General features: G+C 44.5%; 8 protein-coding genes across 13 annotated transcripts in view; 4 read left to right on the top strand and 4 right to left on the bottom strand.

The window, feature by feature from the left end:
* Positions 1-293: 293 nt before the first annotated feature.
* On the bottom strand, positions 294-8932 carry gnpat (glyceronephosphate O-acyltransferase). 4 transcript variants are annotated; one of them, XM_061704111.1, is made up of 17 exons: positions 8743-8932; positions 7625-7816; positions 7364-7540; positions 6913-7042; positions 6709-6836; positions 6549-6624; positions 6325-6476; positions 5654-5784; positions 5034-5260; positions 4371-4463; positions 4079-4234; positions 3279-3358; positions 3040-3180; positions 1905-2004; positions 1738-1822; positions 862-923; positions 627-756 (listed from the first exon to the last, which is right to left on the bottom strand). In XM_061704111.1, exons 1-17 carry the CDS (start codon positions 8764-8766, stop codon positions 713-715), a joined length of 1998 nt encoding a protein of 665 aa, XP_061560095.1. In that variant the 5' UTR covers positions 8767-8932; the 3' UTR covers positions 627-712. The 4 variants fall into 4 exon arrangements, with proteins under 4 accessions (XP_061560098.1, XP_061560095.1, XP_061560096.1 ...); XM_061704112.1 differs by having other exon boundaries at positions 3279-3355; XM_061704113.1 differs by having other exon boundaries at positions 7364-7531.
* An 8-nt stretch (positions 8933-8940) lies between these two features.
* c18h1orf131 (chromosome 18 C1orf131 homolog) lies at positions 8941-12933 on the top strand. Its single transcript, XM_061704115.1, has 8 exons — positions 8941-9155; positions 9739-9870; positions 9947-10050; positions 10165-10224; positions 10837-10932; positions 11013-11099; positions 11183-11208; positions 11995-12933. The coding sequence occupies exons 1-8, from the start codon at positions 9077-9079 to the stop codon at positions 12137-12139; spliced, it is 729 nt and encodes a 242-aa protein (XP_061560099.1). The 5' UTR covers positions 8941-9076; the 3' UTR covers positions 12140-12933.
* On the bottom strand, positions 12288-29787 carry LOC133416851 (E3 ubiquitin-protein ligase TRIM9). Of its 2 annotated transcripts, XM_061704108.1 has the most exons (12): positions 28993-29787; positions 23863-23958; positions 22521-22643; positions 21277-21387; positions 20645-20798; positions 19788-19871; positions 18688-18851; positions 18060-18198; positions 17514-17638; positions 16947-17125; positions 16697-16859; positions 12288-15858 (listed from the first exon to the last, which is right to left on the bottom strand). In XM_061704108.1, exons 1-12 carry the CDS (start codon positions 29764-29766, stop codon positions 15811-15813), a joined length of 2160 nt encoding a protein of 719 aa, XP_061560092.1. In that variant the 5' UTR covers positions 29767-29787; the 3' UTR covers positions 12288-15810. The 2 variants fall into 2 exon arrangements, with proteins under 2 accessions (XP_061560092.1, XP_061560093.1); XM_061704109.1 differs by lacking the exon at positions 19788-19871.
* An 884-nt stretch (positions 29788-30671) lies between these two features.
* On the bottom strand, positions 30672-36513 carry exoc8 (exocyst complex component 8). Its single transcript, XM_061704258.1, has 6 exons — positions 36091-36513; positions 34797-35363; positions 34193-34481; positions 33592-33845; positions 33217-33465; positions 30672-32346 (listed from the first exon to the last, which is right to left on the bottom strand). The coding sequence occupies exons 1-6, from the start codon at positions 36382-36384 to the stop codon at positions 31939-31941; spliced, it is 2061 nt and encodes a 686-aa protein (XP_061560242.1). The 5' UTR covers positions 36385-36513; the 3' UTR covers positions 30672-31938.
* Positions 36514-37026: 513 nt separating this feature from the next.
* sprtn (SprT-like N-terminal domain) lies at positions 37027-40783 on the top strand. Of its 2 annotated transcripts, none has more exons than XM_061704339.1 (5): positions 37027-37472; positions 37793-37892; positions 38108-38236; positions 38303-38561; positions 38934-40783. In XM_061704339.1, the coding sequence occupies exons 1-5, from the start codon at positions 37210-37212 to the stop codon at positions 39845-39847; spliced, it is 1665 nt and encodes a 554-aa protein (XP_061560323.1). In that variant the 5' UTR covers positions 37027-37209; the 3' UTR covers positions 39848-40783. The 2 variants fall into 2 exon arrangements, with proteins under 2 accessions (XP_061560323.1, XP_061560321.1); XM_061704337.1 differs by having other exon boundaries at positions 38081-38236.
* Positions 40784-43372: 2589 nt separating this feature from the next.
* fam89a (family with sequence similarity 89 member A) lies at positions 43373-49005 on the top strand. The gene is made up of 2 exons (XM_061704800.1): positions 43373-43773; positions 45623-49005. Exons 1-2 carry the CDS (start codon positions 43525-43527, stop codon positions 45905-45907), a joined length of 534 nt encoding a protein of 177 aa, XP_061560784.1. The 5' UTR covers positions 43373-43524; the 3' UTR covers positions 45908-49005.
* A 2411-nt stretch (positions 49006-51416) lies between these two features.
* Positions 51417-53478, bottom strand: arv1 (ARV1 homolog, fatty acid homeostasis modulator). The gene is made up of 5 exons (XM_061705102.1): positions 53380-53478; positions 52516-52635; positions 52295-52448; positions 51852-52073; positions 51417-51761 (listed from the first exon to the last, which is right to left on the bottom strand). Exons 1-5 carry the CDS (start codon positions 53473-53475, stop codon positions 51613-51615), a joined length of 741 nt encoding a protein of 246 aa, XP_061561086.1. The 5' UTR covers positions 53476-53478; the 3' UTR covers positions 51417-51612.
* A 4338-nt stretch (positions 53479-57816) lies between these two features.
* The window catches only part of LOC133417165 (fatty acid-binding protein, brain), a 3510-nt gene continuing 378 nt past the window's right edge, over positions 57817-60948 (top strand). Inside the window, exons 1-3 of the mRNA XM_061704709.1 lie at positions 57817-57956; positions 59025-59197; positions 59926-60027. Of these exons, the coding sequence (XP_061560693.1) occupies positions 57884-57956; positions 59025-59197; positions 59926-60027 (348 nt within the window). The 5' untranslated portion in view covers positions 57817-57883. The remainder of the gene's footprint in view (positions 57957-59024; positions 59198-59925; positions 60028-60948) is intronic.

The raw sequence follows: 60948 nt of genomic DNA, 5'->3' as shown, positions 1-60948 counted from the left end.
CTTTTTTTTTCTTTGGAAAAAGCTTGTGCGTGTGTGTGTGTGACAGATAGACGGCGTTGAGAGGCTCCGAGTGAGGCAAGTCTGACCCCTAGTGGTCACGTACATTTTGTCCCATACAATAAACCAGAGAAAATTTTGTATTGGATCCCATTCGACGGTGTACCTAATGAAGTGTCCCTTGAGTGTTATTGCTGGAAAACTCTAAATATGAAATTATGTAGTGCTTTTTTTTTTTTTTTTTTTTAAAGACTTTATCATTTTATATTAAACACACGCTTCCGATACAGATCAGCTCACAGTGCTACAATTTGTGTACTTTATTATATTTTCTGAATATGACACACACACACACACACACACACACGTTAGTGAAAAGTACAAAAACTGAATTAAAAAAAGATGTTATCATCGGAAAGAGATGAGCAGAACGTTGTAATATTAGTCAAATAAACATCTCGTTTTTCTTGTTGAGGTAAATTCACACATTTGACACGTTGGCCACAAAAAGTTCTTCAACCTTGACAAACAACAACAGGTGCATTGACAAGCGTCGCTGTTTAATATGTACAATCGTGTAAACATGACTCAGTGCAACCTCTCCAATAAGAGCATCTTTTAGCAAAAAAAAAAAAAAAAAACACACACACACTTGAGTCCAAAACTTCCCTTTGGCGAAGATGCAAAGAATTTTTCTTGACAGCAGCTAGCAGATTTAGAGGCGAGCCGTGGCAGCGTTGCGAGTCGGGAGCTTCCCACCTGCACAAAAGGTGAGCACTTTTGATTCATTTTCAAGTGATTCACTTTTTTTGTTTTTTTTGGTTTTCCACTTGTTAGAATGTTAACAGGTTCGCTCCTTCTTACCCAAAGTGTCTTCCAGAGAGTTGAGCGTCACCTTGTTGACGCTCAGGCTGTCCTGTTGCGTTCTGAGAAAACATTTGAGCGTGACATAGTCATCGTCTTTTCCCATTGAAATGACTGCAAATGCATAACATGGCCACGAGGGGGCGGCAGTATAAAACCGTCATGCAGATTGCAGACAAATAAGTTTCACAACTACTGTGACACAGTAACTGCATTTGGATTTGTTGCTTTTTCACAGAGGATAAGCAAAATACGCCAGCAAGTATCGTTATATTGTCTATTTCCATGTTGCTGCACCGTTTGTATTCAAATAGCCGTTGCTTAAAGTGTGATAACATATAAGCTAGCAGACTTATGTGGTTGTTAAATACACCGTGTATTTCTCTTCGTTTGAAAACTTGCTCTTGGGAGTGGCACACAGGTCCAATCTTCTTTTTTTGAAGAAATATTTACTGCCAAACGGCTGCTCGTTGTGAAGTCAGTTGAGTTCACTGCCACTATACAGCGCTTGTATCTCAAATTTTTGTTTTTAACTCAAAGCAAAAAAAAAACAAACAAAAAAAAAACACTGAACAACAGCTTGTATCACGAAAAAAAAAAAAAAGTTAGGATACAGGCGTGTATATTTTTTGCAATATACACCTGACTGTAATTTTATATGTAACTATTTTTGAACAATAATTAATTTTGATATTAAGTCTGCTAAACTATTCGTTTTGGCCCTCATTCATATAAATATATTTTTCCCAATTTGTAATTGTTTGTTACATTTGTTATTTTTTTTTGTTACTTCAAATCAAAATATGACTTGTCGTGTCGCATGTTTTGTTTCAGCCTGTGTCGAGTTGTTGTGGCGTGTGATGAAAACAAGCGCACCTCCGCACGGCGCCCAGTCGGAGCAGCGCAGCCAGGGCGTTCTTGTGCAGGTCCGACGACAGCACCTCCAAGTGCCTCGGCCTCCCTGCGTCACAACGCGCGACGGACCGCGTTAACGCACGTCACCATCCTTATGCCGTATTTGAAGGATAAACATGCAAACCGACCTGCCAACAAATGTTTGATGGTAAACTGGCGGACGGCGGGGACGAACGACTTTTGTGTCAGCGCCTCGGCGGCCTCGTCGCAAAGGAAACGACAAACCACCTGCGCACAAATGATTTGACTTTTTCGTGCAGCGACATTTCATCAGTCATGGAACAGTAACACAGCAAGGGAAATACCTTAATTCTATTTTATTTAATTATTGAAAGTAATTATTCGATCATTTTGAATTCATTTTTATTTTATTATTGTTATTTTATTTTATTATAATTGCAGCGTAATTTAGCTAATGTGGATAAGTGACTTTAATGAAATTTTGAATGTATCTTTTATTCATATTTAATTTAATTTGGATTATTTTCTTTATTCAATGGAACAGGAAAAAATGCAAGTGGAACGCTTAGTTTATTTTAATCTTAAATCATAATTATATATTTTTTAATTTGATTTTTAATTCAGATTTATGACTTCACTAAAATATATTTAAAATACGTCATGTACATTTTTTAAATGCAATTTTAATGAATTTATAATGAAACATTCACATTTTATGAACATTTAATTTAAATTTAGTTTAAAATTTTATTCTTTCAGTTTTTAGTGAATTTATATATTTTTTTTCCAATGGAACAGGAACACTCCGAGTAGAATTTTATTTTATTACATTTTTTATTTGTAAATGGATTCACAATTCTAACTTTAACTCAATTTCGTTTTGAATATTTGTCATTTTTAATGTAATTTATGTAATTTTCTTCTTTCCATTTAAATTGAATTAAGGTTTTGAGTTGATATGTGTAGATTTTTTAAATTCAATACAACTTGAATACTGCAAGTGATGAAACCCCTTTTCCATTTGATGTATTCATTCATTTGAAGTACTTTTTTAGAATGAAATGGAAACGCAAGACGACAAGCCAAACACCTTTTTGTTTGCAATTAAATATTTACATTTCATTTGACTGCCGATGATCATTGATTGTTCTTTCGTTTCTATACTACGGCGTGCGGTGACCATTTTCCCTCCAATTGAAGTCACCGAATATGGCCGCTTGCCGTAGAATGAGCTATTTTGAAGCAATTCTTACTTTTATTCATTGAGTGAAATGCTGGTGGAGGTCATCATCAGTCACTCACCTGGTACCCTTGCAGGAAGGGCTCCAGAAGGCCTGCCAGGAAGTCCAGGGTCCTGTGCCCCCGCTCCGTCGCCGCCACGTCGTGCTGGGCGACTTGCAGCGCTCCCGTCTTCTCCAGCAGGTAACACGCCTCCTCGAAATCCTACACCCACAAAAAAAAAAAAAAAAAAAAAAGACGACAACGACGCAATAAGGCTTTCATCTTGAAATAAAAACGTCGCCGTCCTCGGTGGTGCTCACCTGCACGGCGGCCCCGGGAACCAGGATGAACTCGTTGGAGAAGACGTCCCTCAGGAAGCTGAAGCGGTCGAAGACCTCTTCTGGGGGGGAGAGGGAGAGAAAAACGGAAGAGTTTGAGGGTGAACCGTACAACAGGAAGTGGAAGTAGCAAAAGGACATGGCCGCTCAGTACAATAGGAGCAATATCATGAATTGGAGCAAAAACCCTGAAATGTCTCATCAAATATATATTAAAAAATATAAAAGTATAAAATGCAAATGCCACTTTTTCATTTATTTTTCAACACTGCAAGTAAAACACCTTTTAAACTACTTTAAGTACTATTTTGTGACGAAATAACGCGATATGTAAATACAAAAGATTATACACAAAAAAGTAAAATATAATAAAATAAATTTTTCTAATATTTTGACCCTTTCATGTGACTACATAATGTCATATGTAATTATGAAAACAAAACAAAAAAATACAATGTGAATAATGAAAAAAATTACAAAAATGTTCAAAATCAAGCCCTTTGTTTTATATTATTAAAGCAGTCACATGGGATGTATGGCTCAAAATATTACAAAATGTAAATCATAAAAAATCCGAACACTCAAATTAAAAAAAAATCTACATAAAATATAATCCAAAATAATTAACATTTACAAAAATGTAACCCTTTGTTTTATATTACCATTCGAGCAGTTGCATGTGGCTCAAAATATAAGGAATAAAATGTAAAAAAATAAAAATAAAAATTCGAATCAAGTTTCATATTGATATAAGAGCAGCTGAAGGGGTGAGCACGACTCACGTTTTCGTCCGGACGAGGCGGAGCGGACGGCCGAGGCGAGCAGCGCCGGTCGCAGGAAGACGTGGAGTGCCTGATTCCTGTAGGAGGCGCAAGAGAGCACCGGCACAGCCCGCTCCAGGAGCTCCTCCTCCGGGGAGCTGACCGCGTCTGCTGGTCCTGGTGCGTTACGACACAAAAAAATGAGACTAAAAATAAAATCCACACTGGGGACAAAAGTATTGGGACACGCTCCACCTTCAGGAAGTGACAAAAAATGGGGAGTTCTTTTGTGTCCCGTTTGTGCCAGACAAACCTTGTTCCAGCTGTACTCTGCCCTCAGAGACCCTCACCAGGCCTCCGTGCAGGGCTAGGCTGGAGGACACCACCTCCGATGGACGCAGGTGGTCTGAAGAAGGCAATTCAAACAAAGAAAGCCAAATGATACTCAGGTTCACATCGAATCGCCATGTTCAACGAAGCAAGCCGACAAATCACAAATTTCCCTCGAAAATTAGCAAGCAACCTTCGCTGCAAAGCGATGTCACTTTTGCTGTTGCCTCGCAGAGATCAGTCGAGGAATGCTCGGCTTCACCTCGGCGAGCGCCCGTCTCGGATCGCTTACGCAACAAAGTCTATTCCTTTTCTTCGTTTTGCTGGCTCCGAGCAAAAAGGCTGTCACAAAAAAAAAAAAAAAAAAAAAGTGGCTCCGGAGACACATTCAACATTCCAAAAGGATTTGTGTGAAAAACGGAGGCGTTGTTATCTATCCAATGAGAGTGGCTATTTTAGACATAATGCATCATGTAGCATATTTTGTCTTACATTAGCCAGATTGTCTTTATCTCATGGATCATCCCTGAACCTTGCATTTGTTTTGTCCCCCCTCGGCGTGTTTGGAATTGATTCAAGAAAAAAAAGGCTCGCGTGCGTACGTATGGGCTCATTGTCGCCACGACAACAAAGCAGCACACTGTACCGGGCCAGTGGAGGAAGGCGCCGCAGTGCCGGGAAAGGTCACGCAGCCACACGGCTCGTTCGGTCAGCTCGTCCAGCGCCGTCGCCGCTTCCTGCTTCTGCAGCAGCAGAGTCGCCAGGAGGACCCACGGCTTCAGCACCGAGTTCTCCTCCTGCGCCCTCACCAGCCTGTAGGCGGCGCCGTTCACAAAGCGCACCATCTCCTCGCTGGGCCTCGCCGGGATGTGTCTGAAGAAAGATTCAAAACAAGATGGAGGACACGTGCTTCTCAAAGGTCAAACAAAACTTGGGAGTTCAAACCATTTTGTTGTAATCCATGCGATTAGCTACTCGCAAATTCGCCGATTTCTGGGGGGGAACCTCACCTCCGTTATTCACCCAAACACCTCTTTGTGAATAGAAAAGAATGACTATGGCGCCAAAGAACTATGTTCCGATGAGGGGACGAGCCTCATTTTGACAAGTAGTGCTTTGCCGCCATCTTGTGGCGTCTATAGGCAATTATGAACCTTTTGGGGGAGGGCGGCGTCAGTTACTGGCAGATGTTCGCTATTTGCAGTCGGACACAGTTTGATCCCCAGCACCGGTTGGCGTATCGTTTGCCACCTAAATGTTCGTTACCTGGGCGTCAGGTTAAATTGACAGCGGTCCACGTGGCCGTGGGCTAAACTCCTGACCGACACGGGCTGACCAAAGTAAACATGGATGCTGCCGTAGTCCTCGCGCAGGATCTTCCGAGCCTTAAAGAGACCCTGGCATAAACGAGAGTCACATATGGCATATTAGCCGTCACTTCGAGATGTAACAGAGCGAAAACAGTACAGATTTCAGTTTCAAAGGTCAAACAGTGAAAACTACCAAGTAAAACACCCCAAAGTTCGAGTCTAGCTTTTTCGTACGCAGCAGAACTTTAAACCAGTAATCAATGCCTTCAACACATCTCGCTGGATGACTGTAATGCGCTTCACTTTGGAGTCAGCCGGCCCTCCCTCAAACGTCTCCAGGTGGTTCACAATGCTGCCGCTCGTCTCTTAACTGCAATACGTGAGAGCACTTCAGAGTTAAGATTCTGCTTTGTGTTTTCAAATCTCAAAATGGCGAACATTTGTCCAGCAATGCCTATAAAATGCCGCTCGGTGACAGCGGAACACTTCCCCGTTCCCTCTCATCTCTGTCGACCGTCGACGAACGGTTCGTAGTTTGACCTCATCTTAGCTACAGGGGTTATTTCTGAACCGACTTCCATGTTAAAACATGTACGTAAAGGTTTTGCAAGTACGTGAGCTGCTCACCGACGTGGACTCTTTAGGCTTGGGAACCCCGAGAAGCTCCCGGGCGTAGAGCGCCTCCTCCAGGATCCTCTCGTAGCTGATGCTGACCGGCACCAAGCACACGTCGAACACCTCGCCCTTGACGAACGGCTCCATCACGATGTTCAACAGACCTGGGCGAGAACACAGCCGAAACATTTGCTCAATCAATATAACTCGTTCTTCTGCTAATTTCTTCTTCTTACCCAACTTTGGTGTCAAAGATTTTGCTGTTCGACTTCGCGTGCCCTCTAGAAAAAACTCAACGGGTGCGTACCCATTCTGAAAGACACGTTTTTCATTAAAGGGGAGCTATAATGAAAAAAAATGACAATAGTGTTGAACAATGTTCATCGCTGTTCTCACCTTGACGATGGTCTTGACGTACTCGGAGAAGACGGCCCAGTACAGTTTGTCGGCGCCGAACGAGCGGCGGATGAAGAATGCGCCCGACATTCGCAACATCTCGCCCACAAACTTCATCCCCATGAAATCTGGAGGAGGGAAAACACGCAGGGTGAGTGCACGCGGTTTCCTCCACGAGGCCTCGTGACGCCAGCGACGACGTACCCATGCCGGCAGCGATGACGGGCAGGGCGAGGTCGTAGGTGTACAGGATGTAGGACATGAGCAGGAAGTCCATGTAGCTGCGGTGGCTCGGGAGGAGGACCACCGGGTGCTCCTGGATGGCCTGCTGGAGCTAACGACAAGGCGGCTTGCTAGCTTTGTTATCTTTATTATCATTGGCGTTACGCTGGAACCTTGATTGACAAGTTGCATCGATTCCGAGGTACCACTGTATTATTATATGTGGTGGTGGAAGTTTCATGTTTTAGATCTGCTTGTTTGGTTAAAGCTGTAGATGCCAAATTTGCATTGTTCTTTTTTATTCTTTTTTTTTAATTACGATCTGCTGTTGGGAGGTCTACGTAATTAGTCAATTAGTTTTAACCCTGTAAAATTCATACGTGCTAGTGTATGCGCCTTTGGACCACCCTGAATTATTACGTGAGGCTCTCACTCTCTGGATGCCTTCTTCGTTAACGCAGACACTCCGGAACAAGGTCTTGAACACCTTGCTGAGGGTGAAGGCGAAGAAGCGAACGGTGCCGAGCTGCAGGCGGTGAGCCATCTCGTCCAAGATGGCCGACGCCTCCTCTCGGAGGTCGTCCGGCGCTTTGCCCGTCTCCTGGGCCACCTCGGAGGAAACGACACTTCTTCTAATTAGGGCTGGGATTCATAGATTTCCAGTCCAGAAGTCACAATATTTACAAACATCTACCTGACTGATGACATAATGAACGGGATCCGAGCGCAGTACGGCGCTCTTGAGCGTGTCCGGCGTGCACGGCGTCAAGCCTTTGTAGAGGACGGGTGTGTAGCACTTGACGGCATAGCGGAGGTCGCTGGAGGTCCGCCGTTCCTCCAGGATGTCTTCGAAGTCATCTCGCTTTTTCAGCAACAGATCTCGACGCTGAAGAAAACGATGCAAGAAGTAGACAATCGCTGTGCTCTGAGTGTTTGCGGACGCACTGCAATCGAGGCCTCATCCACTCTCGTCCATGCAATGCCTCAATCGACACAACCGAGTTGTTGTTACAAAATCGGTGAGCGACGCACAACACAATGTACAAAAACATTGCATTATAATACAGGAACCGATAGTAAAACTAAATACAAAATGCAGATATACAGGAAAAACTAAAGCAAAACATATATATCGTTAAACTGTAACATTATAGAAAATATTGTATAAATGCTGGCCTTCACACTAAACTAAATGCCTTACTCATAGTAGGCACGTGGTACTCATTGCAGTTGAGCGAATAAAAATGGACACTTTATAAGGAAGCACAGTTTTGTTTTGTTCTATAAAAGTCAGGAAATATTTAGACTATAAATAATATGTAATTATATACAAACAATGCATAATAATTCAAATAAGTTACTTGAATGAAAGTGATACAATAAAAAGAAATGGTAATATCCAGCGTATACATTGAATTTTATATATTTCATTTAGGAAATTAGTCTACATCATTTATTTTAAACAGAAACGTTGCACCTGGAGACGTTTAGAAAAATAATAATTCAAATATTTGTGATGAATAAACATTGTAAACAAAGACAATAATACATTTGTGTTCATGCGACTTGTAGCATTAACACATAAAAGTACTTTTGTCTTTGTGTGTCATTAACTTCTCTTATTATAAGTATATGACTGTTGAAGTTGTTGTTGTTCTGGGGGCTGCTAAATGGAGAAGCATGATGTCAAATGTCAAATGTCAAACGCCCCACACACACGCACACACACACACACACACACACACACACACACACACGCACACACGGTCGTGTTAGCTTAGCCTCCACGCTAATAAGAAGACGTTAACATACCGAGTAAACCACTTTGGATGCCATACTTCCTCACGCGAGCAGCCACGCTGCATTCAGCGAGGCTTTTATTTAGTTTGTTTATTTTTAAGAACTGCTCAGTTGATGGAACACAAAAGTGAGCTCAGCTTCCAGAGGAGAAAGTTCACATGGGCGTTAGCCACCACTTCCGGCATTTAGACAAGCACCTACGGAAAGCGAGGAGGATCAAGCCGCACCTTTTCGTATTCACGTTCCACACGTGTCGTTACGTTTGCCATGTTGAAGGACTCGTCGATGACTTGTATTATATTCATCCGTATTTTCATGTAAACTCACTGGCGAAGTCAACTTAAAAATGAAGCCCGACTTGAACGGAGAAGAGGACCAGGATCGCGAGTGTCTGGAACAGGTTTTGGATACGTTATACGACTTTGGTAAGTCGAGTGTAGCTTGGTAGCTAGCGTGTGGGCTAACTTCTCGTCCAATTCCATTGTTTTTATTATTAAAGTGCAGTAATTGCTAACCGCTCGCCGTATGAAATCTGTCGTAAAGATAATAAAGGGTTTCATTTCAATAATACGTTTGAATATTATGATTGGGACATCAATCAGACATCAACAACTAATCAATTATCAAATGAATTGACAACTATTTTGATAAGGGAGTAATCGTTAGCGACCTTGTTTAATTCAGAATTGGCCAAATCCTCAGAATATCAAACTCTCAACAGTCGTTATTCCCAGATTGGTGCTGTCCTCAATGAAAGATGACGGATTATTTTTCGAACGTTACCTACCAAACCAGTAACTGACATCATCAATTTATGTTTGTCCATTTTCTTATTTCTATTTGAAGTAATATCCTCTTTTTCCATCAAAGTGTTTTGTTTTTTTTCAATTCATCAATGAATTGAAAAAAAATAGTCAACAGACGAATCAATGATTAAAATAATCGTTAGTAGCATATTAATCAACTGCGGCTAACCTATGTTGTGTTTCCGTGTCCTTATCTGCGCAGGAAGTGGAGCCATGAAAAAAAAGAAAAAACAAAAAAGATGCAAGCCCGAAGCGGTTCCTGAAGTTGTCTGCAGTGTCAATGAAGCGCAAGGAGGAGAACAAGAGCCCACAGAGATGACTGTCCAGAATCAAAGTACAAAAACATGCAACTAATTATCCAGATCCAATGACGCGCACACATTTTATCCGCCCGTCTTTCACGATCACAGGTCCAGCTGTGAAGCCGGTGAAACAGGTGGAGGTGGTGAGCTTCCAGGACCCCGCCAAGAGACAAAAGAAGACCAAACAAATGCCCGCAGTCGGTGAAACACGTGTACGTTTCTTGACTTCCTTCTTTCGTGCCATCGCTGGCCAGATTAATAGGTACACTTCCCGACGGCCGCTCTGCTCGTGCGCTTCATGTCGTTCTTCTGGTCTTCATCTCCAGCCGCTGGACACGCCGGACGAGAAGCAGAGCGCTCCGCAACAAGATCTCAGTTTGGAGAAGGTCAATGATTCTATGTTATTGAAAATCTTTTTTGTGATTTGCTGTGTTACAATACTATGAGAAAAAAAACAACTTTGTAATGTTATAACCTTATCCCAACTTTTGTTTGTTTGAAATTTCACCGTGATTTCTGGAAAACTTCATTTTTATGCATTATTCTGTCACTTTAGTTTCTTAATAGTACAACTTTTTTATGACTGATTATTTGTAAAAATGTGTCTTTATTTATTAATATGGAAGTTATGACTTCGCTGAAAATAGCAACTCACTCCTTGCAATATTGTGACTTTTTTTGTCATAGAACTTTTTTTCTTCAAAATTATGACTTTATTTTTGTACAATGTTAACTTAATTTGCATAATTCTATGACTTAGTCTTAATGTACAAACACTTTATTCTCACTGAATTACTACTTCAATCTACCCCAAAAACGTATTTCTGTCGCATATCAAATGTATTCTTGTAGTTCTATGAATTTATCCAAGTAATATTACACCTCTATGATCCAACAATTCCAGCCTTTTCCTCCTAATTCCATTGATTGTTGTGCTCCATTTCCCCCCCCCCCCCATTTTGGCTGTTTCGATAATGTCGACATCTTGCGTGCGTTAGGCTCGACTGGAGGTGCATCGCTTCGGCATCACGGGCTACAAAAAGGAGCGTCAGCGAGTCTTCGAGGGGGAGCGAGCCATCATGTTGGGCGCCCGAGTAAGAAGACCTCAACGTTCCATTCTCCGCGCGATTGCCTCGCGACCCGCTTTTTCACTCGCTGCTGATTCCCTACGTAGCCTCCCAAGAAGAATTATTTGAACTACAAGGTGCTGCAGCAGCAAATCAAAGAGAAGAAGGAGAAGGCGAAGGAGGAGGTGCAGCCGGTAAGGCGCTCAAGTGGTCCACAAGTGCAAAAGAAAGTCGGTTAAATTCTTGCTGCGGTTGACTTGTTGTCTCGCTTTTGCAGGACCTGAAAAAAAAGAAGAATCCAAGGTATGTGAATGTTTGCTTTTTGGGGTTTTTGTGACTCTTTATCTCGTAATGGTTTTACTATCTGTTATTTCAACAGCTTCGTCAACGGGTAAATCACCGTGTCTGTTTGGAAGGTTCTATGTATAAAAAAAAAAAAAAAAAAAAAAAAAAAAAAAAGCATTTGTCACTTTAAAATTGTAAATTGGATCCTCTGTAATAATTGAGTGCTTAAACTTTAAACAACTGTTCTTCTTAGTGCATTTATATTTGACTTTTTATTTTTATTACCATGTTTCATGTTGCACTGTAGGACCCCCCCCCCCCCCCCCAAAAAAAAAAAATCCTAGTTGTGCATGTACCTTTCACTGACATTGGCAATAAAATGATTTCTGATTTTAAAATTTAAAAAATGCTGTCGTATGCACGCCAGGCCGACAGTTGTTACTTAGTGCGCGCAACAGCAACAAAATATAAGTAAAATCAGGAGCATTTTAAAACATTTCACATGCAGACAACACTTTCAAAACTACTTTGAACAGAACCACCTAGTTTTCCGCAAAAACAACAACAAAAGGCTACAGTTGGAAACATTTTTAATGTTCGAGCCTTCGAAAACTGCCACGTACAGATGACATCGCCAATTACTGGCCTGGCATGCATATTACAGCATTTAAATATATATATAATTTTTCCCCCAGTTATGTAAAGCCCAGTACGACAGCACCAGTAACTCGTGGTTTACCATGTAATGCTGAAAGACGTTTGAGAGACGTCTCATTGGCTGATGCACGTGTCGGTCTCGAGCAGGGACAACAACAAGATGAAGAAGACGACGGCGACGTCGGGCTCGTCCTCGGCACCCACGGGTCAGGTGGGCCGCTTCAAGAACGGCATGTTGATCCTCAGCCCCAAGGAGATCCAGACCATCAAGAGCACGATGCGACGCAAATGAGGTTGGTATTGTTCCGCGGGCGGTCCGCTCTTGCAAGAGGGACTGATGTGTCATCGGGGGAAACATCAACATTGGATTCACTTAGTGGGATAAAAAAAAAAAATGCTCGCCGTGCGGACTCCTTACTTGAGTTCGCTGTGTATTAAGTAATACACACGAACTACAAGTCATCAGAACTGCAACGGAACCCTCGAAAGTCAGATTAGTTACATTTATGGATTTAGAAAAGATGCAAACGCAAAACCAGTGTTGAAATCATGGTGCGTGACATCAACAAATCTCACGAGACTTCTGCTCATTACAGTATGTAATATGCATCAGGTTCTTTTTGTTCCCTCTGCCCTGACGCGTCGCCAATGGGTGCGTCATTTATTATCCGGCGGTGAACTTCTCTTTCCACGAGTGTGACATTTGGGAATGGTGAAAATGTCACTGAGAACAAGAGTTAATAAAGGTTTTATGATGGATCTGGAACAGTTGAATTCCCCCCTACGCGGCAAAATGTTCATGGGCCAATGACTTGCTTTATTCGGATGGACAATGTGAACGATGAGGAAACTAGCGGACACGCGTCTTTACTGCAAATGGAGGATACAAGTGTCGCAAACAAACAAAGGTGGACATAAACAAGACTGCGGAAGAATCGGCATCCCCTGGCGGCTTGCTAACTTTCCACCTCTACCTTGGACGTGAATGCACCACACTGGACTCTTCCTTTGTCTTGATTTCATCGCAGGTCATTTATTTCTCTTTTCATAAACAACCCAAAATAAATAATTGTTTGTCCGTGTAGTTGTCTTATTCCTACGCTCATATACAAACAGTTTAGTCATACAAAACATTCACAGCTTGGCAAAAGGAGGGGCATGAAGTTTAAAGAATAAACGGGAGCAGGAAGTAAATGCTAATTGAGCGCTTCGGATTTTTCACTTTGAAATAGAAACGGCAGCAACTTTGACACGGAACAAACTGAAGAGGAGGGTGTCGTAGACCAAAAAATATTCACATATTTGGACAATAAATCATTTCAAATATCAGGGCATGCACGTCCCCCCCCACACTCAGCACTGTACCTTTAAATAAATAAATTGTAAAGTTTAAGACATTCATGGGTGGGCGAGTGTGAGGTAAAATGACACGGTGTCGCACAATTACACGACAACACGCACACACACACAGCAGTCAACACAATGAGCAACCTTTTGAAGTTTGCAGATTACGGCCTTGGGCTTTTGTTCTTAAAATTCGGATCCCGCGGGAAGCCCTTTCACGAAAGTGGTCGGGGGGGTCAATGATGTTAGACCTGAGAAGAAGTTCTGGCTTGGATGTGGTGTTACTACACACCAAAGCCATCCAAACGTGCCTTTATGGACCTGGAAATAAAAAGGACACCTTCCAAAACTCTTCCCACGAGGTTGGATGCATATAAGAGTTGAAAATGTCATGATAAGATGAAGAAGTAAGAGCTAGGCCTACCCCTAAATGAGGAAATAATTGATTAAGAGGCGTGTCTCGATACATTTGTCCATATAATATATACAATATGTTGGCAAAAGTATTCTCTCGTGTGCCTTGGTTCGCATATGAACTTGAGTGGGATCATACTCTTAATCCACAGGGTTTCATATGATGTCAGTCCACCTTTTTGCAGCTGTAACATCTTCAAATCTTCTGCGAATGGCGATGGCCTCTTCCTGTTCTGACATGATTGACTAGGCACCAGTGCACAAAGCAAGACTTGGATACGAAAGTTTCGCGTGGACGGAGTCCTGACCTCACCCCAGAACACCTTTGGATGAATTCGAGCGGAGAAGGAGATGCTTTTGGAAGTATGGTTTAAAAGCATTAATAAATCCCATAAAGCCACTCCTAAACCTTGTGGAGAGTTGAAGTTGCTAACGTTGCAAAGAGTGGACCGACAATATATGAAACCCAGAATGGGATGTCACATCAAGTCCGATGTGAGTCAAAGCAGCTGAGCCAATACGTTTGGCAATATTTGAAGATGTTAGGCTTGTTGTGAGTCGAGCTCGGCTGACAGCAGCCTCGAAATTTATACTTCATTCAAAATAACATCTACATTTCACATTATTCATGTTAAAAAAAATGATGGCATAGCTTTTGCCTCTCATAGCATTGACTAGAATCAATTGTATGTAGTTGAAAAATAAGCAACCCATTTTATATATCTGTACAGTATATTTAAGGTGAAATGTAATGGCTTTTGATCAGCAAGCGCATTTCAACAAGCCTGGCTGGAGGGCGGAGTGGCTGTAATCCCTCCTCCAGACAGCCGAGGGCGCGCTTTCACAGCAGTTGGCAGTAAAGAATAAACATAAATCGTAATGCAAGAGGCGATTTACAACGCAGCTTGAGATACAGGACAATACTTTGTAAACTTGCCTGATGCTCACCATGCGTCTCATTTGTATTATTAGCATGTTTGTTGTTATTTACACTGTCCCCAAACACACAGGCCCGCCGGTCAACGCATCGTAACGCCTCCAATCATTTCCGCACTGCGATTACATGTGAGGTTTTACACACTCTCATGTGAGCTATCAGGTTAACTGAAAATAAAATTTGGTTCGGGTTATTCAAAGTGTCTCGGTGTTGTCTTCCATGTCACAGTGTTCTTTTGCAGCAGCGAAAAGCCACTTTTCATTGATTTCAAGGCAACACTGCAGGGAGCACGCGATAAAAGTACCATGAGGTGACAACAACAACAAAAAAAAGCCTCATGCCTAACCTTGCGTATAAAATATTCACGTTTTATCTTGAGATTTTCAAATACGCCTGCTTCACCCACCACTGCAAACGCATCACTGATGCTGTTTGAGGGAGAAAGACGCTCGGCCATGTTTCATCTCGCCGACGCGGAGACTCGCAAGCCGCTGTTGTTTTGCACAGATTTTCTTTGGGTTGTGGCGAGTAGTCAGCGTAAGCATGTAAAGCCTCTTTTATGCTCTAATTCATCGTCTTTTGATAGAAAACTGCAAATGTTCTTTTAGCGTCCCTGTTTTTCGTCGCCAAGACGAGCTAAGAGGTCCAAAAACTGGTAATTTCCTGTTTTCTTCTCAGATAGTTTGGCTCATTTCTGCTTTGCTGAAAACAAACAAGAAATACAGTGGCCTAAAAGGGTCAAACGTACTCAGTACTTTAGGGATTAGGTATTGTATTTTTCTGTCACGTGGTGGAAAACTGAAACGGAATTAGGCAAAACTGCCTTCTTGCGGCCCATGAAGACATTTTTCCTCACTGAATCTCGAGTGACCGCACAGCTGCTGCTGAAGTTGAACTCGTAAATATTTTAGGGCGGTAACAACCTCAGTTGCCGTTTGAACTCCAACGAACGCCTGTGCGCCGTCACCCTAAAATGTCTTCCTCGTATGTTTGCCTCCTTAAGGCAAAGTGTTGTTGGATCTTGATGCGCAATGACAAATCGTAGCCCTTGAGACTCTGCATATTTGTGGGTGCGGCTGCGTTTATCGGCCTTCCGACTGGTACTAGGGACTGTTAGTGTCGAGCTGCAGCTGACGGAGCACAGACTTGAAGTTAAATCTAGAATAATCTGTTACAAATGACGGAGCAGAGACGCTGAGGAACCTTCAGAAGTCCAGGTTGTTGACATCGTCGGCTTGTTTGTATCAGGCCCCCAGGGGAGGCGTCGTCTACTGTTTGAGGACCCTTGGAACCTCCAGGCCCGTCAGTAGGGTCACCTGGAGCGAGACGGAAAAGTAAATGAGAACGTCATCGGTTGCACGTAAGACGTTAAGCGAGCGCTGTTGTATGCGTGGTTTCAATTTGGGAGCAATCGGGTGAAATCCATAGGTTCAAGTTTGAAGGACAACTGGAAATGGCCAGAGAATGTCTGTTGTGTGGATACTTTTTTTGTGGCTCTACTAATGATGGGTGTGTCTTCCATATTTCATGTTGCTAAGGGGAAACTGGCCACGGGGGGCTGCATTTTCAAACTCGGTGCAATTTAGCACCGCTCTTCTGTCTTGTACACCAGCTTCAAATTTGATCGCCTTAAGGAAACTTGTTGAAGATCATAACGGCTTCAAACCGAAACAGCTGACTTTCTGTATCTTTTCGGACACAGGTTCTTGTGACTTTTTTTTTTTTTGTAGGTTTACTCATGATCAACATACCTCGCAAATTTCAGGTTGCTTAGTCAAACTGACTTCGGGAGCTGTGTTTCCAAACTCGGCTTATTATTGTGTTTTATCGCCAGTAATGAAAAGTTGCTGCTTTGTTCTGTGCACATGCGATGACGGAAACCCAACCTTTTTGGCGATTTAGCCCCAAAAGTCTTTCAAGAATACAAGGTTTACATTTGGTAGCAATCGGACATCATCTTTGGCACTTTTGCTTTTGAAGGGCTGACCCCTGGAAATGGCCCAACGGATCCTGAAATCGCAGCTTCGAACCAATATGGCAGACTTCCTTTGCTTTTGAAGGGCTGACCCCTGGAAATGTCCCCAACCACGCATGGTTTTCCCCTTGTAGCTAATTAAAACTGACTTTGGGATCTGAATTTCAAAAGGCGCTAACCTGGACGTTTCTGTTGAGGCTGACGGCCGGCATGAAGACGCCGTCCAGGTTCTCGAAGGCGGTCGGTCCGTGTTGTTCCTTGTTGATGAAGAAGGTCAGAGTGCGCTTGGTCAGATCCAGGAGGACTCCCACTGTCGAGCCCTTCGTGATGCCCCCCTCTGCCCTGCGCGCACACAAAATTGTGAATCGCTAGCCTCGCGTGTCTCTTGCCAGTGCTGTGGTTTTTCACGGATGGGGATTCAGTACGAACCTGTTGGTGTGCGAGTTGTTGTGCATGAACCAGGAGCGGTTGTTGTCCACATACATGGCCCAGGCTTTGTCGTCCTTGCCCAGCATCATGTCCTTCACCGTGTTGATCCGGGCGATGCCAAACGCTGGGTCCGGGTGGTTGTCGTAGCGATCGACGTAGACTTCCCAGTAGTGGAGGCCCTAAGATCGGAGAGGACTATTTATGAATGCAGACCTCAGCCAAGGCCCAAGAATCAGACCATTAAATTGTACAGCAATGGTTTTGCGGGTTTTTTTTTTGTGTTATCTTGTTTGCCAACAAACATAAAAAAATTTAAAAAATAAAACATAGCCTCCCGAGAGGAGGTTATCAGTGGGTTTAATTAACTGACATCTCTGAAACTTTGATTAGCAGTATTAGTGATACTCATTTTGGTCTGTAATTTTAACAAAATTCCCCCGCCTCTGGTTGTAACATGACATCATAATAAAGTAGCATAGTTTGATGTAAATTGTTTGAAGTAGTTTATACTGCTAATTGACAGCAGCAATTAAATCCGAACCTCCTTGGGGGAGGTTAAAAGGTCACCTTGGAGAAGGCGGCGGTGCCGAGCACCACGCGGTCGTCGTAGCTGTTACACGACACCGTCTGATTGTCGTTGGTCAGGACGATGTCCCGGTGAGCCGAAGTGGGGTCAAAGGCGAAACAGGCCACTGCGGAGAAAGATGTCGTGGTGATTTTATGACTCTGACTGCAGGGAACAAGAGCGCGCAGAGGAGTGAAATCCGAGTCTGGCGCTTGTCGTGAGTCAACAAGCTGTCTGGCGGAACATTCGGGACTGCGGGCGGTAACGTCAGAGACGCATTTGGCGTGCGAGTGCTCGAGAGTCTTCAATGAGCCCAACGTGGAAGCCTATGTGGCCAGTAAACGAGCACACACACAGTAGTTCCAAAGAGTGTGCTTTGTGACTGATAACAGTTCATCCCTCTTCCACTTCATTTTTCATAGATTTTCCCACAAATGTCTTGAGTCGGATTTTATCAAGTCATATCTATAATTGTTTTGATTGATTGTTGTTTTTTTGTGAGGGTTAGGAAAGGTGCAGTGAGAAAGGGGTTGGCTCACACTTCGTACCGTCGGAGGTCTTGAGCACCACGGTCTTGCTGTAGGGCCCCACGCCCACGGCGTTGTAGGCCTTCACTCTGGTGTTGTACGAGCTGTTGAAGTGGAGGCCGTCCACCGTGCACACCGTCTCCTTCCCCACATACACCTCCTGCATGTGCACGCAAACGCTTCGTTATCAGAAGAAAGTTGCATTCGTCCAAGAAGAAAATCGGAGCTCTACGAGAATTCAGAATTTTGTTTTACAGGGGGAAAGTCTCCATTTGACAAGAATAGTTGATTGATTGAATTATTATTTTTTTTTGATAAACGCAATCTTAATTTTACGAGAGGATGACAATTCATAATGATGCAAGAATTAGGGCTGTCCCGATTCAACACTGACATTGCAGCCTCGAGTTTTGGCTGATCCCGATATTGGTCCAATTTCAGCGATAATCCAACATACTTTACTAAATTTGTAGTATGGGACATTAGACAAGTGATATTGTTCAAACGGAGAACCACAATGTGAAAAATAGAATCAAAATTCAGATTTCTGATGATGTGATCTGATCGGGACAGCGCTCGTCGGTACTTTTTCCATGTAAGTGTGTGTGTGTGTGTGTTTAAATGTCCTCGGAGCGGGTGCGTCGCTAACCCTGTACTGTCCGCCGTTGCCGTCGTCCAGCTCCAGTATGTATCCCTCGATGGGCGCCGCTTGGGGCGCCGTGACCCTCCAAGCCAGGGTGGCGCTGTTGTTGCCGCTGCAGCACTTCTCCAGCTGCAGGAGGGGAGCCGGCGGCACCGAGGGTCCCGACTCCACTGAGAAGCGGTCACGGGCAAGGGGGATAATCGGTTAGAATGTCGCCATATTTACTGGCCGATCGTTGGCCCGTGGGGAGAAAAGGGACCGTTCGAAGACGAACGGGTTGATCCGCTGCGCTGGATTGTGAGTGAACGCGGTGGATCAAGTGGATTATTAACGGTGCGACATTAGGTTCATTCGTGGGGCAAACATCGGGACTCAGTGGAGGATTCAAGCAGATCTTGATAAAGAAAGATTGCTGATTTTAAACAACAGGAGTCCGGTCCATTTCCAGAAATTCCATATTCACTTAAGGTGTTAGTGACTTGCAATACCACATTATCATACTCTGCCATAATGGACATATTGGAATAAAATCAGCTACCATAGCGATAAAGATGGGACAACTTGTACAAATACATTCAAACATTTAAAAACGAACAAAAAAAAATCATTTAATATAAAAAGACAGGATTTCTCACGTATCCTTAATAGGGTACTGGATATTTCTTAAAAGACAAGGTGAGGGAAGGCAGCAGTCAGGACAAACACTACCTACATATAGATTCTTTATATCCAAATTTGAACACAAAATGTGCATTTATAGCCACCGTAGTTCTGTTTGCTGCCCCACAAACTAAACCACAGCTTTGTTTTTCTATTTTGGGGGTGACCCATTTTCCTTTCCAATTTGTACTTAAAAGAGAAACAGACAAACTACTCGAGGCTATAAATCTCGGTACTATCGCTTCTTTTCGGTGCTTTCCAGGGAAGGAAGTGCCAAACCGAAGAGCTGTTTGGCTTGAAAATAACAATTTTTAAAAAAAACATGCGTGGGCGGGTGTCAGGGACGGGGAGACGGGGCACGTTTCCAACCGGGATGTAGCGGGAGTGCATCCGGGGGCTGGCGATGGGGAAAGGCACCACAAGTCTGTAGAAATAAATTATAATACCTCCTGGAGTTTGTGTGTCGGTGTCAGCTTCAGCGCTGCCTGCTGCCTGCTGCATTTGTTTCATTATGGAACCTTCCTGCACGTCTGTAAATTTTGGTCATGACGCACACACTAAGATCAACATGGATTGCTCAAAAGTGCCTAAAGTGCACAAGTTTCATCTAAAAACGTCCAGATTCAAAAAAACAAAAAACAAAGCGAAAATGTTAACAACACAACAATACCAACAACTTAAATGTTCTTTTTCATTGCGTACTGAGACGCAATCATCCAAAAATGATTCATTCGTAGCGTGGTTAAAACAATGCACCGTAGCCACATTCTAAACCGTCTGACAGCGCCTCATCACGTTGAGTATGCCGTTATGTAACACTTCATTACGCTGCATTACAGTTTGTCTGCCAGGTTCGTGGTAATAACTGCAATTAGTCGCTCTGAATACGATTTTGCGTCATTGCAGATATAAAACTGCGCTTGCTCATTCTCAACGATTGCCGGAGACAACGGGGTCGTCGTTTGGCGAAGGGAGTTTGCAATTAACAAAACAAATCACTTTTTTGTCATATTTGTTAAAACAGTCATTATGACTTGACAGTTCTACGTGAGAAATATGATCTGTGAAAAGATCGGCCATTTCTGGGCCCATCTTGTGCCTCTAATTTCATAGAGCTGGAGGAAAAACAACCAATCAGAGACAGCAGGCGCGACTCACGAGGTGTCAATCATTTGACGTCTACGTCACGAAATGAATGTTTTATTTTTTTGGTGCGCTGCGATGAGCGTGCCAGCGAGTGTCCGAAAATAGCCTCAGGAGAAGCAGGATTTGTAGGGTCTTCTCGAGGGTTCGGCGTTCGTACCTTTGCCCTGGCAGAAATCCAGGTGCAGGATGGTCTGCAGCAGAGCGTCCGTGTTGAGCGTCAGCTGAAAGTCGGGGCCCACCTTGGCCTCCAGGTTGCCTTTGACCCACTGATCCTGAGACGACGCCACGCGCTTGATCAGGGCGTCCGAGATCTGGCAACACCAGAGCATCTGCATTGAATATTCGCATTCAAACGTGGCCGCCGTTCGGCCCACTTGAGTCCGTCGCAGACGACAATGAGTCTCACGTTAGTGCAGTTGTAATATTGAAAGGTAAAAATTGTGCGTGAAACTTTACACGCTGAAAAGGATGTCGGCCCGTTATGTATTTGAATTTACCGTTCGTGGTCACTCGTGGATGACAATTAATCGGCACTTCCCCGAAAGTGATTAGAAATGCCTCGATTAATCGTTTAAACCATTGAATGGTTCTCAAACTTTATATGCCAAGCACCGCCTCCAAAAATACTACTACTACTCTGAAGTACCCCCATAGTGACCAACATTAAAATAATGTAGTACGCCTAAGTGATTTATAAAAACAAAAACAAAAAAACAGGCTCTCCTGTTTGTTTGTTTTTTTGTTGTTGTTTTTTTGCTATTCTGGCCCTCGTCGGGCCCGCGGTCTCACCTGGAGGAAGCCACTGGGGTCGTTCTCCTTGAGCACCTCCAGGCAGTACTCCATCATGCCCGTGGTCTGCCGCAGCTTCACGGTGCAGTGGGTGATCTGGTCACGCGCCACCTGTCGGACAGCGACGGAAGTGACGCCGAGCGTTTTGTGGACCGTTCCGTCACGTGGGCAACTTAAGACGCTCGCATATTAAATATTGAGGCGTTGAGGGAGCTGGAAAACAGCACGTTTGCGCTCTGCGGTGAAATTCGATTTCCCGCACATCAACTAGGAAGTTCTATTCGGCGTCAGAGCATGTTAGCGTCGTTTGAGGCTAATTACTTGCGAATGTTTTTGCTCCGTTTGCTTGGAGCAGGACTGAGCTGGCTACTTGTTGATTTTAATATAAACACTTCTGTATATTACAGAAAGAAGTGGCCTTCAACTTTTTAGATTTGGCTTCTTTAAATCGGCAACTACCCTGTTATCTATCCTTCATCTTTAAAAAATAAAATTGCTTCTTTCTTTGCGAGTCCTACACATTTAATGGCCGCGCTAACGAGCCTCGTCCAGAAATGAGAAGGGATTTTTAATTAGCTGGAGTCACGCACGTTAATTTGACAGCTAATGGGATCACGCTTGATTATTCAAGAATATTATGAGCGGCGTGAAAGCGCTTCAAAGCAATATGCAGCGTGTTTTCAAATTGTACTAAAACTAGATCACGCCAGAAATCATTTCACAGCGCGAGCAGTAACGTGTCTTTCGTGAGAGTTCTTTGAGAGTTGAGTGTGTTGCTTTTAAGGGATCAAAATCTGCAGTTTTGGTGAATTGGGCAAACATCTTGTCTGTTTCTGATTTACAAAAGCAGATTAAAAGATTTAAGCTACAGTAAGTGACTTTCGTGGACGGGAGGGGCGGTTGGGGGTAAAAAAAAAAAAAAACAGATAATCCAGTCAAAATAGGTTTTACAGCCTGGAAGTGTTGCATCTGTGTTTCAGCGTTACACAAGGACAAGTTCGGTGCACGGGGGCACGGTTCCGTGTCACTTGTAAGCGGCATATCGGGCCTTCGCTAACTCAAGAAAAGGGAAAATGCTCACATTTGGCCTAATCATCAATTTGTGTCATCCTTTCGGATTGCAGTGTTTATTCTGTCGATCTCCAAAGTGTCAGGCATGAACTGTCTTTGTTTGTCCCAAGATGGCGGCTTTAGCTGAGGCACAGGGTCGGAAGGGGCTGACGTCGGCGTGGTGACGCGCTTACCTTCAGCTTGTATTCCTTCTCCTTGGTGACTTTTGTGAGGAGTTTGGCTTTCTGTCGAGTCAGCGCCTCGATGAGCGAGTCGCACTGAGCCACCAGGCACGCCTCGAAGTCCACGCCGTTCTCCTGTGTCGCGCGCAAGGAACATGACAACATCCTCAGCCGACGTGCCGCTTTGTCAAAAAGTCGTACTGAATCCAACCTCTGAGGGACATTGATGGGCGCCTTTGTTCGCATCAGTGGTTATCCAGCGCAATTGTGACCTGCAGTTTGCTAGCTAGCTATGCCTACACCCCGAAAATTCATCTTTCCTTTCGAGGGCCGGCATGGCCGCTTCAGAGCGCCTCGTTGTCAGCCGTGAGTGTGCGCACATCTCGCAGAAAAAAAGAGGAATATCGAGGAAGCGAGATTTATTTTGTTTTAAGTCTAACTTGTCAGCCAGCGTGTGGACTGGGGCTGCAGGTTTACGTGGCCGCTTTAGAGCATCTCATTGTCAGCCGTGAGTAAAGTGGCCACACCAGCCCGAAGCCCCAGTCCAGACCTTTTACCCCCCTGGCTCTTCTGCCTATCTCTGGTTACGATGCATGCACTCACAGCTAACAACGAGGCGCTCCAAAGCGGCCACGCCAGCTGACTATCCGAAGATAGATGCATTTTCAGGTTGTAGGCATAGCTAGCTTGCTAAGTGAACATCGCAAATGCGCCAGGTAACCACGGATGCAAACCAAGCTGTTTTAGCCACCCCCCCCCCCCAAAAAAAAAAAACAACAACTCAAATGTTGTTTTCAGCAATTATCTTCAACCATACGAACAAAACTGTGCGTTCACTTTACAGGGTCTTTAAAAATGAGCTCTTCAAAAATCTGCGAACGATGAACCGTTTCACAGCGGGGAAACTTTTTTTTTTTATATATTTTGTAAAATAAATGAATCTCTTAATATTGTAATTCATGGCAGAGTACTGTTATTGCATAATGCATATTTAATCCTTCTTTCTCTATTCATAATGCATTGCAGGTGTTTGCTGCCGTGCAAAAATGGAGTAAAAAGCCGATTAAACGTGTACTTAGTTTGGCAGCGAAGGACATGCCCCCCCCCCCCCCCCCAAAGGAATAATTAACCTTGAGATGCCTCTTTTTAATCCGTCACGTGACTTTGTTAAATTCAACAGGCAGCAATTCAAATGTCGCGTGTGACAAACGATGATGCGCACGTTTGATCGCTCGCCGCGCAGCTCCTCGGGCGACGACAACAAGGTCAACGTGTGCAGTGCAAGTGCAGCGCTCGCACAACAACTTGAATACTTTTTTTAAAACTGGTTTCATTATCTTTGTTATCTTATTACCTGGATCTGCTGCAGCATGTTCTTGAGTTGGACTAGGAACTCTTTTGCGTCTTTGGCTTTGTCCGAGACGCCGTTGAGGGCCTGCGAGAGTTGACACTGCGGGAAAAGAAAAAAGTATAAATTATACTGTTAGTGTCTTCTTTCATTCATTCTCCATATTGAACACCTTAAAAGAATAAATAATTTAACCAGTCTGTAATGTGAACAATCAATAAAATGGAGTGACAACGACAAAATAGATTTAGTCCTCTGTGGTCTGATGCACTTCCCTTAATTAATATAAACTGAAATACTTCATTAAAAGTCCTTTTAATGAAGAGGAATCCACCTCTTACGCGCTTCAGCCGCTATTGCGTTTATGAATTTATGGAATAGACATTATTGCCTACCCTTTTACACGGATACGTGAATGGACAGACGTGTGTTTTGGGGGTTGGGTGCTGTTGCCTCTCATTGAGAAATGACAGGACAAAGGAAACACACACACACACACACACACACACACACACACACGTGCTCATTGGTGATAAATCAACTCCAGTGTGGCGCCACCCACGTGATCCACCTGCTCCCTCTTCTGCCACACACTCTCGCACAAAGCAAGATGAGTAAAACGACTGGATACGAGGCTTCGCAAATGATTTTCAAAATTCCCGGCAACATTGAACGCCTCACATAAGAGGCAGTGAACTCATCATAATATATGTTGTGTTTTATTCGCCGTCAGTCCCTCCCTCACACACACACACACGTGAGACGAGCACATACATACACATAATTACATCTCCGCTATCTACATTTTCAAAATTATCGACATCAATCGCATCTTTGATGTATTAAGTCGTCACATATGTTTAGATTGTTTCGTTCATCATCACGCCTTCCTCACACGTGCGCACCGGCTTACAGTAAAGACTGTGAAACCCCCCCGTGCAGGCCAAGATGACGTGATGAGTCACAAATCAAGCGTACCCTTCAGCAGGGTTCGTCGCCGTGGAGACCATCTGGCCCACGAAGCTGCCGGGCCCACGCCAGGGTCGGCGCCAAGATGATGCTAACGAGGGGATGACGGAAGCTGGGGGGGCTTTCCTGGCTCATCATCGTCATCATCATCACCTCTGCCTCATGTGAGGTTTGTTTTGAGTTATTCAACAGCATTGCTGGCAACCAGCGAGCCTTTTTGTTCCCCTTCTCTTGACCTTTCAGTCACGTCCCCCCCTTATCCCATCGTCATCTTATCACGCCGCCCACGGGCGCTTGTCCCGCCTGTGACGCGGAAGACGTTGTCGTACATCTGCGTTGATGCTACGTGGAACTTGTAGCACAGCTAAGCAGTGGTTAGTATTGCGGAGGTGTCAAGGTTCTCCTCGAGCCAAAATGGATGACCACGGCGGAGGGGCTGTCAACGCCCTTCCCGAATGCTTGACCTTAATGTGAACACGACACCCGGGGGGAATTCGGGGGTTTGGCGCAGTCCCACCATTTACGACCCCTGCCCGGACATCTTTTATTTCTCCTCATTTGCATATGTATGCTTCTATTGTGACGTCTTTCTGGTGTCATTGGCCACATCTCGAATAATGCTGCTTTCATGCCCCACTTTGATGTACAGGAACAAATAGTAAGAATTCGACAGTTTATGTCACACTGCATCAATTGAATGGCCATTGTGCTGCTCTTTCTGGTGTGCCCGCCTTGGCCACCTGGGGCCAGTATAGGACAGACAGAAGGATATACTGTTCATGGAGTCATCGAGACCCCTCTTAGCTCATCGGTACAGCACTAATAGTCGTTCTACGCAGAGGATAAAGAATACATGACTCAGCCCTCTTGTGTTGTCCGTCTACATGTGTTGCTGCACTGTTTGTGTTCAATCTGTTGCTTAAAGGGTTATAGCGCCGCAACATGGATGCTATTTAACGTCAGCGTGAAGCTAGCGGACTTAAAAGCTTGGCTATGTGGTCGTATTTCAAAACAAAAGTTGTAATTCTTCGTTTTATGTTTAATGCGACAGTAAACTTGAACCGGTAATGGCAATAAACAGCTTGAACTTCCTTTCGGTGGCAGCTGCGCGTTACGGCATTAACGCGTCGCATCGGGCGGAAGGTCAAAAACAATCTGCTATCCTCCTCCTCCTCATCCTCTGATCTGCTCATACCCGCGATCCTTCACTGCATCGCCTCCATTTTGTGTCTTTTCCAAATACACCTCCACACGCACACGTCAGCCCAAAAGCAATTCGAGATTACGATGCAATTCCCTCAGTAGAACTCCAAAGTACAGTTGAGGGAGCGTGAATTTACGGTGGCTTGTAACCATGGTAACGCCCACGGTTCATTGTTCCGCCGCTGGCATATACCCTTCTACGAGGTCTGGCGTAGAGCTACCCAAAATAAATCATACACACGCTCAGCTATATTTGGTGGGCTGCGGTTACACACACACAGTTTTCCTGTGTAGGTCATGTGCAAGAGGAGAGGAAGTGCAACAAAGTGCGCATTAACCTACATTCCGTGTTCAAGTACAGCAGAACAGCCTTGAGGTACGGGACTGTCCGCGTGTGCGTGCCTCTTTGTGGGATTTCAACCAAATCTCTATTTTCTTTTGAATTCAAGAATGTTTGTTCTTGTTGTTTTTCCAGGATATCTGTTGTGTACCACATTTAGTAGGAACCCATTTCCTCAATTTGCTCAACTGCAGAGGGTACCGGCCGTTTTTAAGTGGTACCTCGACTTACGAGTGACCCAACTTAAGAGTTTTTCGAGATACGCGCTGTTGCTGGACGTTTTTTTTTTTTTTTTTTTTTTTTTTGTTGCCTTGTGTTGCGAGCAACGATTTGAATTGCAGCAAACTTCACAACAAGTAAGGCCGGCCTGCTTCGGTCTCGCCATCTGCAATATTAACGGGCGCACTCCTGCATTTGTTACCACTGGCAACAGCATCTCGTAACACAAGCTAAAGTGCTGGATTTACCTCCGCACATTTCTCCTCAGAATTCAAAACCGTGCGCGTTTGCTACAAACATCGCCATTGAAATATCTTTGCTTGACATTTGTTGCCGTCAGTGAAGTATCAAACAAAAACAAAGACGTGCCAGTTGTTAATCACACACGCATATGATCATTTGCAGCTAGACACTCACACGAGTGAAGCTGTGTTTAAACCACAGGACACGCACACAGTGTAGATTACACTATAGTTCCAGGATGTAAGCTAATATTTCAGTATTAACAGTGGGTAAAGTGTGAAGGACAGTACATGAAATAATAGTGCCATGTAATCATCAACATGCATTCATACTCAAACACATGAATAGTAATAATAATGACAAAGAAAGGAAACAATTTCAAGAGCGTTGAAGTTATGCTTGAAATCTATTTATTTAGCTTTAGCGCATGACTAAAGAACAATTGGATGTTTTTCACGTTTACTTAGCTTGAACGCATGAATAAGGAACAGGTGGAGGGGTTTTAACGTTTATTTCACTTGAAAGTATGAATAAGGAAAGGTTTGGCCATTTTGAACATATTTACTTTTAAAGCATGAAGAAGGAATAGTTGGATGTTTTACAACATGTTTATTTGACTTAAAAGCATGACTAAGGAATGATTGGATGTTGTCTAACCAACCACCTTGCTTCTCACCATTATGCCCCCTGGTGGCTCGGAGTGTCAAGAAAAGCTAAAAATGGACAAATCATGATGAGATGAAGGAAAATTGGATTGAAAAATCTTCATATTTTTTTTTGTTGCGAATGTCTTTGATGCTGCTTATTTGTTGGACTGAAGAGTATTCCAAAATCTCGGACTCCTTTGTTGGGCTACCAAGTGCAGTGGCACTAGGAAGGCTCCCGCCGGCACGACCTCGACGTGAACGGGCGCCGTACAACCGAGCATGTCTTATTCATACGCTCCTCATTACTTATCGACGCCCCCTCACCTCCCTGTCCCCCTGATGGGATTTTCACGGTCCATTTACGAGAGCCTCTGGGTGGGGGAGGGGAGGGAAGGATAAGGAGGGGACCAAAAAGACGCGTTTGGGGAAGGGAAGGGAAGAAGGATGAAGGGATGACATGCTGACAACTTTCACGTTTGCATCATATATTCAAATATTTTGTGTTGGTGTACGTGCAGATCATGAAGCTGAACCTTATTAAACCCACGTCTTGTCTTCTAAATTTGACACGCCACAGATAAGTGTTGTTAATGACTTGGCTAAATTTGAAAACATTAAAAAGACAAATCACCATGTATGTTAAAAAAAATAAAAAATTTCAAAAAAAAGCCTTCGAAATTGTGAGAAATCAAGTCGTTGTCTCTGCTCTCAAGTGCTGTGGGCGTGTCTACTGAATGTGATGACACCACGTCCCACTCAACTGTCAACTGTCCATCAAACACCACTACTAAGACATGGCTATCATCTTTCTTATGCCTACTCATAACTTTATGTTTGAGCCACAGAAAATATATCCGCTTAAAGCCTCCGGTGGCTGGAATCGATCAAACAAGCTGCAATAACGAAACGCTCGCGCTAAAGCGACCTCACCAGCGCGAAGCTAGCTGTGCACATGCTGGCTGTCAAGTCAAGGTTTTTTGATTTCAAAAAAATCCTTAGCTCGTCCGTCTTTCTCTCCAGACGTGCGCGCACTCACGGCCAACAACGAGGCGCTCTAAAGCTGCCATGGCAGCACGACGCCTCGGTCCACATTTGTTTTCCCTCCTCTCCAAAACATATAAAGGTTTTTTGGGTTATGCTTGTGATTGCGATGGCGATGAGAGCACATTTATGCGGAAATGTAAGAAATTCCAAAGGGGTTCCTCTACTTACGATGGTCCCGACATACGACGTTTGGCACGTCACAACTGCCAGACTGTTTCCCCCCATGGGCACCTAATACAGCGTGCTCTCGGTTTACGACGGTTAACTCGAGGTTACGAACGGCGTGCAATGAAATCGCAGTTTTCATGTGACTGTTTTTTTATTTTTTATTTTTTCTCATCCACATTTGCAGTACGTGCAGACTACGTCGAGTCGAGTGTTCCAGTTCGGTCGACGTAGGAACTCCGTCGTAAAGCGAGGCCCCCCCCCCCCCCCCCCGCGCTGTCAGTAGCTCCGGACTTGACGACGTACCTTGTGCTGCTTCCACATGAGGGCGATGGGCTTGACGTCGTGTTTGGCGTGCCGTCCCTCGTCGGCGCACTTGGCGCACACGGGCGCCCTGCAGTCGCAGCAGTACATGACGAAGTTCTCCGCTTCGTGGTCCGCGCACGTCGCCGGCTTCCGCGCGGTGGCCGGCGGCTGTCCCGGCCGCTGCTTGGGCGGCGGGACCAGGCGGTGCTTGGCGAGCGGGCCGCGGGACGGGTGGCACCTTTGCTGGCAGGCGTTGCAGTAAAACACGTCGCATTGCTCGCACATGACCGCCGCGTCCGCCGGGTTGCGGTCACACAGCTGACACTTGGCCGCCCCGGAGCTGGAGTTGGCGGCGGCGCGGTTCTGCCGGTACCGCGCCACGATGGCCTCCAGGAGCCGGTTGCGAGGCAAGCCGCGCAGCCCTCGCTCATCCAGGGAGACGCTGCGGTGGCACAGCGGGCAGGTGAGCGAGCACAGCCGCTGCGGGGCGGGGAACACCCGCGCCCCGTTGGGCGACTTGAGCTGGCACGGCGTGAACGAGCCGTAGCCGCTGTCCGTCTCGCTGTACAGGCTCATCTTGTCCACGTCCAGGTAGTCGCAGTCCGAGCCGGCCGCCGACGCGCGGCTCTGCTGCACGGCCGCGGCGGGCTCCCCGTCCGGCGTGTGCACGCTGATGCTGCGCGCGCACGCCAGGCACACGTTGTGGGAGCACGGCATCAGGACCGGCTCTTTGAACAGGGAGCCGCACACCGGACATTTCAGCTCTTCCTCCATTGCGCCCGCTCCAAACGCTTCCAGCACCGACCGTCTGCGGACAGCTCCCCCGATTGGAGCTGGCAGGCGGGCCGTGCGCATGCGCCAAGCGAGGGAGGGGCGGGTCTTCATGGGCAGATGTTGATGCACGGGTGGAGGATTTAAAGTCGACGCAAAACGAGAAACCGCAACCCGCAAGCAAGACAGGCAACATAAACGGAGACTAAAATCAGCTTCATTTGGGACTTGGACTGGAAGTACGCTGCCCCCGTCTCGACACACAAATACAAAGTCGACATCGCAGTTTTCCGCAGAAGCCTCTTTTACACAGACGTGTAGGAGAAAATCCTGGATTCACCGCATCACATGAGACCAAAAAAAAAATAGGGCCGTGCGGAGGGGGAGGAGAAGTGGCATTAAAACAGACCAAAATGCAGATTTTAAGCTGTGAGGCAGGGCGAAAGCCTAGTTGCGGTTTACTTTACACCCATGGAAGCAATTATGCACTAAGTACGCCACCTTTTACAAGCGCTGCAGGGACTCAAGCCGTGTGAAATTGAACACCCGACACTCACTTCTTCCACCTTCTATTTTCTACCCTGAAGCAGACACTGACGTCATCTGATCGCGGGACGTTGCGTTGCCGCGTCAAAGCGCACAGTTGCGGCAATACCCCGCTTCGGCTCTTTTACGGCTCTGATGCTGGCTTCCTGTGTTAGTCAGGCAGAGATGAAGGTTACGCAGTAGTAATACCCCTTACACACGTACCCGAATGGGTTCCTCCACCTTGTAGCAACACCCCGAGCGCCATCCGATTCACTCCCGGGCGCAGGATTTCCTCCGCGAGCGTCAGGCTTCATTCACGCTCACGTTCTCACTGAGCATAGAGGGGAAGGGTTTTGTGTGCTTTTTGTGTGTGTTGATGCTGCTAAAGAAGGGTACCAGTGACGGCAAAACAGGATATGGGTGGTGGGAACCATAAAGCATGTCAAAATTATTATTCCCATATACAAGTACTAGTACAGCAGTCAGTATTTAGTGCATTTATATCCTTTTATAATATCAGTCATCCCTTTTCATATCAATCTGTTGTATTATGCTGGAATATTTGTCCATGTCCTAATAACTAACATTTTGCGGGTATGAAATCAACAAAGACGTTAAGAAAGGTGCATATACACTAATTAAGAAGCATTCAATTGACTTTTTGGCTTCTAATTTACACTCAGAGGGCAGTGCACAATATAGGGGGATTTAATACAAAAAAAATGTCCCCGGACAAAGATATTAATGCTAACTTTTGATGACCAAATAGTTGTAGTCAACACAGCGACATACTGTGTGTGTGTGAGACGAACAAAAAACAAACCAAAAAAGCGAACAAGGGCAGAATTCTTGTATCGGCTCGTTTTGGATTGTGCGGGTGAACCTAATAAAGTGTCCATGTTGCATATCTCATGATACGGTTAATCAGACTATCCGCAGAGGGGACAAAACGTCTTCTTTCAAATGTCTTTGCTTGAAGAGGAAATGTTGTCGTGAGAGTTAATTTCCAAGCATCGCTTTCCGTTTGGCTTGCGAAATGCTGGGAATTTCCTAAATTGGATATTTTCTGCGAGAAATTATGAAAATGAGCTGGAATTTATGGGAATAAATTTACAAAATTGTAGTTTGATTCTTCGTAGGGAAATACTGACTACACCAAGCAGATTTGCAGCAAGTACAGTGGTACCTTGAGTTACGAGTGCTCCAACTTGCAAGGTTTTCCCGTTAGGAAAAGTGCCACCGATAGTGAAAATCTGCGAGTGATTTCCTGTAGATGCTACCAGATGGCAGCAAAGGACTATTTTTGTCAAAATTAACGGTCAAACTCGAGGCCCTGCCGGCGAATTCGCTAGTGCAGCTGATTGAGTCACAGTAGTTGTGAAACTCGTCTGTCTGGATGACTATTATACTGCCCCCCGGTGGCCAGGTCACGCACACCAGAAAGCGCAGCAATGAATCAATCATGATACATTACATTGAACTATTATTACTATGTTTTTATAAGCAGGGGTTCACTGGATTTCCAAAATCCTTCTCTTAAATTGCCACGGAAATTTACGTGACACTTTCCAGAAATGTAATGGAGATTTTCCCCCCTTTTCCATCCCTTTTCTCGTCCAATGGGTGAAAAGGTGAGCACAGAGTTGGTCAGACGAGGGACGTGGTGCTCTCAGGGTTGATCCTGACGGGCCGGATGCTCTTGCGGAGGTCCCGCAGTTGCTTGGCGGGCTTTCCCACGGCCTCCTCGAAGCGGCGCTCCACCTCGGGCAGCACGCAGTCGTGCAGGAAGGCGGCGTTGAGCAGCACGAAGGCCTTCTTGTCGGCGTCCTGCTCGCAGCGCAGGCTGTAGTCCACGTGCTGCACGGCCACCAGCACGATCTCGCGCAGGCTCTCCAGCAGCACCGTGTGCAGCTCGGGGAAGTAGAGCTTCAGGGCCTCCTCCAGGAAGCTCAGGAGCTGCTTGGTGAAGGCCACCAGCGTGTAGCTCAGGTTCACCCAGCAGTCGGCGCCCGTGTACGCGTCGAACGTCGACATGCCACTCGCGCGCATCTCCTCCTGCAAGCGGACGCAAAGGGAACAGAAACGATGTCAGCATCAGGGATGGGAATAGAAAACCGATTCGTAGGGATCCTTTGTTCGCTCGCCTGACGATTCCGCTTATCGATTCCTCGTACGTCGCAAATGAGTGATGACGTCTATCGTGCGATGTAACCCTCTATTATTTAAATCGTTATCAATGTAGCGTCCGAGACGGTAACGCAACAACAGTCGCTTTTCTATTACGCCATCCTTGTGCTTCACTCTCCAGGCTTGATCGTAAATCCAGGCATGATTAATCGAGTTAACACTCAATCCAACGGTTACATAATTCATGTAAAAGTTGGATTTTACAGGTCATAGGTCACAAAAAAGGGGCAAAAAAGTTGTGAAATGATTTATCACGGTCCAAAAAATGTTTGATCATAAAAACCTGGCACTTGAACAGGGGCTGCAACTAACGATTATAATTCAGTTGCTGGTTTTTATGTTGATAATTTTTTCCCCACGTAAAAGCAGTTTTCAAATGTCTTATTTTATTTCACCACAAAGATAAGCAGTCCGAGATTATGTACTGAGGGTCTGATATTCTGAGCATTTGGACAATTTTCAGTTAAACAACGTCTCGAAACGATTAAACGATTATCAAAATCGTTGAGTGATTTGATAATCGAATATTTATCAATGAATCCATTATCAAAACAGTTGACGATTAATTTGATCATCAATTAGTTGTCGATTAATCATTTAATTGGTACTGCTCTAGTTGACTTTTTATATCCACTGTAGATATGTTGGTAGAAAGAAAGGTCGCGAAGAGAAAGCTAGTTAGCTCATAGGGATTTTTTTGCTAACGGCGCGATTGCAGCGTCGCAGAAGCACGATCACCTTGAGCTTGCCGAGCGCCTCCGGTGTCATGAGGTTCATCCTCCTCCACATCTCCTCGGAGTTGCGATGCTTGCTGGCCTCCACGATGACGTCCTTGTAGCTGAGCAGGGCCGCCTTCACGTCCTTCACCAGCAGAGACTCCAGCGTGAAGGTCAGGTCCAGGCCGATCTCGGTCAGCTGGAGACAGTGCTGCTTGGCCACCTTCACGCACTCGGACGCCGTCGACAGGCTCTCCTTGCTCTCGAACACCTTCGAGCCACACCGCAACATTTACTTTGCATCTGCACGTATGCAAAGTAAATGCTGAGGTCGTTTTCCGAATGCGAATTGAAGATGTGCAGCCCGCGGGCCATATTTTGCCCACCCCTCGCCTACCTGTTTGCTGAAGGCGTCCACGAACATCGTCATGGCCGAGCGGGACCACGCCACGAAGGCCGAGTAACAGCCCGTGCTGCCGGCGAAGTCCATCTGGAACTCCTTGGCCGTCTCCAGCAGGCCGGTGAAGAAGATGTTGCAGAGCTTGTGTATGTAGAGCAGCGTGGCGCCCTCGATGCGCAGCTGCCGGATGGCCGTGTGCACAGCCGCCGCGCGGTTCTTCAGGAACAGCTCGCACGCCTTGGTGGACTGGCCTGGAAACACAAAACCCTTCAAAAGATGGGCTACCTGCTAATTTGCCATTCATAGTCCTTTACTCTCTCCCCTGACGCAGTTCCTGCCAGACTTCTGTTAAAAGTGAACTGTACCACCCAAGCACTTATTTTGGCGTTTCGCTACTCTACATTGCATGTTAGCTTAGCAGTTAGCTTGGCTTTTTTTTTTTTGTCTCGTCCTGTTCTATCTTCTTGCTCGGTGTATCGCACGATTAGCTACTCCTCGTCCTCCTCGAGTGACGACGATACACCACTGTTGTACAATTACGAAAGGTTTTACAACCAGTCTGAAATAAATGACAGTGAAGTAATAATATAATAATGACCTAGCCTGATGAGCTGCGACACAGCCCGCCTGGTAGCCTGAGGCCCGCCGCGTAGCGAGCGATCCGGGGACAGCTCGAAGACGAGGACGTCGGTCAGCTGCCTCACTCGCTCGTCCACCTTGGCCCGCAGCTCCTTCACCTTGGGCGTGAGCGGCTCCTCTTTCAAGTACTCGTTGAGCTTGTCCAGCAGGTCCACGGCGCCCTCAAAGTCCCTCTGGGCGATGCACACGTCCAGGTCCTCGGGCAGCTCCTGGATCCATTCCAGACCGAGGTCCACGCTCTCCTCCACCTCGGGTAGAAAAGGGGTGCAAGACTTTACGTCAAAATTATTTCAGTTGCTTATCCGGTAGACCTTTTCACCATGACGTCACACGTACTTGCCGGTGGCAAAAACTGCTGGCGCCGCTAGTAAACAAACCCTTACATGTCATGTGACCATGGCAGCGCGATTAAGGCTTGACTGGTGATTTTAGCTTTCTTCTCTATCGACATAGATTCAGAACACTGAACACAATGAAGTAAATCCCTGGTTTATTCCCGTAAATTCCCATACACTGTAGAAAGTTTCCAACTTGCGCAATTTTCTGGGATTTCGCAGCCCTACCTCTCCCTGCTCGTCGTCATCCTGGTCAAAAGGGTTGGTGGACACTTCGGCCCGAACGGGCGACGTCGGCATCTCCTCTTCCTTCTTGCCCCGCTCCTTGCTGGCTTTGTTCTTCTTGGTCTCGTCCAGGATCTCCAGCCACTCCTTCTTGATCTTGCTGTTCTCCGCCTGGAAGATGCGGCTGTCTGGGAACATGAGGATCTTGAACATGTCCTTCATGGGCGGGTTGTCCTTGACGTTGACCACGGCGAAGCTCTCCAGGTCGTACAAGGCGTTGTACTTGTACTTGACGGCCCCGCGCCGGTTGGCCAGCCAGGTGGCGATCAGTAGGCAGTCGTTCATGAGGAAGGCGTGCACCTTCTGGACGGGGGACATGTTGTCCACGTCGAACTCTACTAGGTCGCCGTTGTACACCAGGTGCCTCCCGGGCGTGTCCATGATGGTCTTGCCGCCCTCCACCTTCTCCAGAAGCGAGGTGAGGCTCCTCTGCTTCAGCTCCTCGCTCTCCTTGGGGAAGGCGGCCTGCATTTCCTTGGAGGTCTCGTCCTTGTCGGTGGACAGCAGAGCCTGCGTTAGGGTCGCACGGGGCATCAGTACGAGAAGAGTGCAATACCTCGCCATCAAAAATGAAACAAAACCACGCATTTTCAGTACCGCTACTTTTAAGACCGACTATTCTGCTCTTCCTGAACCTGCTGTGCTGGGTCAATTTTTAAGAGATAACATACTTTATATCATATGAATAATTGTATTTTATTCACTCGGTTCTATTGCGCTACATTCCACTCTCTACTTGTGTTTTTATCCGTCGAGCTCGCGCCATCCTTGTTTGTGAACAACTGAGCCTTTCGGGGCTGCTCCAATTCAAAATGAGAGATTTGCAAAAACAAAAATATCTTGTCTTTTTAGTGTATCCGACTGAATGTAGGTTGAAGAGGATTTGCAAATCATTGTATTCTGTTTTTGTTTTACACAATGTCCCAACTTATAGGAATTGGGGGGGGTTTGTGTTTAGTTGAATTGCACATTCCTATTTCATATTTTTGTTTGTTTGATGTTCATGCTGTGAATAAAAAAAAGTTTAAAAAAAAGTTATTCACCAGTTACTCAGCGCCTGAGCGGTACCCACCCCCACACACACTTAATCATTTGGAGGCATTCTTTTTACTGGCGTCACATCATCCTGCAGTACCAGTACTCTTGTCCTGAGTCTAGTCTACCCACTTATGGTGTCGAGAAACGTTTTTGCAAGTACAGCATTGAGTCTGAATTTAGTTGTGGTGGCAACACTAGCCTGCGTGATGCTCTCCATGATGCTCTTCTGCTCCGTCAGGATGTGGCTCAGCTGGTACATCTCGCTCTCCAGGTACGAGATCTCCTTGGCCGTCTCGATGAACTGCCGGTAGTTTTTGTAGACGTTCTTCTTCAGGTTCTGGGCCGTCTCGTCGGCCAAGTTTTGGATCTTCTGCCGGTGCTCCTGAAGGTCTCGGTCGCCGTCCGATTGCTGGGACAGCTGCTTCACGTAATTCTGAGGGTGGAAATTGGGCGACTCCAGCAGCTTGCGGAGTCGGTTTCCCGGGTCGGACATCTTCAATCGTTAATAATTGACTATCTTTGACAAAAAAAAATTTGATAAATAGACGCTAAGATAAACAGAAAATGGTCTATTCGGGGCTCAAATGGTTCATCGCAGTCAGCAACCCAAACAGGAAGCTGGGTGACACCCTACTACGTCACAAGTTGACAAAAGAGGTTGGCCAACAAAAATGCCTGCAAGAGTCTAAAAGGATACTTGACTGTTGATTTTTAAAATACATCATGAAGCAAATTTAGCTTAAAATATTGTTTTATTATTAAATTGGTCAGAAAGGCGATGCTTTTTTGCCTAACGTTACTTTTGAAGAACGGGGAAAACTCAGGTTATATTTGTCCCATTGACTTCCGGATACGGAAGTTCTTTTTTTTTTTAAATCAAGTTTGTGAGACTCAAAAGCAGACATTTATGTGCCACTGTCAGTGTAAAACCTAAGTGGTTTTAAAATATTCACGTGGACTCAAAACCGAAATATAACTATTTTTTTTTATAAATGTTAATGATTAATTCATCCACAAAAGTGATGATGGGACGTATTGAACCACGATTCAATCCGTCACTATTGAGCAAATACGTTTTATTTTGGAACGACTACCGGATTCATTCGCCCTGTACTGCATTACTCTTCACAATAAGTTGAACTGGCGCTATTTGTCGTGTCGTAAACAGCTCCGCAAATCGTTATTTTCCTATTGTTTTCGTTTAAAAACTATTATTTTGACAATAAATGCTTACACTTGACAGCCGCTGTTGGAGTTGCAGTGGGAGTGCCACATTTGGCAGGCCCCAAAACGGTAGTTGACGTGATTTATACGTGACATGGATGACGACTATGCGCTCGCCCTGCAGCTTCAGGAGCAGTTCGACCATGAAGCGAACGACGCGGAGCTGGACGGCGGTTACGGCGGGGGCGGGCCGCTGGTCCCCTGGAAGCCCGAGAAACCGTTGTCCATCGTGGACGCGTCGTGGGAGACGCTGGACCCCACGCCCGACGTGCGCGCGATGTTCCTGGAGTTCAACGACAGGTTCTTCTGGGCCAAACTCAGCGGCGTGGAGGTCAAGTGGAGCCCCAGGATGACCCTGTGAGTAGTGGAACATCGCAGCCCAGGTAGCGCCCGATCCTGCCGAGTGTTCGCTCGTTCAAGCTGTGTTTTCCTTGATATCCCTTTCGCGCACTCGCGCCCAACAACGAGGCGCTCTCACCCAACCACGCTGGCTGTCAAGTGGGGCAAAATAATCCCCTCCTCACTCTTTGGATTTTCTCTGCATGGCATTTGTGCACTCACGGCCGACAGCAAGGCACTCCAAAGCGAACTATCCAAAGAAAAGATGTCATTTTTTTTGGAGTGTGGGAATAGGTGTTGTTGCTTTGGTTGACGCTAAATGCGGTCTGGTGTCTCAGGTGTGCCGGCGTGTGTTCTTACGAGGGTCGCGGTGGACTTTGTTCGATCAGACTCAGCGAGCCTCTGCTCAAGCTCAGACCCCGGAAAGACCTGGTGGAGGTGAGATCACCGTTACGGCACATATCCCGCTCTAGTCTAGGAGCGGATGCACATCAAAATGAACAGTACTTCCCGTTGTTTGTTGGTTATATATAATTTGAAGCTTGAAATGACTCGAGAAAGTGTCGAAAGTCTGTCATATTGTTCTTGTATATGTCCATTGGTGTCGTCTCATACGACTATTGTAGCGGTGCTGTATATCGTTGTGTGGTCAGACCCTGCTGCACGAGATGATCCACGCGCTGCTGTTCGTGACGCAGAACAACCGAGACCGCGACGGCCACGGGCCCGAGTTCTGCAAGCACATGAACCGCATCAACAAGGATGCCGGCACCAGCATCACCGTGAGGCCCTCCGCTCGCTCCCTCTGCCTCACACAATGATTTTGTATTTTCTCCAATTCCTATCAGGTGTACCACAACTTCAACGACGAAGTGGACGTGTACCGCCAGCACTGGTGGCGCTGCGACGGCCCCTGCCAAACGCGCAAGCCCTACTTCGGGTTCGTCAAGAGGGCCATGAATCGGGCCCCCTCGGCCCTGGACCCCTGGTGGGGGGACCACCAGAGGACGTGCGGGGGCAACTACACCAAAGTGAAGGAGCCCGAGGGCTACGGCAAGAAGGAGGCCAAAAAAGACAGAAAGATGCTCGTCATTGAAAAATCTGCGGGTAATGTATTTTTTTTCTTTTTTTTTTTGCTATTAATTTTACTTTTTGTTTGTTTTGTTGTTGTTTTTACTTATGAATTCATTTTAATAACGTATTCAAATTCATTTCTGATTTTCCATTTTTTTTTTTTTTTTTTTTTAAATAACTGCCTCACAAGGTTAAACAGTTTTATGAATCTGAATGTTGTTGTTTTTTTTTGTTGTTGTTTTTTTTCTTTTACATGTAGCTTTTTTGTTATTAGCTTGTTTCTACACGACAGATGTATTTTATTGGTTTGTACATGTCTCTGTGTATACTTTGGTATAACTAATCCTTTTCTATAAAGTTTGACTGATTTAATAGTACTGAGTTGCGCTCCTCTGTCCCTTTCAGGAGCTCGGGACATTCGGGACGTGATCGCGTTCAGCGGCAAAGGCTTCGTCCTGGGCGGGAATCCCTCCTCCGCGTCTTACTCCCCAGGCCCCGCCTCCTCCTCTGTCAGTAAACCCGTCACGCCTTCGCCTCCAGCTCGAGTCGTTCCCGCGGTCAGACCGCCGGCGACGCAGGGCCACAAGACGCTCGCCAAGAAGTCGGTCGGTAACACTAGCGTGTTTGTCAACATTAATGGATCGCCGGTCAGGATCGCCAAGCCTCATGGCGGACGCGGCGACGACGACGACGGCGTTGGCGGTCGTGACGTCGGGGGCTTCGCTGGCCGCAGCGGCATTAGTGGTCCCGGCATTGGCGGCGGTGTTGGTGGAGGCGACGGCGGTCACGGTGTTTTTAGTCGAAGGGTTGGCGGCAGCGACGTTGGCTGTCGTGGCATGGGCAGCGTTGGTGGCGGTCGCGGCGCTGGCGGTGGCAAGAATGAAGATCCGAATAGACTGAAGCAGACGTCCATTGGTATTTTCTTCAACAACAAGTCGACAAATTCATTCATCACAGACTCACCAATGAAAACAAATTCCACGACTTTGACTTCAGTCGCTCCATCGGCTTTTAATAATCATCTTAATTACGATAAATTGACCTCATCGCCTTCTCCGTCCGAGCGTCCGGGCAACGCCGCCGCTACCACGCCTCAGTGGAAGAAGAAGAGACCTCTGGACGACTCGGCCGGCGTCTTCGAGCTCTTCAACAAGAGGCTGAAGATGGAATCTGAAGGACACGAGGACTCGACGCCAACGAGTATCTACGCCGCCGCATCGTCGTCGTCTTCTGTGGCGGTGACGGTCCGGTGTCCCGTGTGTCAGGCCGGCGTGCAGGAGTCCGACATCAACGAGCACCTGGACTCCTGCCTCTGCTGAAACAGCAGAATGACCAGAGGTCGTAGGTCATTATTAGTTCCTGTGTTTGTCGTTTCCGCGCTGCGTCACACTGACAGCTGTTCCTAATATTGTGACAGTCATGTCGCTTGAGAAAAGTATTGAAAATTCAAGTCGAGGTCTTTATTTTAACAAGTGCATTTCTAATGAGCATGTATGGCAGTGTTACTTATAGTGAGGCTTCAAGTATTCATTTGTTACAGGTACAGGCTTTTATTGGAGAGGAGATCTTCACAAATGCAATCATCAAATTATTTGTTTGTTAGAGTTAAGGCGTAAATTCGAGAAAAGGTCTCCCTTTGAAGAAATATTTAGTGGTCTTGTCAAGTGAAGTCCAAGTGCATTCATTTTGTTGGAGGCGAGGTGTTTATTGGAGAGGAGGTGTTTATTTTAACAAATGTATTTTTGATGATAATATTCAGGTAAGGCATTTCGGAGGTCTTTATTTTAAGAGCTGATAACGATAAGATTTTTTAACATGATCCCAAAATGATTCCATTTCTTAGAAGTAAGGCACTTATTAGAGGCCAGGTCACAAAATGTGTCTCGCAAAAGAATTCTTTGAGGCTTTACGAAGCAGGAGAAGATCAAAATATTAGAAAACGCCATCAGTGTAATGCAGTACAAGAAACTACATCCACAATTATAATAGTAATATAATAAAAATAATGTGTTTGGGGGACAGTTGAAGTGTTTTGCACTAAATATCCAGTTTGAAAGTCCATGTGTTTATCATGTTTACCATTATTACTGAGACACGTTTTGCCTTTAAAAACAAAAAAGTTACGCGTTGGTTTCTACTTGAAGTCTTTTTCAATTGCTGTTTAACATCAAATATAGCTTTTATATATTTGTACCAGTTCACTTTTATGTGTTTTCACAGTTTGAAATGTTAATAAAGTTTTGTTCTTTATTCAATCCAAAGTTTTAGGGCTCATTTGTGGACTCTTGACTCCTAATAGCTGCTTTAGTACATTTTGTTTTGTTTTAAATATGACACGAACGACTGCACCTCAGCGAACCCGACTGTCAAGCTCCTGAAGTTTGCAGATGACACCACTGTCATCGGCCTCATCAAGGACGGTGACGAGTCTGCATATCGACAGGAAGCGGAGCGGCTGGAGCTGCGGTGCGGGCGACACAACCTGGAGCTGAACACGCTCAAGACGGTAGAGATGATCGTGGACTTCAGGAGGCATCCTTCGCCACAGCTGCCCCTCACGTTGTCCAGCTGCCTTGTGTCAACCGTCGAGACCTTCAAGTTCCTGGGAATTACAATCTCTCAGGACCTGAAGTGGGCGAACAACATCGACTCCGTCCTCAAAAAGGCCCAGCAGAGGATGTACTTCCTGCGGCTTCTGAGAAAGCACGGCCTGCCACCGGAGCTGCTGAGACAGTTCTACACAGCGGTCATCGAATCGGTCCTGTGTTCTTCCATCACAGTCTGGTTTGGTGCTGCTACAAAAAAGGACAAACTCCGACCGCAACGGACAATCAAAACTGCTGAAAGGATTGTCGGTACCCCCCTACCCACCATTGAGGACTTGCACGCTGCCAGAACTAAGACAAGGGCGTGCAAAATCCTCTCGGACCGTCTGCACCCCGGTCACCGGCTCTTCCAGCTCCTTCCCTCAGGTAGGCGCTACCGATCAACGCAAACTAGAACTAGTAGACATTCCAACAGCTTCTTCCCTCTTGCGATCAACTTCTTAAACACCTAACCTACAATTCCATTACAACAAGCTGGCAATTTTTTGACTTGAGTTCGTTGTCACATTTCTGTGGGGCCAATTATGTATTACTTGTGCACTCACTGTAGTTGTCTCGCCATGCTGCACTATTTGCATATACTGGCCACTCATGCCAGAGTAGCATCTGCTCCATTTGCACACTGATTGAGGAGTATCTGTAACATTTGCACAACCGACATTGTCCCAGATGATCGCACTACTCGTCACTTTAAACCGCATACACTCCTTGAAGTCTTAGCGCCCTTTGCACAATGGTCATTGCACCGGACTATTGCAATATTAGTCGTTCGAACTGCTCTAAGTGCTAGAGGACTCTGCATCTTTTTGCACAATTGTTTTTTGTCAATGTCTTTATGTCCCCAAAGTGTTCTGTAAATTGACTGTTTGTTGTACTAGAGCGGCTCCAACTACCGGAGACAAATTCCTTGTGTGTTTTGGACATACTTGGCAAATAAAGATGATTCTGATTCTGATTTATTCTCTTGGTGATTGCCTTAAAATGTGAAGAGGTCTTCCTGGGGGGGGGGTAGTCGTGTGCATGGGAGGGCTGAGGTCAAAGGTCAGCGGTGTAAGGCCAGCTGCTGGTCCAGATGGTAATGAATGAGAAATGATTCATAAAAGCATGTCAGTCACTCGGGAATTTAAAAAAATTATAATAATAATCAAATAATCTCACGCTTAATCCTCTGGTATCGGCACACTGTGATAATCATAATAATCATAATGTACACTCGAAACAGTTGGTCCCTGATCAGCCTCTTTACACTGTGCAGCTAATTACAAGCAAAAATGAGGATTAAGTTTTGCTTTGGAGACACAAAACGCAGTACCAAAAACAGGCCATCTATTTTGCTCTGTGTGCAAAACTGACCAAAGTTGAACAGACAAAGGAAATGAAAAGAAAGACTTTTTTTTCCCCCCTTGGACAATTTCCTTTATGTCTCCTGATACCAAATGAGCTTTGAAACTTATTGGGGGGGGGGCATTGACTTGCATGAACTTTGACATAAATAATAAATGCTTTCCTTTACGGATACAGCAATTCCACGCAATTCTTTTGTGTCTGTGTTTTGCTTTGTACATTGGATTCAATGTTATTGTTAAATTGTGGTGGCGGGGCCGGAAGTGAAGCCCGCCATCTGTCCATTGTACTATTGTCTCTCACACACAGTTTCATTGCTTGAAACCAACATAATAGATAGATAAATACATGTAAAAACACATGCACAGGTCACGTAAGTGGTCACAAATCAAATTGCACCACTTTTTTGTCCTCGTGTTAACATTTTTATCCATTGTGTGCCTTGTCTGACATGATCAAACACATTATTCTCTGTCCAATGTGCTAAGGGGAAAAAAACGTTGAAAATAAAGATGAAAGGGTGAAATAGATTGGGGAAAAAAACAATCTTTGAACAGTTTTCTTCGTGACTGCGGGGGACACGCCCAGTAACCAGCGTGAAAGGACAGGAAGTTGATTTGACTGAGTAGCGTCAGTTTCAACGCAACCAACGAGAACAGGCCCGGAGGTTGACTTCAAAATAAAACACGAAAGGACTTTAATTTTCCCGTAAAGTGAATCGATCGGATCTAGGGAACTTTATTGAGCAATTGGATGAATTATTGTGTTACGATCATGTTAATCAGTCCAATTTACGAGCACAAAGAGGTCATTTTGGGGCGTCGTGGCTCTTTGAAGTTCTGTGACGTTTGAAGCGTCGACCGGAAGTGCATCTCCTCCATCCGTTTGACTTGACGTCGCGTCGCCAGCGGCAGGCAATCGGGGAGACGAGCGCCGCTGTCGCCTGGCCGTGTAGTCTGCCACGCTCCGGTTCTTTTGTGTGACTTGATTCCTCCAAAAGTCCACACGACATTTACCACCCTCGGTTCGCTCGCCTTCACGTCGCCATGAGCGGGAAGTCGGCCAGCGGCTCGGCGGGAGGAATGGCGTGCATCGACGGGCTGCCGCCGCTGCCCAAGAGCCTGAGCGGCTTGCTCAACTCGAGCGGCGGCTCGTGGAGGGACATGGAGCGGATGTACGTCAAGAAGACCATGATCCAGGACGACCTGAGCCGGGGCCGGAACAACGCCGACAGCCTGCTGGCCGCCAAGCCGGCCAACCTCGACGCCGCGCTGGCTCTGCTGCGGAAAGAGATGGTAACGTTTTTTTTTTTGGTTTTGCAGCCAGACTCCCTCGAAAGTCTTCAATATTTTCATTTTTGCTGGCCTCGTGACTGTTGGCACGTCCGCTAAGCGCCGTAAATTGTCTTTTCTTGCCCATTTCGGCATTTCATAGCAAATTCGGCTTGCATGTTCAGTGCGTTTGACGCACTTAATTTGAGTCAAAGCGAATGGAAACTTCCAAGAATGCGTTCACTCACTCCCTAATTATTATTTAAGTGATTTAAATGCCCAAATCGCAAAAGAAACACGCGAATGTCGACGTCACTTCGCGTTTGGACGATTTACACACACCGCAATCACTCTAATTGAGGCGTGTTTGCCCATTTTAGCATGTTCTGGCCAATTAGCTTTGTTTTGTGCAGTTCACAACTTGGCCAACGCAAATGGCGACTTTATTATGAATCGTGTTCCGAGCCACTTTCACGAATTGTTGAGTATACTTATATATATCCTTACAGCCTGATTTATCACAAGAGTCTCGTTATTCCTGATGGCCATCACGCCAATGCTTGTTTTGCCATTTGTGTTTACTTCTCTGAATTACAGTTGAGTAGTTCTTATTATTTAAGAGAAGCCACCGGTTAGAATTCCTGCTCTCCTGAGCACGTCAAATTTTACCGTGTCAAACTTGACCTGGCAGACTTTTATAGTGCCCAAAAGAATGTTTGACATGTCACCAGAAGGCCCAGCCCCGGCGCCGCTTCCTTGCCTGCAGGCAGAGGTTCCCCCCCCCCCCCCCCCAATCAGAACCAGACCAGATCTCGTGATGGACGTCCCTGGCGCTCATTTTCGCTCATTTGACGGAAAAAAACATTCCCTCTCTCTTTTATTTTTTTTTGTGTGAGCTTAACTAAATCCTATTTGGAAGGCCTCGGGTCGAGGCTTATCTGTGCGGGTTTTGGCTCTCCGGCGCCCGCTCCCCAGTGGACCGCGTCTGAAGCCGTTCGGACAGTCCGGGCCGGCACGCCGGCGATTCGTTGACGCGGTCGGCCGAGGGTCAAACGAATGCGCTCCGTCAGCCGGGAAATCATATTTAAACGCCACGCGCGTATTTTGACCCCCGAAAATGCTCCCTTTTGATTGTCGCAGTCAGACGGGTGTAAAGTTCGTATGTTTCTGCTTTAAGTCCTGTAGCCACGGCAACCTCTTTAACACATTCACCGCCGGCGGTGTTCGGAAAGCACATTTCGCACACGTTGATTGATCTTTCAAGACCGAAACAATATCGTGTTCCTTGACAGTATAAAACGCCGAACCTTCCAAAAGAAACGGTCGAATCTTTTTGTTTTTTTCTCTTAAAGGCATCCAACTAAGAAATGGGCTGCAAGCAATGCTTTTTGTCGGATCAACTCTTTTGCGTCATACCCGCTGTGCAAACGTACAGATGGTCCCGTTACCATTTGGACTCGCGTGATAGCGACAGAATGCAGTTCACGACTTGGCACAGTTCATTCCGACCCATGAACTCATTTACTAGCGTGGGCGTTTATATTCCTCCACCGGAATCCCGACAGGTTACTGTCATCCACGAATACATTGATTGGTCAAGAACGTGTTTTTTTTTTTTTTTTTTTTTTCCCCCGGGTAGTCAAAAGAAAAGGGTCTCTCGCAGCTTGTCTCGTAAATTCAGGTTTGTAAAGCACTTTCATGTCGAGCAGCACCCTGCAGGTTGCTACGGATTTGAGATCGGCGTGAAAGAGTTTTTGCAAAGCGATTCAACAAAAATCAAGCAACCGAACTGTGATTTTTAGACTTCTGATTTTTCATTATTCCCCCAAACCCCCCCCCCACACCCCCGGTGTCCCCTGGGTGCCGCCTCCAGGTGGGTTTGCGTCAGCAGGACATGTCCCTGCTGTGCCAGCTGTGGTCGCTGCACGAGTCCATCCAAGAGTACAAGGGCAGCTGCCAGGACTTGAGCGCCGCCTCCGGCCTCGGCATGATGGAGAACGGCTACTTCGACGAGGACGACGAGTACTACGCGGAGCCCGGTGCCACGCCCACTGGCGACCACCCGGACGCCGACGAGATGGGGGCCGCGGCGGCGCGCGTGAACGCCGCGGGGGTCGGCAAAGACGACAGCTGGGAATCCTTTCGCGTCGCCATCTGATGCCTCCACGTGGTATTTTCTTCCCGTTTGCACCAGGAATGTGACACTCTCGTCTCACTTTGGCGCCCCCTATGGTCAAACTTTAATGCTGCAGTGGAGCCTGACCTGGAGCTTCATCGCATTGCTCGCGATGGAGTCCACTCAGACTTGTTTTCTTATTTTAAAAAAAAAAAAAAAAAAAAATTGAAATCAAATATTAGTAATATACTGTATGTATGTTAGATGTTTTGACATTATAAATTTTACTTACGCCATCCGGTGAGAACAATTTACATATAAATGTATGGACAAATTATTTATTATATAATATAAAAATAAAATCTGCTATTGGAAGCGTCGGGAAGAGTTTGCGGCCAAGAAAGAATTTGTTCACCCGAACAATTGGTTGGGCGTTTTCCGGAGGGATGATTATACGACGGGGGCCTTTTTCGACAGTTGGGCTATGAATGCTGCAAAAAAACTACCAGGAAAATATGTCCTATCCTAATCCTAATGTAGCGAAGTGTTGGATTGCCACATCGGAAACGGAATTTGTTTAGCAAAACGGTCAAGACGCTCTGCAGAGGAATGATCTTACGAAGTGGCGTTTTTTTCCCCACCGGTTGGGCTACAAAGTGAAACTCATGAGCGCCACCTAAACGTTTTTGGAGGGATCCGACTCAAACGGGATCGCGATTGATCGCATATCGAAGCGTCGTGCTGCAACTTGAGGAATGGAGCTTCTGTAGCTATAAAAAAACGTGAAGCGCTAAGGTTGGGCAAAACATGCTTGTTGAACAGCAAATTTCGTCAATCTCGACAATTTTGGCTCGCCTATTTCGTCAACTCACAAGTAGCAGCAAACTGGGATTGCGAGTTCTGATTTCAGCGAAGCATCCACGTCGAACTTCGAAGTGATTTGTTTAGCGCAACAATGTCGACGACGTACGAGATGAAATGATCGTACGATGTCGCTTTTTTAAACATTTGGGCGAAAAATGCCTTAACTCTGAGCGAGCATTTTGGCACAAAGATTTTGTCAACTCAGAGGTCACTCTCCTGGTTACTGTGATTTACAATTTTAGTGAAGCCTCCAGCCGAAACATCGGTCATGAAATAAATGTGTTTGAGAGGAAGAACTGTACGAATTGGCCTTCTGAAAATAGCGATTAAAATGACATAACTGGGCATCGCATTTTGACGCGAAAACAACCCTGGAATATTTTGTACAGAAGCGATCAAGCTGTTGCGGACCCCTTGAGAAGCACAAGTTTGTAAAGGTGCTCACAAAGAATGGAATTTTCAAGTGTTCGTAGTTTGCGTCTGAATACAGGGTCTTTTTCTATATTGTTACATCAAGCAACGTCACGCTAGCGCCACAGTCAGTTCAAACTCTGACATTTTCATCTTCATCCAGTCTGCGCGGATGCTATTAGTGCTTGAATCTGCTTTTTTTTTTTTTTTTTTTCCCCCCCCTCATCTTCGCGTCGCCATCATCACGTTAATAACATTGATACGTCTGTACACATCACATGACCAAAGTCTTCAAGAATGTCGCCACACTGTAGCGCAGGGTTAGCTGTGCCTTTAGATTACGCTACTAAGCGCTATTAGTAGCGCAAACACGTTGTGTTCAGTGACACTACAGATGCAAAAAAAAGAAACGGTTAAATATTGTAATGTACATTCACGAGGCGTTTCATTAGGTACACCTGATCAAGTACAAGTGCACAATTTAATCGTTGTTTGTCCGATATTTTTTGTGTGCGCAGAACCCAAATTAGTTTTATTCGGATTTTGTTGAAATTTTGTGTTTTGAGATCTGCACGTGGGCCGAAAATGGTCCCACCACCAACAGCTTTTCCTCCCGGAAGGGTTGGATTTGATTCCTCTGGTGTACCTAATGAAATGACTGGAAAACAACAAGAAACGATCATAAAATATCAAACTGCAGCTTTATCAGTATCATATCAAAAACACTTTAATAATGTATTATTGAATGTTTTGTGTGCGTTTATGTCTCACCCGTATAAACCTCGACAAATCAGAGCAGTGAAATGCCACTAACGATGCACACTGTCATTGGATGTCTTCACTACCAGTGCCTTCATAAATCAAGTGGTGGCTAGTAACTGGATGCAGGCTTATCACGCTAACGGCTAAAGCTAATTGCACTACCAAAGTAGGTTTTTTGTTGTTGTTTTGTTTGATTATGCCTCCAGCTGTTACAAGTGTCCAAAATAAGTCAACCACCGTATCATACAATTAACATAAAGGGAAAAATATTCAGCCTTTACAGACGCAATGTAGAATTTCCAGTCCGCTTTGTCATCAGGCTTATCCGGTCATTTTTCACACTCGTCAATATTAGCCATTATGCTACATTGTATTTACGCTGTACTCTGTGAAATGTATTTATGTTGACTGACTTTGAACAAATTGTATTTTATCTCCCATTAAGCACCCAAATGCTTCCACTTTTGGGAGATTCCATTAAGAATCAAATCATGAAACGGCACTAATTTCGAGTTTAACCCAGTTTTAACTCCGTGCGACAACCCCCCCCCAAAAAACAACACCAGAACGCTCGGAATTTGACACAAGCAGCTTAATGCTAACTTGTTAGCCCCTGCAAATAGCAATACATCCAAATTTGTCGTTTACATGTTCATGTCATACAAGTCTTAGAATTTAACACCATTTCCATGACATCATTAATGGGAGATTTCTAGTTCCCCTCCACACCTGTAGGTGGCGGTGTTTACCTCACGGTGAAGTGCGTGGCCAAAAAGAAATGGGACATATTCATGCGAACATATTCAAGCTTTACGACCATAAGCCTGAAAGAAAATCTTCCTGCTAATAACGCTGGCTAAGCACCTGCGCCGCGCATCAGGATTGTAGCATTTTTTTGTGTGGAAAATTGTCCCTTTGTTTTTCTTTTTCTTTTCTTTATTACGATATTAATCATGACGTTGGCGATGAGTACAATGAAGGTTTTCATTGGGTGTTGTTGTTTCTGTCATTCCTCTGTAAACAACCGCACTGCTGCTGCTTTTCTGGATGATAAAGGTTTAATAAAAGGATTGTTCCCACACGGGGTTTGATTTTATGTATTTTTTTTTGCACGAAAGGCGACCAGTTTAGCCGTCAATGGACAAAATGAAGACTTTCATTGAAGGGGGCAATTCAGCTTTCATTTTGAAGGCGATTTCAAATGGAAAGCACGCGTCTCCTCCATGTGCGTCTTCTGGCCTACTTTGTCGCTGCTCCCTGAATGCACCGCCGCGTGCTGTGCATTACAATGCGTCAATCTGCATTTTGGTCCCTTTGAAGCTGCAGCCGCTCCCACCAGAGGCGGTTCTGCTTGCCTAACTATTGATGAGCACAACTACACGTGCAGAAATGGCTCCATTTTTATTTTTTATTTATTTTTAAATCACCTGTTAACATATTTTTGGGTAGAAAAGCTTGGGTAGCTGTTTAGATGGAAATTGATTTCTATTTTAGGTAGTTCAATGGGGGATTTCTATTATTTTAAAATACAAGATAAAATATTTAAAACCATAAATATTGAATGACGCATGGAATAGTCCAATAGAAAGAGAGAGAAAAAAAAAGCACTGCACAGATGATAACTTCATATAGAAAAGTGTTCTGTGTAAAAAAAAAAAATTCTGCAAAAAAAATGGGGGGTGAAGAAATAATATTGGGGAATTAATCATTTTTACTTTCAAATAATACTCGATACAGGGAAGTTTCCAATGGCAACAAACTGGTACATGTACAGTACTTTTACATACTGTAGTTTGCTGTATAAACTATTTTTTAAAAATGCTTATATTCATTATTAAGTAAAACTAGGATAATATTGAATGTCATACATATGGAAAATTCCAATGGGAAAACGTTCCAGTGTAGAATCCTAAATAGAAATATATTATTGTAGAATGCAAATATGTAAGAATAGTTCATCACAGCTGCTAAATAGTGAGTTGGAGAAATGATCTTTAATTGAAAAAAAATAAAAGAAATCATGTGTATTCAAATGAGACCCTTTGCATATTCCCTGCATGTATTAAGAGGCAGTGTTACATAATCAGTCAAATGCAGCAGGCTGTGCGCGATTGATAAAAAATAAAAAAATAAAAACAGGATTTTACGAGCGAGAGAGGCGCACGTTTGTGTCGTGTTGCGGCGTGCATGGCCGTCGGCGGATTAGAGTGGATTAACATAATCTGCACCGCCGCGGCACGTCCGAGGCGCTCCGCTCTCGTCGTGGTCAGCGAGCGTCGCATCGTGTCGCTTTTCGAGGCGGTTTATAGGCTTATGTTCATGTTGTATATCAAAGTGCTATGTTTAATGTCATTATTTGGGAAATACTATAATCAAAAATGATTTTCATACACTGATTTTGAAATAATGTGTTAATTTCAACGATTATTTTGAGATATGATAAAACCACTGTGTACATTTGTACACATTAAATATTTGAAAATACGATTCATAATATAAAATATATAATATAATTTTGTCTTTGCAACATCTACAGCTAAAATTGAGTCGGCCTATTAGACAATTCAACAAAAGACAATAATACTTTTAACATTTTCATACAATTATTTTAAAATATAAAAACTGTTGATCGCTTGAATGTGGTTATATTATAATAAATACTATACTGAATATATATATATATATATATATATATGAATAATTGAATAATATAATTATTTTAAAATATAATACTGAATACCAAATATATAATCTTAATAATAATTTTGTCCTAACCTGTGACATCTACAGCAATGATTAAGACCTATGAAATCTCCCTAGCAACAGACAATATACATACTGTATATTTTTTTAAAAATCCCGTATTACCATTGAAGTCTTATTGACCTTCATGTTGTCGTCAACTCTTGCCGGGGGCATTGACGATCCGACCCGTGAAATCTGCCTAGCAACAGACGACGCACACAAAAACAGCCTATTCTACATGTTTTAATAAATTAATCAAATCCTTTGTTGCGTGTGATTGGTGTATCTTTTCTGTAATGACACAATTATCACACACATTTCTATTCAGCTCGGCGCCTCGTGCTGCCAGTAAAAAAATAAATGACTTGGCTGTTTCCATAATCCGGTCTCTACATTTGGCGCACACGCACGACGAAATGACAAATATCAAATGTGCCGACGCAATCTTGAGCATTGTATTACGTTTGCGTTCCATCCCTAACGCCTGCCCGGGGGATCGAACCCGATGGCCTTAGTTCACAGGCCCCATTCCTGAACCACTAGCCTCTCTGCATTCTTGGCCCACGGAGACAAACGGGCCGAGTCGGGGCGAGGCCGGAACCGAACGAGTCTTCCAGGTGCGCGGAGACGACTCGATCAACGTTTTGCACGTGTGCACGCCGTCTCCCCAAATCTTCGCCCGCAAAACATTTGATTCAAATTTACACATTTCAAAATGTGTATTTTATTTAACGCCATTTTTTTTTTTATTAAAATATATATGTATATATATTTTAATTCTGGCAAAGCTACTTTTGTTACATTTTGAGCGACACAAAATGTTTCCCAACAAACGACACGATGGGCCTTCTATTTGTAAATGTCACTCAAAGTTGCATTTGAAATCAGCGCTCAGTTCATTCCTTAAATACAAAAACACAAAATATCATAATTAGGCTTCTGTACAAGGATTTAAAAAAAAAAATTTAAACAAAAATTAAGTCGTTCCAATCAAACACGGCCCCTTTCTGGATAGCAGCCGCTACGGTTTGACACGTCCGCGCCGCGAGCGTCTCCGACAGCAGGCCCGCGCACACGGCCCAGAACGCCAAGCGCCTTCTGCAGTTTAGGATCACTGTAGGACAGATGGCGGCAAAAAAATAAATAAATCAAAAATCTCACTTACTGTACGACACGCAGACACAAGCGCGATGCGTTCGCTGACCTCGGACGGCCTGCGTGTTGGAGGTGAGCACGAAGAGTTTGATGAAGCCGAGGCAGAGCGGAAGGAAGTCGTGCTCCCAGATGACGGCGGGCACCAGGAGGACTTTGCCGTAGCACGACAGCAGCAGCGCTCGCAGGAGGAGATGGAGATCCACGCCGTCGCCGCGGAGACGGGACGCCGCCCGCAGGACCGACAGCACGCCGCCGCAGAACGCCGACAGCTCTGCACAGAAAAAAAAAAAAAGGTAAGAACACTTTACTTTTACGTTACACCTTAACGCACAGGTGTCAAACTCAAGGCCCCAAAAATCATCTTACATGGCCCGAAACCGCACCAGCGATGTGGGGCTCACGCCAAAAAGGAGTTTGACAACCCTGCTTTAACATTGGCTAGAAACAAACAAACAAAAAAGAGAGGCTAATTGTCACATTTTGTTGTCTTACCCAGCGCTGCCAAGGCCACCATGCCGTAGAATTCCAACTCCTTGGCGTACCTGATGATGTCGGCGGGGTCGCCGCTGGGCTCCGGGCTGCGCCGTAGCGACCACCTGAGGTAGGCCTCGCACAGCAGGCAGAACACGCACAGCTTCCAGTGGATCTGGAGCCAGAACGGTCGCTCGCATTCAGGGATTGACGGAATCGTACGCAGCTTTGTGTTGACTTACATCCAAGCTCGTGTTGAACAAAATGTGCCTGAAGGCCTGCGTCTTGCACAAGATGGCGTCGATCAGGATGATGACCGGATCGTATTCGATGTACTTGTCCACTGGCTTCTGGCAGGACCCCTAAAGACCGGAAGGGAAAAGACCCCCGTCGCGATGAGGTTTTCCGGCACGTGCGATATATGCAGCCGCACGCCGCAGCAAAGCCCCCCAAATTTTTTTTTTTTTTTTTTTTTTAATTGCTACGAGAAAAGGTTTTCTATTGTGTGAACGCAAATAACGCTGCGGTAGACTGAAGCGAGGAGGGACGCTCTTCCAAGCAGTTGCCGAAACAAAAGACAAGCCACATTACAATGGCCATCAGTGGCCATTGTATGGGGATTTTGCGCCCCCTTGTGGAATCGCCCTCTCATGTCTTAGAGATTTGTTCCTAGGTTTCTTGTCACTGTGCCTCACGTATAGCTGACCTTTTCAAAACACAATTAATAATAATAAAGAAAAAAGCTTTCTTGGTGTCAATCGTGTCATATATTTCAAGTTCGCACGTGATGTTGCGTAAGCATGGAAGCATCAACATGTCCTCGGTTTACGACGGTGTACGTAAATCGGAACGCGCCGTAGTCTAAAGTCATAATTACAGTCAACATTTGTATGAAAACACTTTTAGGCCATGATCATAAAAAAACAATCTGCGAAAAACAGTCAAGGAGGCGGCAACTGAGGGTGCGTTCGACGACCTCGTAACTTCGTCGTAAATCCGAGGAGCCCTGGAACGCCACGGCGGTGTATTTTGGTGGACGAGGTGCACTCGTGTCATCACGACGACGACCAAACAACGAAACCGTGAGCTATTACAATGTAACGCACGCATAATGTGATCTTCAAGATCCCGTTGCTGTAATCTCGGTGAAGCTCCGTTGCCTTTTCGTTACACTCGACGCATCTGAAGTCAGCTTCCGCCATTCTTCACAGCGAACCCGGAAGTAGACATGCGTATTGACCTGTGTTATTTCAAAATAAAACAGAGACAATATCTGATCACGTTAAACCAAAAAGGCCAAGATTTTTCGTGAATTCTTGTAATGTCACCAACAGGATCTTTCAGGATCACTTATAACAACCTTTAAATTGTATTTTTTTAATCATATTTACATTTACTTTATCTTGTTGTACTGAGGATGGATATTGTATTTATTCATTTCTATGTATTTAAGTCAAATTATTTATAATGCCGCAGGTGGTGTGATAGTTTATTTTTCATTCCGATTACGTTTAAACAAATGTTTGTAAAATTACAAGACTGTAAAATATTGTTTTGAAAATATATTCTACTTATGTGAAGCACTTATCGAGTCCTCTCTCTGATGTGCTATAGAACTAAAATGTGCTTTTTAAAAAAAAAAATAATAATAAAAAAAAGGTTCGTGGCCACGTCACTATGAGCGGTGGTTTGAGACGCAAGGGATGCTGGGAAATGTAGTCGCGAGAATAGCACAAAGACAGTCGCCACTTCAAGCACAATAATGAACACAATAACTACATCAAAACTGAGCAGTGTTACATTTTTAATGCATAATATTTGACATAACTGTTTTGGATTCAAACGTGTACCTGTCCCTAATGTTGTGACCAGTGAGCCACCCAAAAAGACAACTTGCAAGGACGCTAAACATTTTCAAGACAAACCTTTAATTTAAACGTGAGGCAAATATTTTTCCAAGGACCCCCCTCACAATCCAAATGTCAATTAAAAATAAATACCACTTGTGCCCCTGAATGCCATCGGAAATAAAAACATTGTCGCAAAGTGATTACAACAAGTTTTTTTAAAAGATTTTTTTTATTATTTATTGGAGAAAAAAGTTGAAGTATTTTTGTTCCAGAAAAAAATGGTGCAGTCTTTACAAGACCAAAGATGTTTTGTCGGCATAAGAAAAAAGACACCTTTGTTCTCTAAAAAATAGGAATATATTCTTGGGGGAAAAAATGCCATTTGTTGGAGGGAAAAAAGAGACTTTATCTCTGTTATTTTAGGACTAATTAATTAACGCTTGCTCAGATGAGAGGCGAAGCGTCTTCTAGAACATGACAACTCGAACAGTCCGGTTGCGATCGATGCAAGGGCCTGACAATGAAATGACCTTTGCGCCGTTAAGATGCGGTTTCATTTTCTTCGGTCCAAACGGCGCGGCGCAGCGCACCGAAGTACGGGGACGACCTTGTTGCAGACGTTGGGTCCCGCAGAGACCGCCGAGAAACTGGCAGCTGAGGGATTTGAAGAAATCCAAACAACCCAAAACATTCTGATCAAGAACGTTGTTGCTGTTACGTGTGAAGGGTTTGGTTTAAGGGGTGTGGTTAGGGTTAGGTCGTCAGGGTCGGGCTGTTAGGGTTCATTTAGGTGGGTTACGGTAGGGTTAGTCGTTTTCCTCCTCCCCTGCTTTGGTTACCAAGGTAACAGCAGCCGGGGCCTCGTTGGCGGTGGCGCTGTAAACCGCCGACGTTCGCCCCCGAAACGCGTTCAAATGCGTCACTCGCCGTCTGACACGCACGGATCACAAATAAGAAGAATTGTGATGACGGACATTTTGAAACGTGAGCGCTGAAGTGCGCCTTCTGGTCCGTAGAGGGCAGCGCAGCACGGCTGGCGGCACAAAGGTCTTTCCGCCATGCTGCGAAGTACGTCAAGGGAAAAGCGGCAGTGAGGCGTGCAGACGTGTCAAATGTCACACCTTCGATTCAGTCACATGTTAATTCTGTCACACGATAATCATATCACGTTTGACGAAGTCCAACGGTAATCAACGATGTCGCGGTAGTCGTGTCGCACATTAACTGGCGTGACGTGTTACATTGTTTCAGACCATTCGTGTCACATTTCACGCGAAATAATGCTATTTATTTATTGTTGATGCCGAGCGTGCTGTACCTCCGCATGGCCGCCAGGGTCCAGCGTCTTGCTGCATCGTTCGCAGTTCAGACAGAACTTGCCTCAAGATGGCGCCTTCTCTGCTGTGATTTGGCTGGCTCATTTGCATAACCCCGCCCCCTGCCCTCGAAGCATTTGCTGAATGAAGAGGATTACACTGTCAGCGTTTCAAACAATCACATGCCTTTGCCTTCATGCTTAGACCGCCATAGACGGGCTAACTAATAGCATCAATATTGCCGTGTTGCAAGCCGTTAAGCAAGGGATATTGGAGCACAAACGGAGGCGCAACACATGGAGACAAACCATGTAAGAATACTCAAGACATTTTTTTTGCTTCCTCTGCGAAAAACGACGACTATTATTCTTGTATCTCAAGGTGCTACTCCATGACATCACTCGACGGTTATAGCACTTCAGGAAAAGCGTTAACGCCTTCGCGTGTGCATCTTGTGTCCTTTTTGACAACGTGTGCATGTATATTCTATGTTGAGGCGTGTGTATCAACATCACAGACTTTGTCGTGCCGGCTGCCGCGCGGTTGCCAGGCAACGAATCTCTTGATCGGCTAATGTTAAATGGACTTCAAAGTGCATGTGAGCGTTTTAAAAAAATATATGTATTTTTTTAATGCATTGCTGATATTCTTTTATGCAGATCATCAAAATCATGTGACAATAATCACACAGTTGAGTTAGTTGCACTTACTGGTAAATTCCTGCGTAAACCCGCAGGACCTTGCAATAGCTAAAGATGGACAACAGATGGCGCCAGAGGACTTGTGGCTGGATAGATAGATCGATAGATAGATCGATCGATAGATAGATAGATAGATAGATAGATAGATAGATAGATAGATAGATCATCTTATTTTTAGATTATTTAAAAATGTCAACTTGCATACTTTTTCACGCAAGAGAGACTCACCTTTTGTAACAATGAAATTAAAATAATAATGTCTTGACAGTAAAGATGATTGCATGTGTGTTGAGCATGAAGAAATGACAGTTCTTTCCTTTTTTTTCTTTTTTTTTTTTTTGGGGGGGGGGGGGGCAACGTTAATGCCGTTCAAGACAAAGGGCTGCCAAACAAAGCCATCACGCATGAGTGCGTGAGTGGCACACGCATGCGCGGGAATGAAGAACCATTTTAGTTGTCGAACTTAAAAAATAAAGAGCTTTTTTTTTTCCTTTTGCGACTAAAGGCATCTTATCCAGAATCAAAAGATGAGTTTTTTTTTTTTTTAGGGGAGGGTTGTACGTGGGGTGAACCGTTCACATTCCTTTTCCCAGTTCAGTGTGCTACTACATACAAACAGCAAAATATGTGAGCCTGGTGACATTTTTCAGCTAATGTTATTATTTAATGAGTACAGGGTGCACTTTCACTTCGCAACGAGTCAGCAAGCTGCCTGCTTAACAAAGGGAATTCTCCCTTTTTTTGAAAGGTTTTTACATCAATTGATATTTCACCAAGACAGAGTGGACATGTCAAGGTCAACAACATCCAGCTACCCACGTAATTTGATGAATATTATGAAACATAAGAAAATATTTACTCTGTAACTATCCTCTGTTTCAGCCTAAATTCTGGTCATGATGACATCGCTTTTTTTTAAGCCGGGGGTGTTCAATAGGATTATGAAAGCAGAATATACATGATCAAAGTGATTTATTTAATTAGAGAAGTAGTTGTGGGTGATAAAAACGTGTGGTTTTTTTCACCACATTTTTTAAATATTCAAGAATAAAGTCAAATTTTTCAGAACCAAAAAGCCAATTTTTTAAAACCGTTTTTGTTTTTTCAATAAAAAGGTTTTACTAGTATTTTTGGAGAATCAAATCAGGTTCTTAGGACCAAAAAATTCCTTATCTGGTGACACAAACATTTTTTTTTTCATGAATAAAGTTGTATTCTTACACCTTTTTAGAATCAGTTCAGATTTTTTTTATAGCTAAAAAACATTTTTCCACATTAAAAAAAATCCCATTATTCTGAAATAAATTAGTAATTTTTTGAGCATGTCGTCCTGTTTTTATTTCTATTGAAGGTCTAATTTTTGATTTGAAAGTAAACTTAGATTTTCTGACCAAAAAAGTCCTAATCTTATTATTACTTTTAATTTGAATAATGCACTTTCAAGACAAAAAGTCAAGTAACACTTTTCAACACTTTACACAATTGTGATTCTTTTTTTTTTTTTTTTTTCCATATATTTAACTCAACTGAGCTGATTTTGACCCTTTTTTTTTTCTTCAGCAGAACCATGACCCAGTTTCTTAGGCCAATGACGGCCATCCAAAAAAAGCCTTCTGAGCCAATGAGGAGCCAGGTGCCGCCCCCCTCCCCGCATACTAATAGGGACCCCAATAAGAGCCCCGAAGGGGGGGCCGCGCTTCTTGTGAGACCTTCATCCTACTCCGCACACACGAAAACTTCAACATGGTCGACGCCTTCTGCGCCACTTGGAAGCTGGTGGACAGCGACAACTTTGATGATTACATGAAAGCTCTCGGTGAGTACTAGTGAAGCGCTAGACGTTAACTAGTAGAATTTTATCATGTCACTCACTGCACAGTTGTCAACTCGTGCACACTTTTGCCTTACGAGTAACTTGAAGTTGTCCCACTCGTATGCCAAAGTTGTGTTCAGAAATGTTATACCGTAGTGGGGAAAAAAATGTTACTAGTTAAACTCAGTGGTTCTACTAGTGCGCGGAATTGTCTTACTAGTGAGGGCAAAGAGTGTACAACATGTGGTGCATGGACCTAAAGACCCTGTAAAGTGAAGTCGGAGATTTGTTTCTAAATAGAAACTGACAACTGTGTTGGACTGATTTGTGGCGATACAGCGTAAAATAGTTTTTCTCCATTTCGCTTTTCCCGATTATTTCGTTGTCAGCCGCGAGTGCGCGCACAACTGAGAAAAAGGCGGAAGAGCGAGGTGGGGAGGGAAACGAAATGTCAGAGCGCCTCGTTGTTGGCCGTGTGCGCACGCACGTCATAGAGAGAAAGCAGCAGATTGCGGTGAAACGTTTTTTTTTTTATTCTTTTTTTTAAAGGTCCGACGTGACAGCCAGTGCGCGGACCAGGGCGTCGCGCTGGCGTGGCCGCTTTAGAGCGCCTTGTTGTTGCAGCACACCCAGGCGGGATATTTTCAAGCCACCGGAGGCTTTAAATGGATATATTTTCATGACTCAAACATGTAGTCACAGTATGGGAAAGGAATAAGAAAGATGCTAGAAGAAGTACTATTTTTCCAGTTTGTAGTAGTATTTGAGTCAATCGTTCAAATTCTATTTTATAAAGCGCTTTTTATACAGTGAAATGCAACTCATAGTTCTTTACATAGTTCAAATCAATCCCCCTCATCCACACAGACACGTGCCCGAGTTAAAAATAGTCAAGTCGCGATCCGTGGCCGAGAATCCAAGTGCGGAAGGGGACACCGTCTCACGGAGCCGTCTGCACCAAGAGCGGACAGCGGAACCTTTGACGATGGGGGGGGGGGGGGGGGGGTTCCTGAAAAGTGAACGCTTTTGGAGATACAGCGACTACCCCAAAGCTCTGCTCTCGCCACGCAGGCGTGGGCTTCGCCACCCGGCAGGTGGGCAACGTGACCAAGCCCACCGTCATCATCAGCCAGGAGGGCGACAAGGTGAGCATCCGCACGCAGAGCACCTTCAAGAACACCGAGATCTCCTTCAAGCTGGGCGAGGAGTTCGACGAGACCACCGCCGACGACAGGAACTGCAAAGTAAGACCGCGCCTAGCACTCCTCTTGGAGCACACGCGAGGCTTGTATTCAAAAAAAGAAGTACTGATTCAACTCGTCGATGTAGAAGGAAAAATGTACAGACTATGAAATGTACTCAAGTACAAATGATGTTTTAGTGTCAACTATATACAATAACTGTTTGGATAACTGGACAATGAAAAAAAACAAAAGCACAGATACTTTTATTTAAAAAAAAATACAAATAAAAAAAATGACTGGTAGAAGTATAAGTACAGAATCAACTCCTTTAAGTAAAAGTAAGAAAGTACAGACTCTACATGTGTTGCTGCAACATTTGTGTTCAACTCTCTATTGCAAATTGCGAATTGCACATGGATGCAATTCATTAGACCGCCTATGGCATTTCCCATTATTATATACGTTTGCATCAAACGAGCAGAATTTAAGGCAAAGTTATCTGGTCGTTTTTAAATACAGAACGTGTAATTCTCTTTGTTTGAGGTTTAGTTTGACAGTTTAACGTCAACTGGGTGTGGCATTAAACTAATTAAAAAAGGTAATAAGAGATACAATTGATATCATACATATAATGCATAACGTTAGATACAAATTCAATTTGTATCTCAAATTTGTATTCAAAGTTCAAGTTAAAACTCGTCCGAATGGCAGCTCGTGTCTTGAAAAACCCCTCAAGTCACTAGTATCCCCGTGCGCCCCGCGCTGAACGAGCGACATGTCGTCTTCAGTCCACAGTGAGCCTGGATGGAGACAAGCTGGTCCACGTGCAGAAGTGGGACGGCAAAGAGACCAAGTTCGTGAGGGAGATCAAGGACGGCAAGCTGGTGATGGTGAGATCATTTTTTTGCGCTTCTGGAGAAAACATTTTGTTGAAGGTCGCGGACGACACGTCTCTGCTCGGACGGAACTCCTTCAGAAATGTCAAACATCAACTAAGGAGCATTCTTTGATGAGGGAAAAAGTCAAATTGTCTTTTTTTTTTTTACAGAAATAAAGAACCAAGTGGTGTTAGGTTCAGGCACAATGAAACGAAACAAGTAAACCTGCAATAGGAGAATACTTCTATGATGAAAAACAAGTCTCATTTGATTAAGAATTAGGTCACATTTTTGAAGAAACGGTCCTAATCTTGCAAGACTAAAATCCTTTTTTTTCAGTAATTTATATTTTTTCAGCCAAAAAAATATTTGTATTTTTATTTATTGTATTTTCGTTTTATTTTGTTATTTTGTTATTTTTTTTTTTTAGAATAAAGTAGTTTTTGTCAAGTAACTCCTATTTTATTCTGATAAAAAGTTCATACAAGAAATTTCAAGGATAAAAAGTTGGATTGTTTGAGAAAAAATTGATGAGAATAAACTTCGTCTTACAATACCAGAGTGTTTTAAGAATAAACTTGTATTTTTTTCCAAACATACTTTCTAATCTTGCAAGACTAAAATGGTAAAAAAAAAAAAAAAGACTAAAGTTGTATTTTTAAATACATTAATATTGTTCATTTTTAAAAATTAATGTTCACTTTTTTAAAAAGTCTATTTTTTTTAGATTTTTTTTTTTTTTTAATTTGCAAATAAAATCAGATTTTTTTTTTAGCAAAACTGTTCTTATGATGCTCCACTAAAATCATATTTGTCTTCAAAAAATAAAGTTGCTTTTTTTTTTCTAGTTAAGTCACATTTTCTGAAGTTTATAACCTGTGAATTTCTTTTAATAAAAGTCATATTTTGATTTGAAAATAACGTTCTGGCAAC

This window comes from Phycodurus eques, chromosome 18 (genome assembly GCF_024500275.1).
Source record: "Phycodurus eques isolate BA_2022a chromosome 18, UOR_Pequ_1.1, whole genome shotgun sequence".
Lineage (NCBI taxonomy): Eukaryota > Metazoa > Chordata > Actinopteri > Syngnathiformes > Syngnathidae > Phycodurus > Phycodurus eques.
This window is presented reverse-complemented; position numbering and strand designations above follow the sequence as displayed.

What these genes read in the sequence shown, in the direction of transcription:
- exoc8 (XM_061704258.1), bottom strand. Translation starts at nt 36,384, where the DNA reads ATGTCCGACCCGGGAAACCGACTCCGCAAGCTGCTGGAGTCGCCCAAT. An exon ending in ATGACGACGAGCAGGGAGAG is followed by an intron (nt 34,482 to 34,796) that starts GTAGGGCTGCGA and finishes TTTCTACCCGAG; the next exon opens with GTGGAGGAGAGCGTGGACCT. An exon ending in AGGCGCTCGGCAAGCTCAAG is followed by an intron (nt 32,347 to 33,216) that starts GTGATCGTGCTT and finishes GTCCGCTTGCAG; the next exon opens with GAGGAGATGCGCGCGAGTGG.
- gnpat (XM_061704111.1), bottom strand. Translation starts at nt 8,766, where the DNA reads ATGGCATCCAAAGTGGTTTACTCG. An exon ending in CATCCAAAGTGGTTTACTCG is followed by an intron (nt 7,817 to 8,742) that starts GTATGTTAACGT and finishes CGTTTTCTTCAG; the next exon opens with CGTCGAGATCTGTTGCTGAA. An exon ending in TTCCCGGGGCCGCCGTGCAG is followed by an intron (nt 3,181 to 3,278) that starts GTGAGCACCACC and finishes TTGTGGGTGTAG; the next exon opens with GATTTCGAGGAGGCGTGTTA.
- sprtn (XM_061704337.1), top strand. Translation starts at nt 37,210, where the DNA reads ATGGATGACGACTATGCGCTCGCCCTGCAGCTTCAGGAGCAGTTCGAC. An exon ending in TGGAGCCCCAGGATGACCCT is followed by an intron (nt 37,473 to 37,792) that starts GTGAGTAGTGGA and finishes CTGGTGTCTCAG; the next exon opens with GTGTGCCGGCGTGTGTTCTT. An exon ending in CCCGGAAAGACCTGGTGGAG is followed by an intron (nt 37,893 to 38,080) that starts GTGAGATCACCG and finishes CGACTATTGTAG; the next exon opens with CGGTGCTGTATATCGTTGTG.
- fam89a (XM_061704800.1), top strand. Translation starts at nt 43,525, where the DNA reads ATGAGCGGGAAGTCGGCCAGCGGCTCGGCGGGAGGAATGGCGTGCATC. An exon ending in CTCTGCTGCGGAAAGAGATG is followed by an intron (nt 43,774 to 45,622) that starts GTAACGTTTTTT and finishes TGCCGCCTCCAG; the next exon opens with GTGGGTTTGCGTCAGCAGGA.
- LOC133416851 (XM_061704108.1), bottom strand. Translation starts at nt 29,766, where the DNA reads ATGGAGGAAGAGCTGAAATGTCCGGTGTGCGGCTCCCTGTTCAAAGAG. An exon ending in GCACCGCCGCCTTCTCCAAG is followed by an intron (nt 17,126 to 17,513) that starts GTGACCTTTTAA and finishes CTCCGATCTTAG; the next exon opens with GGCCTCCACTACTGGGAAGT. An exon ending in GCCTCAACAGAAACGTCCAG is followed by an intron (nt 15,859 to 16,696) that starts GTTAGCGCCTTT and finishes GTCTCGCTCCAG; the next exon opens with GTGACCCTACTGACGGGCCT.
- arv1 (XM_061705102.1), bottom strand. Translation starts at nt 53,475, where the DNA reads ATGGCGGAAGCTGACTTCAGATGCGTCGAGTGTAACGAAAAGGCAACG. An exon ending in TCTTGAAGATCACATTATGC is followed by an intron (nt 52,636 to 53,379) that starts GTGCGTTACATT and finishes TCCGGTCTTTAG; the next exon opens with GGGTCCTGCCAGAAGCCAGT. An exon ending in CAACACGCAGGCCGTCCGAG is followed by an intron (nt 51,762 to 51,851) that starts GTCAGCGAACGC and finishes TCTGTCCTACAG; the next exon opens with TGATCCTAAACTGCAGAAGG.
- c18h1orf131 (XM_061704115.1), top strand. Translation starts at nt 9,077, where the DNA reads ATGAAGCCCGACTTGAACGGAGAAGAGGACCAGGATCGCGAGTGTCTG. An exon ending in AAGATCTCAGTTTGGAGAAG is followed by an intron (nt 10,225 to 10,836) that starts GTCAATGATTCT and finishes TGCGTGCGTTAG; the next exon opens with GCTCGACTGGAGGTGCATCG. An exon ending in CGAAGGAGGAGGTGCAGCCG is followed by an intron (nt 11,100 to 11,182) that starts GTAAGGCGCTCA and finishes TCGCTTTTGCAG; the next exon opens with GACCTGAAAAAAAAGAAGAA.